The following is a 71,020-nucleotide window of genomic DNA, read 5'->3' as shown; positions in this document are numbered from 1 at the left end:
CTTGAAGGGGGAATGACCGAAGGTGGGTGACCTCCCACCCATCCCCCCTCTCCTCATCAGGCTCTGAGTGGCGGGGGGTGGATGAGTCAGAGCTTCCCTCCAGGCTCTGGAGGCTCACCCCCTTTCTCATGGGGTCACAGAAAAGGCCTGATGAAGGAGAAGTTTTTGAGGTTAATCGCGCTGAACTTGGCTCCTGAAGGGATGTGGGATGGGGATGGAGGAAGCATGGAAGATAGTGCCCGGGGGACCAAGAGAAGGTACCACTGACAGCTGCTGCCATAGAACTGGCTTGGAAGGGGAGGAGATCAACTTGATTTCAGTTTGTTTTCTTGAGTTTTTTTTCTTTTAGAAGATGAAAAGGGAGTCAAGAAGCCCACTGTGGGGATACTGGGGGATAAAAGTGAGGACGGAGAAAGGGTAAATGTTTCCTTGGCCCCAGCTCCCTCGAGCCTTCCTTCCCTGTTTCTCTGTCTCCAGCATCTCCCCTCTTCCTCTGGCTATCCTGTCTACCCTCTTGTCTCTTCAATGCCTCTCCATCCCAGACTACCTCTGAAGCTCCTGAGGAATAATTGAAAAGTACAGTGACTGCCAAAATTGCTCCCCCAACCCTGGCTCCACCTCTGCATCTGCTGTCCAGATTTTGCTTCAAAGTTCTGCCCATCACTCACAACCAGAAAAGAAGTATTGATTAGAAAAGAAAAAGAAGTTGGGAATTTGAGTTGGAAAGTGGAAAGAGCAAGGGATCTCTTTCACATTCAGGTAATGGCACTGTGGCTAGTGAGCTGTAGTGGGACATCAATACCAACTCCAAACCCCATTCAAATCCTGCTGAATTGAGGTCTGATTAAAGGCTAACTGATGGATGGTGACAGTGAAGTGACTTGTCTAAGGGTATTCGATAAAGACTAGTTCTTCTCTCCCTTTCCTCCTCCAAATTTCCTGGAGGTCCCAGGACGTTCCTAAGACCCTCCCCACCGTCATCTCTGTGGCTGTGGACTAGCTTCTAACCTCTTGTCCAATTGCCAGAGCCTAGAGGTGGTTGGGAGCTTTGGAGTAACGAGCCTGGGCTCTTACTAGCTGTGGGAACTTGGGAAGTACTTAACTTCTCAGAGTCTCAGTTTCCTCATCTGTAAAATGGGGATAATAATATCTACCCAATGGGATGCTGTGAGGATTAAATGAGATAATGAGTGTGAAGGGCTTAACATGGTACCCAGAAGAGAGTATGTTCTCAATATGTGTCAGTCAATAATAATTCCAATAATATCTCTACTTGGACAACCTACAAGTACCTTACACTCAGTATTTCTTCCCCACAAACCAGCTCCCTGGCCTCACTTTCTCGTTCCCTTATTGGAGTTAGCATTCCTCCTACATGTCCTTGGTGGTCTGGTCACCTGGATTCTATTCTGTTCCTTCCTCGCGTGAACTTTCTACCATCTCCTCGTGCCCAAGTTCAGCCTTTCGTTATGTTTTCCCTGGGCTTCCTGACATCAGTGCTCCTGTTCAATCCCTCTCCACAGAGCCACCAGATTTAGCTTTTGGATTATGACACTCTCTTCCTCAGGAACCTCCAGTGACTCCCCAGTGGCCACTACTAATATAACTACACACTCCTCACCCTGACGGTTCAGGTCCTCCACACTATGGCCTGACGCATCCCACCACCCTCCTCCCTGCCCTTTCCCTCTCTCAACTCTTCCCCTTGGATGGGACATCACTGTCCCCACCACCCTCTTGCTCCCCAGGGTATGCTCTGTCAGCAGAACAGATTGTAGAGACTATCCTAGGTAAAAAAAAAGGAATCTTTTGATGCTACCCTCAACCCACCAATACACTGGTCTACTGAGTCAAGGTTCTCCAGAGGAACAGATTTATATATAGAATGTATGTATATATACATGAATTGGCTCATGCAGTTATGGAAGCTGGCAACTCAGAAATCTGCTGAGCTGGCAGGCTGAAGACCCAGGAGCACCAATGCTAGATCCAGTCTGAAGGCCATCTGCTGTAGAGTCAGGATAAGCCAATGTTGCAGATGAAATCCGAAGGCAGTCAGTTGGAGAATTCTCTCTTACTTGAGAGAGGCTGGTCTTTTGCTCTATTCAGGCCTTCAACTGATTGGATGAGGCCCACCCACATTATGAAGGGCAATCTGCTTTGCTCAAAGTCTACCAATTAAAACGTTAAACTCATTCAAAAACACCCTCACAGAAACACCCAGAATAATGTTTGATCAGATATCTGGGCATCCTGTGGCTGAGCCAAGTTGACTCATAAAATTAACCATCACCCCACTCATAATCCTCTCAATGTCTGCCCTCTTGAAAGGATCATAAAAAAAAAAGTCATCCACCTTGAAGAGTTCTATGAGGCATTTTGCATCCCAGAAATATTTACACTGTATCTCTAATTGTGGAATTTCAGCACTGATTTCCCACGCAAAGGAAGTATGATTTTGAGTGGGGTGTAGGGGTCTTTCGGAAGCCTGTGAAGAAATCACAGCACACTGGCATTTCAGCCCGCTGGCTGCTGTCCATGGCTGACATTCCTGCTAGGCTTGGTTCACTCTTTTGCAGCTTTGCAGATAGTATGTACACAAGTTAATTTCTAGCCTTTCCTCAAGCTCTCTTTGGTCCAAGCACAGCTGTAAGAAAAATTGTGAAGTAGAGCAAAATACAGGGCATGAAACCAACCAGAAACCACAAAGAGTACTCATCCGTGAGAGGAAGAGGACCTCATTGCCAGGCCAGTGGAGAAACAAGAGATCCCTGGGCTACAGGAGCTGGGAAGTGGAGCACCTGGTCTGTTTAGTCTCCAAAGTAGCCACTTACCAAGACCTTATCCAGTGGGAGATTCTCACCCAATAGGAAAGAGGAGTTGGAGGCTGTACAGCCAACACAAAGCCAGACAGCACAGCTAATATCCAGGAATCAGAAAAGCCTCTGTGAAGCCTGTGGCTTGGGAGATGCAGTCCTTGGAAGCAGTGGTTGGGCTTATTTATTTCCACCATGATTAATTACCAGGAAACAAAATAAAGACTATATGCTCCACATCATTTTGCAAGTCTTATTAACTGTTGGGTAAGTTCAATTTATTTACAACACTAATATCTGTTTATGTCAGCCAAGTTGGCAGTGTGGTTAGCTGTTCGCAACTTCAAGGAATTAGAAGAATATGGTTAAAACAAACAACAAACATTAGAAGGAACATCATCTCTGAGGAAGCTGGACTGGGGAGGAGTTTGATCTCAGGGCCTTAACTGCAGCTGCTTCTCCCTTGGGTCTTTTCTGCAGCCCCGTCCGCCGCCCAGGTAAGACACTGATAGGAGCAGAGGCTCCTGAGGGGCCCAGGTTACATCTCCAGTGACTTGGCGATGGGTTGAGTTGATTAGGCGGAGAGAAGCAGGTGTTCTTGCATTTTACAAGTTCTATTGAATTAACGCAAAATTTCTGGTCATCAGCAGGACCTTCCATTAAAATGAGTTGAATACGAGTTTACACAGCCCTCTTTCATCAGCCCTGATTGCGGAGACCCTGGTCTGGAATGGTGAAAAAGATGCGGCAAGAGTTCAAGCAGCTAGTGATGTGCATGCGCACACTCACACCAGCGCATGCGCATATTCGCACTTGAGCCTGCGCGCACTCGCACCGGCGCATGCGTACACTCGCACCTGCGCACACAGCGCAAACCGTATGCGTGGGCAGTGCCGCCAGTTGGCGCCGGCCTCCTGCGTCGTTCGTTGAAGCTAAGTTGGGTCGTGGTGACCGTCCAGTCAGCCTTGAGAATCCTGTGCCGGCTGTTCCTGCTTCTGGAGAGGACGAAGCCACGGAGTCTGCTGAGGTAATGGCCTGTATTTTAATTGTTGCTAAGTGACCTCTTTGCGGGAGGCTTCAGGGTTCCATTCATGCTTACACTTAGGGACAGACGAGGTCCGCTCTTCTTGGGGGCCCACGAGGGTGGGGCTCGTCAGCTTAGGGCACGTCAAATGTCCTTTTCTACATCCACTACAATTTAAACGCTTCAGATATTTAATATTTTTCCTCCCGGTGCACACTCCACCTTGGCGGAGAAACAACAATGGTGGTTGTCACGTCATCTAAAAAGAAACATTCTCTTAAAAATAAAATCCTGACTAGAATATTCATATCTAATCACTATGCAATTTTAATCATCTTCTTTAAACCCCGCCCCCCGCCCCGCCGCTTATCAGGCCCACTAAGCAGCCTCCTGAGGGACCATCACAAAGTCTCTTACCAGGAGCTCCACGGGAGGGATTGACCCCCGTGCTCACATCACCAGGCCTGAGGCAACCCTGCACAGCCAAAGAGGAGTGAAAGAGGGGAGAAGGGGAGCCCACCCTCCTTCTGCCACCTGGATTCCTCTGTGACTCAGGAACCCAGCTGAAGTTCTCACTCTGCCCTCACATACCCCTCACACACTCAGATTTCCTCCTCAGAGTCTCCTCCTTGCCCAGGTGCAGCCATGGATGTGTGACAGCTCAGTTTCCATCTGCCCACCAAACCCAACCTTCTCAATGATCCCGTAAAGGCCTGCTTTCTTCAAAGACTCCTTTCCTGACTGTCCTGCCCCTCCCAGACCTCGCACCCCAGACCCACTCTCTCCCCCACCATCATTAAGGCAAGGCGTTTATTTCCCTCCAGTCAGACACAGTGCTTCTCCCCTTGGCGATCTCTTTTTCCTGGCTTAAAGGCTACCTCTGGTGTTGCTTTAGCGTGATTTCCCTAGACTACAGATATGATGTGTGTAGCAAATAGAAGGGGTGGGAAGCTAAAGGTAGTCTTTACCATCCATGGATGACATTCCTTCCAGCTTTTTTCGTTTCCAGTTCGTTCGTTCATTCGTTCATTCATTCGTCAATCATAGGTTGCTCATTTGTCATGTGTCAGGTGCTATGAAAGATAAAGAGCATGAAAGAAAATGTATAAGACATGGTCTCTGCCCTCAAGAAGCTCAGAGTCTAGTAGGGCAGGACAGTTACACAAGCGGATAGTGGTGAGTGCAATGATGAAGGATTACAGGAGCCATGTGGAGGAGCACTGAACCTGGGTGGGGATGAAGCTGAATTGCAAAGGATGAGGAGGCATTGGCTGGGAAAGGTGGGGTGGGGGACGGGAGAGCAAGAGACAGTGGTATCGCAGGGAGAGGGGACTGCGCAAGTAAGAGCCTGGAGGTGAAAAGTCACCAGGTGTGTGCTGGGAACTAAAGGTAGTTTAGAGTTGCTGGACCTTAAGGCAGGGAGTGGTGAGCCCTGAGGCCAGAGCTGCTACAGCGCCCAGGGGTGTCATCATACTGTAGTCAGTGCCGATGGATCCCTCTGCTGGGGACAGTTTTTGTGACCTTAGACCATGGCCCTGAATGGGTCCCAGAGGCAGGTAAGGGCTGAGCTTGGTGGGCGTTACAATTTGAAAAGGGCCAAAGGACATGAACTTCCGCCTCATGCTAGCCCAGCTCCCTGAGCCTCACCGTGTGTGTCCTTCCAGACACCCACCCTCTGGCTCTTCCTTCCTATTCCCTCCCCCTTAGGTCACAACCTGTCAGAACTGGAAGACACCTTAAATGCCATGAAGAATAACCCCCTCTTTTAACAAAGAAAGACATGGAGGCCTGGAAAAGGGGTTGCCAGCGGTCACACCGCCAGTTAGTGGCAAAATCTGCCCATCTGTTCTTCCCTCAAACCCAGCTCCCTATTGGCTGAGTGGGCAACACACCCAGCATCCACCCCCTCCCCCCAGCTTCTCTCACTATTGTTTTTCAGGCTTTCGGGTGTGCCTGAGGCTAATTTACTTAAACTTTTCCTCAAACAGCTATTGTTTGGTGGGGGTGGGACCTGGGGTTGCACAGTAAGGCCCGAGGAGAGGTTTGTGGGAAATGCACTTCCTTAGTCTCCTGAGGACGTTTCCAGAAGTCCCCTCACTGTCCGTGGTGGTGGGGCAGGGGCTAAGCACAACACAGGGTGGAAACTCTCAGAGGAGGTTCGGAAGAAGGAGGCCCCTGGGAGACAGACACAGATGTGAGGTAGGAGGGCCCCCCGCGTAACCTCTCTCAGGTGCACTGGCGTAGCCTGGTGTGTGGTCTTGAGGAGAGCACAGAGATGGGACACCAAACAGAAGGACATCTTGTCCTGTGGCCCTCCCCTTGGTAGTGCCCTCTGGGGGTTAGGGGCGGAGAGGGCAGCATACCAGGAATTATGGGAAGTGATCAGGAGAAGTGGCTGGCTCGCCGCGATGCTAGGGGTGATGCCTGGAAGCCCCTGGTGCATGTGCGGCAGTAGGACGGGGTGACACGTGTATCAGTTCTGTAGATGATCACCTGCAGGTGTTCCCTTTATCCTCGTCCCCTCCCCTTGATGTTGGGCTGTCCTGTGACTTGTTTTGGCCAAAGGAATGGAGCATAACATTAGCAGAAGCTGTAAATGTGCTCGTGTGGTTGAGCTTCACCCTGACACACAGAACATGTCCTGAGCGTCCACTAGTCTCAGAATTCAGAGACGCGTGGAGCAGATGTGAATACGACCCACAGTCTGAAGCAGAGCCACCGCAGCCCACTTGCAGGCCTTTGAATGAGAAATAAACATGATCACCATCTGAGAGTTTGAGGCGTGGCCAAGAGCAAATCCTAGAATACAGGTTCCTTTGTGAGTAACAGAAAATACAAATGAATTGTGCCGTAAATCAAAACGGTTTTATTTTCTCACATAAAAAGTCCAGAGGTAGGCCATCCAGGGAGTTATCCAGACCCAAGACCCTACCAGCTTTCTGGTTCATCAGAAGCTGTGGCCCTCAGCTTCGTGGTCAAAAGTGATGTGGATGCTCAAGGTCCAACCATCGTGTCCACACTCCAGCCAGGATGAAGGAGGACGGGGGCGGGGGTGGGGGGTGGGTGGGGGGAGAAGAGCATACCCATCTCTCTAAAGAGACTTCCTAGAAGTTTTTGCACACCAGAAGTAATTTTCAAAGTATTTACAACATGGATTTCAATTAATCAGAATAGATGCCCTCTGTCAACAACAGGTACATCTGTACCTGTACTTGTGGGTTGTCCTGATCACATCTTTCCACTAACAAATCTCATTGGCCACAGCTCAGTCACGTGACCACACCTAGCTTCAAGGAACACTGGGAAATGTAGTCTTTATTCCAGACGACCATGGGCACACTTACCTACTATCAAAGAAGGGGAGGAGCATTAAGGTGGGACAGCTAGCAGCTCTGCCACACTATGGAAAGTACTTAAAGCTCTTGGTACAGGTTCACAAGCCCTTGCCACAATTTGAAAAAAAATTTTCTGAAAACAAGTATTTTTCAGAAATCATTGGCTGGCAAAATTTGACCTGAAGTATCTGTTTATCCCTCTTGTGAATATTCATATATTTGCTGCAGAAATATAATGTTTGATCATGAGGTGCTGCCCTGGATCCCTCTAGGGTGTTTGTATGTGTGTGTGATACACACGCAAGTACAGTATTACCTATAAAATCTTTTAAAAGTGTGAATTTGAAACCCATCTGGCCCAGGGTTTTGGATAGAGTGATCATACATCCCAGTTTGCTTGGGATATTCTGGTTTACCCTTGTCCTGGTGAAATTACTAATAGCTCTCCCAACTTTCACTTTCACAATTGCTCAGTTTGGATGATAAATTATAGGGTCAACCTATATACAAACTAAGCTCTCAGTTAATGGCAGCAGTTATTACTGTTCCCCAGCAGAGCTCCTGTAGTGCCTCTTGATATATACAGATATGCTAAAATGTTTCTTCAAGTAACCATTCAGTTCCTCACGGCTAAGCAGTACCCTCCTGCGGTTTTGTCTCCATTCTTCATGAATTGGCTTCCAAGATAGTGTGGCAGTCAGTTTCATCCCAGCCACCTCTCAGAGAGCACAGGCTTGGAAGCAATGAACACTAAATCAAGGCGGTTTTACTGAATCAGGAAAATGACTAGCCTATTCTGAACCTTGGCAGACTCTTCTTTCTTCATTCCTGGCGAATTTAAGAATAGGTCTGGAGATGCCTGTGGATGCAGCAGAATTCCACAGGCATGATACCCTCTTCACACAGCAGAGATGTAAGGAAAACAGCTGAGTCAAAAGGCCTTTTCTTGCTTCTCATGGCCGGGATCTCAGCTGTGAGCAGGGCCAGCCCTGGACAAGGCCATAGAAGGCCCCCTTCTGTTCTCTTCCCCTCCACTCCCTTGGCATCCATGTACCGTCTTAGCTTTCCCACTGCGAGATGCAGAGAAGTGGATCCCAAACTTGGCTGGTCTTCACTCAGGCCTGGGGTGTGTGCGAAGAGAGATTGGGGAGGCGTGCCCAAGGTCAGTGATTTGGAAGTCTGGCGCCAAGCCCAGGAATCTGTGTTTTAACTATTCCCCTGGTGATTCTGAAGAGCAGCCCAGTTTAAGAAACACTGGCATAGTGCAATGAGCAAGGACTTTGGAATCAGACAAAGCTGAGTTCAAATTTAACTTCTGTCACTGTGGCCTGGGGCTGTTTCTAAGCTTCTCTGAGTCTCAATCTGCCCATCTGTAAAATGTGAAACTTCAGGAAAATAATGTATTTTATTTTTAAAAGAATTAAAAAATCTCCTTTGAATATATAGTTACATTCCTTTTTTTAATGCTCAGTGTTTTTATTGTGTTCACGCGTGTGGGATCTTAGTTCCCTGACCAGGGATCAGACCCGCGCCCCCTGCCGTGGAAGTGTGGAGTCTTAACCACTGGACCGTCAGGGAAGTCCCAATGTATTTTAAATTTAAAAAATGTTTTTCAGATCGAAAGTCTATTCTTCTTCTCAAACGTAAAATCAGACACTCCCCAGGTAGCTCATTAACACACTGGGAGAACCAAGGAGAATCTCATTGCTGAAAAGAACAGGCATAGGCTTGCCTCCCACCTTGTCCTCTGCTTCCCTCCCATCCGGGAGAGCAAAGGGCAGAGTTCATGACCTCAAGGTGACAACAAAAGCAGATTTGTCTATGATTGGCAGGTAGTGTGCAGTCAACAAATATTTGTCGATTGCTTGCTTGATTTTATGTTTTTGTTTACCTAGTTTCCTCTAAAATCTTTAGGAATCTAATTCTTTTTTGTGGGAGAGGCATGGTGGGAGAGAGGTGAACTGTGGGATTAGATAATATTTTATAGATGGCTTTTATATTTCTGCCGTATTGGTGGCAATATGTCTTAATGAGAGAGGATGGTCTTTAGAGTCTGATGGATTTGGTTTTAGATCCTGCCTTCACCATGCTGTCAGGACAAACTAAACTCTTAGTGGATTAACACGGTGAAGGTTTACCTCATCCAAGTCACAGTCCAGTGCAGGTAGCAGAGGACAAGGTGAAGGGTGCTCTGTTCCATGTAGTCACTCAGGGAGCAAGCTCCTCCCATCTTTATGGCTTCCTGGTGCCCTGGGTCATCCAGATAGTGATGGGAAAGGGTATGATGGACCAAAGTTTTTATGCACTAGGACCGGAAGTGGCAAAATCACTTCTGTCCCTATTTCACTGGCAGAATTCAGTCATGCGGTCAGCCTAATAGCAAGAGGACCAGGAAATACAGTTTAAGACGTGCCTAGAAAGAAAAGGAGAAAATGGATACTAATGAGCAGTAGAAGGTTCTGCCAGACCCATTCATCAGCTCTGTGACCTTGGGCAAATGCCTTTAACTCTTAGCCTTAGTTTCTTCATCTGTACAATGGGAGTGATGCACATCTATTGGGATAGTTGTAAGACTTAAAAGATATAATATATATAACATGCTTGATACACAGTGTGCCCTTCCCTTTTAAATATATGGAAGAGCATGTTTTCTTTCCTCTGAGTAGCCCCAAATACTGACTAGTTGAAAGTTTTGGCCTTCAACAAACTTTCTACCAAGTTAGGGGAACACAGATGAGAACACAGCTCCTGTCCCCTGGAGTGGAGGGTTCAGTTTGGATCATCTCCTTTCAGCGAAGCAGTGAGGCAGTCCCTGAATCTTGGGGGAGTTTGTCTTAAGGTCTTTTCATGACATGTGTTAAGGATTTGCTGGAGTATTACCTTAAAAACCAGAAGCATCTGTACTCTAGTTACTTGGAGGAAAGAACCAGAAGGAAATGACTTCCATGGCAGCACCAAGCAATTATGTTAATATAAGTAAAAACATTCCGATGACGCTTAGTAGTCTATTGGAAAGATTTTGGAAAAAATAGTTTCTTCTCTTGAAATCTTTAAGAAAACGTCAGTTTCTACCTTTTGGGGTTACTCAGCACCTCCCAGCCTAGGGGCAGAAGAACGGAAGCTGTTGCTTCTGGGGACACCTTCTCCTCTCCTGTCCTTTCTTGGAATGGTCCTCCTGCAAATGAGGTGCCTAAGGCTTTGTGCCTGAGTTGACCTTCCCCAGAGCTATCCTCTGAGGTCTTCTTTATTGGAACATCCAGACTGCTGCCTAACCACTCTGGCCAGGTTGCAGAACATTCTGTTCACTTGATCAGCCATACCCAATGAGGACAAGTAGAAGGGGGTCAATGTAGGAGATGCAAGAAGAGAGGAGAATAGCAGAGTGTTGTCATGGGGAATGGGACATAAATAATGCCTTGTTTCAGAGACGCAGTAATGCCCTGGGTGCTCTGCCCTCCACTGTGTGCCCCGTTGGGAGGTTTTGGCAGGGCATGGGGCTGAACCAGAGCTCAGAGCCAGGAGAGGAGAAGGGGGGAAGGCTTGGCGGCCAGATGATTTCTCTTCCTCTGACTTTTGCTGGGTCACTTACTAATGACAGGGAACCCAGACTGTGTTTCTTTCTCCGAATGACTTCCAGCCACACCCTCCCCAACTGGAGGCCACTCTATTTTTAAATTTCTCTTGGGAAGTAGATTCCAGAATTTCCCTAAGTCTTCCCGTCAGGGGAGCTGCTGATTTCCAGTAAATCCAGGGTCACATAGCTTTCTATACTCATTTGTGTTCAGTTTGCATAAATTAGCATGCCACAGAAAGCAACCCAGGGAATTAACGCAAAAAGACTCAGCTTTTGTGCCCCAGGGAGGTGATGAGGGAGGCAGCGTCATCCCCAGAGAGAGCGTGGCAGCCCCGACTTGTAGGCAGGAGGTTCCGTTGTCCCCTTGGCCTGCAGGTCCTCAGCATGGACCGGTGGGAGGAGGCATCCTCAGATCTGAGTGAAAGTCAGAAGGGAGCGAAGCTGGGGGAAGGGGTGAGAGCAGATGTGGAAGGTCCCAGTGAGACAGAGTGTTTCAGTGGAGACGGAGACAGCCCATGGGGTGGGGACAAAGGGAAGAGGGAAGAAGGAGCAAGAGTGGGTGGGTAAGTAGAGGCAAGTTGGTGGCGAGCACTGCATGGCCAGTTAGGATGGCACGCGGTGGACATTTGTTATCTAGCAAGTCCTAGAGAGCGTGTGGCCAGGCGGGTTTCCCAGGAGCCATTTCCATCCTCTCTCGCCAGGCGGGTGTTAGACCGGGGTTTCTTGCTGGGGTCTGGAAAGGTGTCACAGCCTGGGTCTCTGAGGTGTCACAGCCTGAAAGTGCAGATGACAGATTTTAAAGTGGTTGCAGATGAGACAGATGACAGCAGGACAGGACTTTGGGTTGTTTTTCCAGAAGAAGGAGCAAGCTACCCCGTCCGCAAATACCACTCATTTCCCCGGTGGCCACGACACTCTTGAACCTGAGTGAAGGGTGCTGCCTGGCAGAGGAGCAGAGGGAGGTGGAGTGGCCCTCACAGCCGGGGGAGGCTGGCACCTGGTGCAGTACCCACTGTCCTAAGTACCACACATGTCTCTAAGCCATGGAGTTTATTGACTGCTGGCTGTAGGCTGGCCACTCTCCATAGTGCAGGGTCTGATACCTTCTAAGGCCATGCACTCCGTGGAGTCAGCCCATGGTGGGGTCAGGAGTGTGGACTTCAGTGTCAGACCCCTTGGGATTTAATCCTGGCTCCACCCCTGGGGATCTTGGGTAAGTTATGTGAACTCATCTGTGCCTCAGCTTCTTCATCTGTAAAATGGGAATAACATTGCCTACTTCATAGAGCTGTGGAGAAAGAACTAAACACAATAATCCCTATAGAGGTCTTAGAACAGCAGCTGTCTGAGAGGAAGGACTCAGTCGATACAAACATTGTCATATGCGGCAGCCCCAAATAAGATGCAGTGAAAAAGATGGCAGAACTTGGAGAGAAACACGGGGTGGGCTGCTAATTTCTTGGCCCTGTGCCCAGTGTGGCAGCTGCTCATACAATTTCTACTCAAGCTGATGCAGTCACAGCAGCAGACCGTGTGGACAAGGGCCAGGCATGGGCTCTGGCCAACCACAGGCTAGGAAATAACACTGTTAGCTGATGATGGTTCCTTTCCTTTTTTCTCCCTCCAGCAGGGGAGTATGAAGTATGAAGGAAAAGAAATGGCTCCTGTATTCGTTTGGCTGGAGAAAGGGACCCCAGCAAGAAAGAAAGGCATGGGACCCTTTGTGACTTGTTTCTACCACTCCCAATAGAGGGCCCCTGCGGAGGGCCTGGCATTGCGAGCAGGAAGGGACTGAACATTATTAATGGTCTCTCTCCATGTCCTGGGCCTCCCATCACTTAGAGCTGGCAGAGGGCTGCTGGAAGGAGGGGAGCAGGGACCATGGAAGGTCACCGTTGTGTCTGGATGCAGGAGAATGACGGATGGACTGGTGACTGTAGGTCTTTATAACAAACATTTATGGAGCCTCTAATATGTGTGCTGCACCTGGGGACTCAGAAACAATAAGACATGGCCACTCCCCTAAAGGAGGTTACAGGCTGTACCAATTGAAAAGAATTACTTCAATTCCTTCTTCTCAACAGAGTCCTCCACAGATGCCACTTCTGCCTCTGTCCCGGGCACTCAGACAGCCTTGGGGACTCTCACTGTTGGCCTAAGGTGACTTCCCTGACAGCACACCTGTGTCCCACTCTCAGCTTATCACCGGCTTGCAGAACTGCTCTCTGTGGCCGAAAGCACTGGGCTGGTGGATTACAAAGAGTTCTGAGAGGCTTCTCAGCAGGCTGTTCTCCACATCATTACTGCTCAGATCCCAGAGCAATGTGCCAGCCGCCTGCTTTTTCTCCAGCCCTTGCTCTTCCCTCAACATCTAGCTGCTGGGAATTCCCTGGCGGTCCAGTGGTTGGGACTCCGTGCTTCCACTGCAGGGGGCAAGCGTTCAGTCCCTGGCTGGGGAACTAGGATCCCACATGCCTCGAGGCACGGCCAGAAAAATAGAAGATCCAGCTGCTGATGCTATGGGATGTCTGATAGCCCAGCCTGGGATCACTACTCTGGGCCCCATAGTCCGCTTGTTTGAAGTGAACGGAGGAAATAGACTTGAATGTAACAGGGTTGTTGTCTCTTGGACCTGGCCTTAAGAGTTGTGTCTTCTTGTTTTACATCACCTCCAATTTATCCTCAGCCTGACTTCAGTCATCACCACCCTAAGTTAAATCCTGGATGCCCAGAAAATTTCAAAACTGGCTGCTAGTTGATTCTTGAATTCAGAGAATTCTTGGACTTTGGGATCAAAAGAAGCTACTTGTGTCTGGGGTACAAGGAGGTGGTTGGAGGGGGGCTGGTTATATGGATCCCAACTTGCCGTATCTCTGTTCCCCCCTCCCCCCATCCATCTCTGAAGGCTGAGACCCAGGCCAGGGCTGGAACAGGCCTCTCTGGGCACAGAAGCCTGCCAGCATTGATTTTGCTCCTGAACCAAGAGGCCAAAAGGACATTGTGATGGTGAGGCAATGAACGTGAAACAGAAACGAGTGGCTTTAGTTTCAGGAGGTCCAAAGTGGAAAGCAAGTGTTGACATTCTTTAAGACCCATTGGAGGCTGTATTTTGCGCTGCGCTAGCCAGAACTCTGCTACTTACTTGAAGTAGGACCTTGGGAAAGTCCCTTTCCTCTCTAGGCCTCAACTTCCTCATCTGTAAAGTGCACGTGGGATTAGCCAAGATCCTTCTGGGCCTGACCTGATTTGGCCCTAGGTGTTCCAGTAATCTGTCACTCAGAGGACAAAGAGCCTGAAGGTATGTGGGGAGAGTTGGGGAGGAAGGGACTAAGAAAGGTTCAGTGGGAGTCCTTGTGAGTTTAGCCAACTGATAGGGGAGAGGAAGAGAGAGGAGTAGGGAAATAAAGTGAAAATGGGGAAGAGGGAAGAGCATAAGCGTGCGGGCTAAGGGGGCCCCCACAGTTACGTCAGGGCTCCTCGGGCACATCCGGGCCAGGTTTACTTTGTTAGGATGGGGGTAGGGTTGGGAAGTGGCAAGCTGTGTTTTCCATAGAGGGCCACAATGATATTGCCACCCGCCATGTTCTACATCGTGGTCTTGCCATTTCCCTGTCAAGAGGTGGAGTCTAGTTCCTCTCCCTTCAAATCTGGCCTGGCCTTATGACTTGCTTGTAACCACAGAATGTGGTAGAAGTTACGCTGGGTGACTTCTGAGGCTCAGTCAGAAGCAGCTTCCACTTGGTTATCTTGGGTCACTTGATCTGAGTGAAGCCATCTGACTATCTGAGACCATCATGCTGGAGAGGCCACACGTAGGCCTTCCCGTTGACAGTCCCAGCTGAGGCCTACCTTCCAGCCATTTCCCTCAAGGCACCATATATGTGGATGAAGCTACTTTTGACTCTCCAGGCCAGACTACTGGCCAACCTCGCATGATACCACGAGGAGGAGAAGATTCACCCCACTGAGTCCTACCCAGATTTCTCATGTAGAAGAATCTATAAAATATGAGAAAATAACTGTTGTTTTAAGCCACAAAGCTTTGGGGTAGTTTGTTATAAAGCAAAAGGTACTGGCACAGGATGGTAGGAGGTGTTTAAAAATATAAGCTCCCTTGCAATGAAAAATCCTTAGAAATGTATAAACAAGACTTTAAAGATTTCAGAGATGTGTGAAATTTCAAAATTAATTTGGAAACCAACTTTAAATTTTGCCTATTAAGGACATTACAACAAAACTACCATTTTCTTTAGGTCACCATATTACATATATATATATATATGTGTATATATATATATATACATATATATATATATATATATATATAGTTTTTTGGTTTTTTTTCCTTTTTTTGCGGTACGCGGGCCTCTCACTGTTGTGGCCTCTTCCGTTGCAGACCACAGGCCCCAGACGTGCAGGCTCAGCAGCCATGGCTCATGGGCCCAGCCTCTCCGCGGCATGTGGGATCTTCCCGGACCGGGCCACGAAGCCGTGTTCCCTGCATCGGCAGGTGGACTCTCAACCACTGCGCCACCAGGGAAGCCCAATTATATATTTTTCAGTATATTTTTATCATGAAAAAGGGAGAAAAGTCACTATATCCCACCTGAATGGCTAAAAGGAAAGAGCTAAACAGTATCAAATGTTGGCAAGGATGTGGAAGAACCAGGACTCTAATACATTCCTGGTGGGAATTATTATTTCCACAGTCATTTTGGAAGGAAAATAGCTTGGCAGTATAATCAGAAGCTGAACATATGCATATATTCAATTCCATTCCTATGTATATGCCGAGCAGAAGTTTATGTATATTTTTACCAACAGAGCTGTATATAAATGTTCATAATAGCACTATTTTTAATAGCCCAAAACTGATAATAACTTAAATCAATAACAAAATAAGTTGTAGTATCATCACACACTGGAATACTGTATAGCAGTGAAAATAAATGGACGATCGCCAGGAAAGTCATGCACAGACCTCATAAATATAATGTTAAGGGAAAGAAACCAGAGTCAAAGAGTACATACTACGTGATTCCAGTATGTAAAGTTGAAAAGCAAACAACATTCATGTATGGTGTTGGAAGCTAGGGTGGTGGTTACCCTTGAGTGACTGCAAGGGGGCACTTCCAGAGTTGCAGTGATGTTCTGATTCTTCGCCAGGTGCTAGTTTCGTGGGGTTGCTTATCTTGTGAAATGTCATCGAGTGGTATGCTTACGATGGCACACTTTCCTGCATGAATGTTATAAATTGACGATTGAACAACAGAGGGGTTAGGAACCTCCCCGCCCCCAGGTGAAAATCCGTCTATAACTTTACAGTTGGCCCTCTGAATCCACGGTTCCACATCTGCGGGTGCAACCAGCCATGGATTGTGTAGTACTGTAGTATGTATTTAGTAAAAAAAATCCAAGTTTAAGTGGACCCGAGCAGTTCAAACTCGTGTTGTTTAAGGCTCAAGTGCACTTCAGAATAAAATGTTAAGAAACAAGGACGCAGGACATGATCTCAAAGCCAAGGATAGATCTTTAAAAAACTAATTTAGTTTTCTGAAAAGCAATATATTTGTTCTTGTTTTTCCCTTGAACCTTGCATTATGGCAGGGTCCTGGGACTGTGAAAGTGTCAGTGGGAAAAGAAAAGAGGGGTGACGTGAGCATCAGCTGAAGCTGTGGGGAGCAGGCTAGCTCTCCAGGGAAGGTACTTCTCAGCAGCTCCTTGCTGCTGCACTCACAGTTCACCTGCAAACTGTATCATGTACGTGCATGTGCATGTCTAGAAAGATGTTTCCCTACCTTTCACAGGCCGTGGCACATGCAGAAAATGACAGCATTGGAATGGCACACACTGGGGTACCAGATGGGGCTCCTGGCAGCCAAAGCCAAGTGGCCTGGTCCTCTAGGTGCTCCCAGGATGAGGGGTATCAACCTCAGCACACCTGTGGGATAATGTCCTCTGAGACAGAGTGTGGGAAGCCATGGGCCTCCATTATCCATTTCACGTTCTCTGAACTGGCAAAGGGGAAGAGTCTAGGCTTCCCTTGCCCTTCTGCTCTTGGAGAAGCCAACTCTGCACACCCCTCACCCCTGGGTTACAGGTCCCATTTGCAGTAATGAAGATCATGGGGTTCAGGGGAGTTGTGCAGCATTCTGGGTCCCTCCTCTATGCTGTGGCCTTACTTCTATTTCTAGCCTCATTTCCCACCGAACACCCCACTCTCTCTCCCGAGCACATTACACCCTGGGCACACTGCACTTGTCTGTCATCTGTGAACATCTCCCAAGCCCTTCTCTCTCTCCATCACACCATTCCCTCTGCCAGAGCACTCAGCCTGCCATCCCTGTGCTAAGCCCTCCACTTCTCTGTGAAGCCTCTTTCTACACACTGAGGCCACTACCACACTGTGATTTGTGTTACAAGCATGTGTGTGTGTGTGTGTGTGTGTATGTGAACGTCCTCATGGTCCCTGATTTCCTATCTTGCCCACAGTAGGTGCTCAACAGTTATTTCTCAAATGACTTCCGTGCTGCAGAGGGACCCTGGCGTTAACTCCACCCCTGTTCTTGGTGGTCACTCATTGTCCCCTTGGGTCTGGATCCCCAGCCTCTCAGGAACCTTTCAGCCATTTCCAACTCTGCCACTCCACTGCCAGGGGCCTGGAGCCATGCCGCCTGGATGAGACACATCCTCATTGCCCAGACCCCCTCACCTCCCCTAGCTCACACCTTTGGGGTTGGCATTAGACTAATTGTGGTGTGACAAAGGGAAAGGGTCACGGTGACTCAGCCTCAGTGCTGACTCCCCTCATTCAACTGCCAACCTGCAGTACCAGCACGTGGCCACAAGGGGCTCTCTGGGGCGACCCTTTGCCCAGGGTAGGAGGGCTCTGTGGGAAGTACTGCCCAGATAAACAAGGAACTGCTCAGGGGCTCTGCCCCTCTCCAAGTGCTGAAGCCCCACTGCCCGCCTTGGCTGCCTTATCCTGATGTTTTACCCTTAGCTGTCTAGCAGCTGTTGTTTTCTGTCTTAACACATTACTCCTTGCTTTCCCGTGAGCCTCTCTTCTGGCCACCCACTCTACTGACCAATAGCCGCCACCGGAGCAAGTCACCTCCACTTTTGTCAGTTCCACTTCCTTTAGATGAGGGCCAGACCTACACCATGAGCTCCCCGTCTTTCAGGATGTGGGCTGGAAAATTGTCCTGTTCTATCTCTTCAACACCTCCCGACTCTGCCCCCTTCTGTCTCCCCAGTGCCACCCAGGTTCGGGGCTCCCCGACTCTGCCAGGATGAATGCAGTGGCTTCCTGGAGGACCCCGTGTCTCCAGACAGCCCCCTGCCCATCAACTCTCCACCCTGGAGCCAGAGAGATCTTACTCCCATCAGACGCTGGCCTTCAGTGGTTCCCCAAGTCCCAGACGCTCAAATAGTACCCCAGGCTACCCAAGACCCAGCTGCCTGATTCTCCAGCCTCACGTCCCTCCTCTCTTGCCCTCCAACCAGTAGTACTGAAATACTTGTAGTTGCTCAACACACCGTGGTGTTTCAAGCCTTTGTACTTTGCACACGCTCTTTCCTGTGGCCTGATCACCTCCCACCCCTCCCCCACCTGTACCCTTGCTCCTCATACTTCCTTCACCTGGCTGAGCCCTATTCATCCTTAAAAGTGCCAATTCCCCTGTGAAGCCTTCCCTAACCCACAACTCCTTCCCATGCCCCAGAACCCCTCCTCTGAATAGATCCAGTCCCCAAACACACGTCTCTCATTGTATTTGTCACTCAGAGTTGTGATAATTACTCGTGCTGTCCTGTCTCCTCCACCATCTGTGTACCTCTGTGTGGGACCAGGTTGGCACACTGTCTGAAAGTTGTTGCACTGAGGTAGCTCCCTCTCTGCACCATCACCTCCCACCTTGAGCAAGTCCTTTAAATGCTCTGAACTTCCGTTTGCTTATCTGCAAAATGGAAAGATGTGAGAATTGGAAGGGGGCACACACATTCAAGAACTTTATAAACAGCTAAGGGCTATGGACGTGTTTTTGTTTTTGTTTTATAAATTTATTTATTTTTGGCTTCATTGGGTCTTCGTTGCTGCGCGTGGCTTTCTCTAGTTGCGGCAAGCGAGGGCTACTCTTCGTTGCGGTGTGCGGGCTTCTCTTGTTGCGGTGGCTTCTCTTGCTGTGGAGCACGGGCTCTAGACGTGTGGGCTTCAGTAGTTGTGGCACGTGGGCTCTAGAGCGCAGGCTCAGTAGTTGTGGCACACGGGCTTAGTTGCTCCGTGGCATGTGGGATATTCCTGGACCAGGGCTCGAACCCGGGTCCCCTGCATTGGCAGGCGGATTCTTCACTGCGCCACCAGGGAAGTCCCTATGCACGTGTTTTTAATGCATTTTCTTCCTTCAGATTAGTGTTTACCTGCACTTGCCTGTGTGGAAATCATAAGATCAAAGGAATGTGATGTGATCTTTTTGTAATTTCTCCACCTTGGGTCCAAGGAAAAGCTGGTGGAGAGTAAACCATTAATTGTGTATCCCTGCACCTCCTAGTCTTCTCGGAAGCTCTGGGTTAATCCTGGGGTCCCGACCAGAGGACCAGAGGAAACAGCGCATATGTGTAGGTCTTGGGCTGTCTCCCTTTCTCGTCAGTGCTCCCCACCAAGTGCCCACCGTTCCCTCCACCAACAGAAGAGACCTCTCCCCACCCTCCCGTGATGAGGTCTGTGGAAGTCACAAACTGAAGGTCCAATCAACAAGGATGCTCTGACCTAACAATTAATCTCCCTCATGAGAGGTTTAAGGATTTGGTTTTGGAGCCCCAAGAAGAAAAAAGTTCCTGAAGATTTGGTATGGAGAAACCCTTCTGAGCAGGGCATTCAAAAGTTTAATTAGTGGCTGGAGGAGGACTGGACACTGGACGTTCCAGGAGTGAACGCTGGAATTCCAGGTGGGAGCCTGTTTATGGCTGCAGCCCGGGTCATGCCAGAGGCTAGAGGTAGAAGCCTGGGAGCCAGACACAGCTCAAGGGTGGTCTGGATGCTCTCGAGATAAGGCCAGCTAAGAGCTGTGAGGTCACTGAAGTTCGAAAACCGGCTCCCAGCCCCCATCCCTCCCTCCCCTCAATCTAGTAAAATTGATGCTCATCTCTGTAGTTTTGGGACATGATGGTAAGAATGCTGGTGCCTCGGGTTCTTGTGCTGGTCCTATCACAGGCTTGCTTGCTTCCTTCGCATACTACAGACAGGGCTTTGCAAAAAGAAGTGGGCTGGTGGATCAGTGTTCTGCAAAGATCCCATTGTGCGACTGGAGCAGGTTACCTTCTCTGAGCCTTAGTGTTCTCATCTGTAAAACAGGCATATCGTTCCTTCTTTTCCTAATAACCAAACAAGTGTTCTTATACTTTACCTTAAATAAATGTAATTTAAAGATGCCAAGCCTTTCCGACATCACTTTTGTGCATAAATAAAAGTGAAAAAAAGAGAAAGCCATTGGCAATAACTTCATCACAACTGCCACGGTGATTGTAGGACCATCCTGATTTCAGTTAGTAAAATGTGAAAAATACAACACCTGTGTACCTACCATCTTGCTTAAGAGACAGAACAATTCCCAGCAGCACTAACAGCCTTGTGTCAACCTCCTTGACCTAGCCTTTCCACCCTAGAGAAAACTGTCCTCAATTTTGTGTTTACTCTTCCCTCATTTTTAGCTACCATTTTTTTAAAACACGTACCCTATGCAATGCATCGTTTGAGCTTCAGAATGGTTCCGTGAGTGGAATTGTATCCCATTCTTTTCATGTTTTTAAAAGTCATGAGAAGTTGATCTATGCTAATATGTGTAGCTCATTTATTTTTCACTATTAAATATTCCACTCTCTTCATATCCTGCTGTATTAATTCTGCGGATGGAAATTTGGGCTGTTTCCTGTGTTTTGCTGTTAAGTTATTTTTGCTATAAACATTCTCATAGTTGTTTCTAAGAACATGTGTGTTTCTTCAGGGTGTATACCTGGGCAGGGAACGGCTAAGTCTAGATGAGAGTGCTTGCGGTTCTGATTGCTAGCTAATACTTATTTCTGTCCACTGAACAGCCCGAGGGGACATGAGTCCTGTTCTTGCTTTGTTTACAGACCTTCCTGGGGAATAAGCGTTTATAAAAAGCATAGGGGGATAGTGAAGGAGAGCTTCCCAGACCATAGTCTGACTTTGAGCCATGGCCCTGGGGGGCAAAGCCAGAAAGGAGTGGAGGCCAGATGCAGCACTGCTGTTGGCGTGGAGCATGTGTGTGAGGTGGGGCTGGCCTTGACTGGACACTGGGTCTCAGACTGTGGCACATCTGACATCACAGAATCCACTGTGAGGCTACGGCTGGGCTTTGGGGCCTAGAAATTCAGACAAAACACTGCATGCATTCTCAGATTGTTTGTTTTTTTATTGAAATTGCAATGAGGAAGCTGAAATGGGCTCTCCAGGGGTATTTCCCTGAGCCCTGGTCCCCTTTGCAGCTCCCAGCTCTAGGTCCTATTGATGGGCTTCAGCGGTCACTGGCTCCATGGTGTCAGATGTCACACCTCCAGTGATCTCCAGCCCCTGGCCACTCTCTGCTGTCTCTACGACGGCCTCCATTCGGATCCCTTCCACTGGCTTCGCCAGGATGCTCACATATTTATCGCGTGAGGAGGCCACTGTCTTTGCAGTGAGACTGGCTCTGACGTTCCTGAAGAAAGAGCTGATCCTGCTGAGTCTCTCGGTGGTGGGACCTGAACTCGCTGTAGATAAGCTCCTGCCCGATTTGTGCGAGGTCCTGGACTCGTTGGTGATGGGAGCACGGCTGATGCCTTTGTGAGCAGTGCCCTGCTCGCTGCCCCCCGGGCTGCCGTGGCCTTTGTCCTTTTGGTCATCTCTAGTGGCTCTGTGGCCGCCTGAGCACGGGCCAGCTGCTTTCTGGATGGTCTTGTTCCCCGCTGCCTTGTGGTGGCTTTCCACTGAACTGCAGAGCGAGGGGCTCGTAAGAGCTCTGTCCTCTCCCCAGTGCTCCCTTCTCTCCCTTCTTCCCTTGCGGGCCTGGGACACCCTCTGTGAGCTGCCATCCTGTTCACTCACTTTGCCTTCCTGTGGCAAGGTTGAGACGAGGGTCCCCTCGTCCTCCTCGTCGGCTCTTCCTTCAGCAGTCTTGCCGGTGGGTTCTGCTCCGACCACAGTCACGCCGGCCTCTGGGGAGAGGCTGGTGGACGTGCTGGAAGCATACCCTGAAGAGCTCGCGGCACCTGCCAAGCATACCCTGAATTGTTCGCAGCACCGTTTTCCTGCTCCTCAGGGATGTTCTGGCAGTGCCCCCAGTGGCTATGCTGGTTTTGCTTCCTCCTGGACCGTTGCTGGCTGTGGCTGCTGTGGCCGTGCTCTGCTCTTCAGGGGCAGGAGACTTGATCACTGCCACGCTCAAAGCACCCGCTGCGGTGCCTCCTGCCACCCCCGCTGTCTCCACCTTTGTCGTTGCCCGCGATGCTGACGCTTTGTCAAGCACTGTAGGTTTTGCTTTTGCAGTGGCCACATCGGGCATGGTATCGGGCTTGTGGGAGTCCAGTTGGATCCCCTCCCCACCAGCAAAAGCTGCGGACGTGGCCCCGGCAGGCTCAGAGCATGTGTGGAGGCTGCAGATGCTCACCTGGTCCTGATCCCACTTTCCTTGGAAATCCTCCACTGCCGGGCTCCTGCCGTCCTCCTCCTCCTCGAACACAGGCAGGCCGATCATGTCCCAGGCTGGAACGGCGTAGGTGCAGCTGAGACCCTCCACTGGTGGTCGCAGGAGGTAAATCAGCTCTTCCCAAGAGGTGAAGAGGTCTTCCTGCGCGTCCAGAGGGGCACACAGCTGCAGGTACCAGGAGCGGCCAGTGGCAAACCTCACGTGCAGCTGTTGTTTCTCACGATTGTGAGTGGAGATGCTCACGAGTGTCAAGGGCAGGAGCCTGGTGAGCTCTAAGGTCTTTGCAGCCTCGTGGCTCTTGCCCTTGGCGGCCTGGCTGTGCTCAGCGTGCTCTTCACAGCCGGTGGCCCATCGGGCCAGCAGCATGGTGTCTGGGAGTGGGAGGACGGGGCTGCTGGATGTGATGCCCACGGTCACCATGCAGACACAGTTGTGCACGTCAATCAGGTCTCCCCTCTTCGTGATCTGGATAAAGTCGCTCTCGAATACCGGTGCGTCCTTGAATATGTGGTATTCGCCCTTGCGCAGTTGCTGCTGCAGCTTCCCCATGGTGGTGTTGAACAGGCCCACCCTGGTGCTGCTCTGGGCCGTGTGATAGGGGAGCAGAGAGTCCCCACTCATGGCTGCCTTTGATCACGACAGGTAGCGCGGTTAAGGTGGGCCCCTGGCTCTCCCCTCCCTGGGCCTCACTGGCAGAAGAGCGAGCTGCGGTGCTCTTTCGTCACACACAGGCAGCCCTATGGCAGGTCTTCCAAGCTCGCCCCACAGGCCCCACCTTTGCCTCAGGGTCTCCCAGAGGCAGGGGCGTGGGTAGGGGCACAGATGATCACAGTGGGGACGCTGTAGGGCGCCTGGACCCCAGGCTGAATCTCTTCAAGTGTGTAGAGAGGTATGGTAGGCTCCCCCTCTGCCTCCCCTCACTTCTGCTTCTGGGTTTTTATCTCCCCAAGAGGCTGTGGTGAACTTCAGTCCTAGTGAGAGAAGTAACCACTTTCTCAGCCTAACCCCCTGGCACAGCCTATTTATCCTCTGGGCCCTTTGTGACCTATCACTGTCGCATAGCCCTTTGCCTCATTGTGACCTATCACTGTCACATAGCCCTTTGCCTCATCCCCCAGCTGCCCCCTCAGGGCAGGGCCCCCATCCTCTCCCAAAGGAGGGGGAGAACATGTCCTCCCGCGGAGGACAGGCCCATCCTGCCAGGGACCCAGGTGCGTACCGAAATAAAAATGTCTTCAACTGGGAAAGTTTTGTGTGGGTCCTTTTTCTTTTCCTCCCCCAAATTCAGCTACTGGATGAAATCTATAGGAATGTAAGATGATGGGATAAATTTGAACCATTTAAGCTCATGGTTTAATTGTATCGAATAACGTAGAGTTGGCAGTTGCGATCCTTAGTCTGTCCTCTCATAAAATCTCAGTAAACGTTGACGACGGTGATTTTTAATAATCACATTAAAAATTGCTTCTCCTAGGCACCATGCTGCATTCTTCACATATGGTGGTAAGAATGCACTGAGTTTGGTACTGTTAACTACTGTTCCCAGTTTATAGGTGAAGAAATTGAGGTTGTATCTCCTGTTTAAATTCCCAGAGCTAATGGTAGCAGAGGCACTATTTGAATGTAGGTCTACCTGATTCTAAAGCCTTTGTTCTGAACCACTACAGTACTTAGCCTCACAAAGAAAGCTTGGCCCAGCCAAACGTTTTCAAACTGGACTGATTTAACTGCCTTTAAGAAGACCTATTTGGTGCATTATTAGAAGCTGTGTAATTAATTTTATGTGTGTATATATGTTATGGAGAGAACCCAAGACAGCAGTTGGGCTGACGTGGGGATTGAATTATCCAGGGAATCACTCAGATCCTCCCTTCCTTTATGCTTGTGCAACAGCCTGTGTGTGGAAACCTAGTTATTCTTATGACATGTCCTCCCCCAGTGAAATGGGGGGTGAGTAGCCTGAGATGTAAGCTTTGATTCCAAGAGCCTGCCAGATGGCGTCCTGTAGTAACCTCCCTACCAGGCAGAAGTGGTTTGGAAGCCTTGACACCTGTGGGGAGCATGTACCATTAGACATCCCGCCTCATTGCCACTCCCACAGAGCTAGTCACAGAACAAGTGATTTCTGAATTGTGACTTGAAAGTTCTGAGAAAGGCCCTTGCTGCCAACTCTCTTATCTCCAGTTTGATGTTATGCTTGAAATCCCACCATAGAGATTCATTCCTTGAGGATAAAGGCCATCCTTCTGTTAAAATACACACACCTGTCCCTCAACAGATGCCTGGATAAGCAAAATGTGGTCCCTCCATACAGTGGAATATTGTTCGGCCATAAAAAGGAATGAAGTACTGATATATGTCCCCACATGGGTGAACTTTGAAAACATTATACTCAGTGAAAGAGGCCACATATCGTATGATTCTATTTATAGGAAATAGCCATAAGAGGCAAATCCATAGAGACAGATATTAGATTAGTGGTTGCCTAGGGCTGGAGGGAGCAGAGAATGGCTAGTACAGGGTTTCCTTTTGTGGTGATGAAAAATTCTGGAACTACATAGTGGTGATGGTTACACAGTATTGTGAATGCACTGAATGCCACTGAATTGTACACTCTAAAAAAACAGTGGTGAATTTTATCACAATCACACACACACACACTCCTGCTCATTTAATTGGTGGGTTAAGAGCAGTTATCTTTTCATTGTTCCCTGTCTCAGGGGAAATCATTCAATCTTTCACCATAAAGTATGTTGTTAGCTGTAGTTTTATTTCAGAATTGCCGTCTGTCAAGTTTAAGAAGTTCACTTCTATTCTTAGTTTTCTGGGCATTTTTATCGTGAAGGATTATTGATTTTTTTTCAAATGCTTTTTCTGCATCTATTGAGCTGATTACTTGATTTTTTTTTTTTTTTTTTTTTTGCAGTACGCGGGCCTCTCCCTGCTGTGGCCTCTCTCGTTGCGGAGCACAGGCTCCGGATGCGCAGGCTCAGTGGCCATGGCTCACGGGCCCAGCCACTCTGTGGCATGTGGGAACTTCCCAGACCAGGCCACGAACCCGCGTCCCCTGCATCGGCTGGCGGACTCTCAACCACTGCACCACCAGGGAAGCCCAATTATATATTTTTCAGTATATTTTTATCATGAAAAAGGGAGAAAAGTCACTATATCCCACCTGAATGGCTAAATGGAAAGAGCTAAACAGTATCAAATGTTGGCAAGGATGTGGAACAACCAGGACTTTAATACATTCCTGGTGGGAATTATTGTTTCCACAGTCATTTTGGAAGGAAAATAGCTTGGCAGTATAATCAGAAGCTGAGCATATGCATATATTCAATTCCATTCCTATGTATATGCCGAGCAGAAGTTTATGTATATTTTTACCAACAGATCTGTATGTAAATGTTCATAGTAGCACTATTTTTAATAGCCCAAAACTGATAATAACTTAAATCAATAACAAAATAAGTTGTAGTATCATCACACACTGGAATACTGTATAGCAGTGAAAATAAATGGACGATCGCCAGGAAAGTCATGCACAAACCTCATAAATATAATGTTAAGGGAAAGAAACCAGAGTCAAAGAGTACATACTACGTGATTCCAGTATGTAAAGTTGAAAAGCAAACAACATTCATCTATGGTGTTGGAAGCTAGGGTGGTGGTTACCCTTGAGTGACTGCAGGGGGGCACTTCCAGAGTTGCAGTGATGTTCTGATTCTTCGCCAGGTGCTAGTTTCGTGGGGTTGCTTATCTTGTGAAATGTCATCGAGTGGTATGCTTACGATGGCACGCTAGCTAATACTTGCTGTTCTGATTGCGAGCTAATACCTGGGCAGGGAACGGCTAAGTCTAGATGAGAGTGCTTGCGGTTCTGATTGCTAGCTAATACTTATTTCTGTCCACTGAATAGCCCGAGGGGACATGAGTCCTGTTCTTGCTTTGTTTACAGACCTTCCTGGGGAATAAGCGTTTATAAAAAGCATAGGGGGATAGTGAAGGAGAGCTTCCCAGACCATAGTGTGACTTTGAGCCATGGCCCTGGGGGGCAAAGCCAGAAAGGAGTGGAGTCCAGATGCAGCACTGCTGTTGGTGCGGAGCATGTGTGTGAGGTGGGGCTGCCCTTGACTGGACACTGGGTGTCAGACTGTGGCACAGCTGACATCACAGAATCCACTGTGAGGCTACAGCTGGGCTTCGGGACCTAGAAATTCAGACAAAACACTGCATGCATTCTCAGATTGTTTGTTTTTTTTATTGAAATTGCAGTGAGGAAGCTGAAATGGGCTCTCCAGGGGTATTTCCCTGAGCCCTGGTCCCCTTTGCAGCTCCCAGCTCTAGGTCCTATTGATGGGCTTCAGCGGTCACTGGCTCCATGGTGTCAGATGTCACACCTCCAGTGATCTCCAGCCCCTGGCCACTCTCTGCTGTCTCTACGACGGCCTCCATTCGGGTCCCTTCCACTGGCTTCGCCAGGATGCTCACATATTTATCGCGTGAGGAGGCCACTGTCTTTGTAGTGAGACTGGCTCTGACGTTCCTGAAGAAAGAGCTGATCCTGCTGAGTCTCTCGGTGGTGGGACCTGAACTCGCTGTAGATAAGCTCCTGCCCGATTTGTGCGAGGTCTTGGACTCGTTGGTGATGGGAGCACGGCTGATGCCTTTGTGAGCAGTGCCCTGATATGGAAATATTAATTGGACCTGCTTATTTGTATTATGTTCTGAGGCTAAAAATTAGTAAATACAAAGCCTGAAGAAAAATGATGGGTACTTCATAAGTGCTACCTACATAAATGTTCAAGTATTAAATGCCTGGAAAAATAAGCAGGTTGTCTCCAGAAAGGGCACCTAGGAGGCTGCAAACAGGAGGTTAGAGCCTACTTTTTCACATTGATGACATGAGTAAGAAGTTTTAGAGCTCATGGAAAGAATATTATTTCTTGTGATGCACCGTGGGGTGGGCAGAGTAGGGGCTGTGACCCATATTTTATGGTTCAGGGCACTGAAATTTAGAGAGACTGAGTAGCTTGCCCAGAGTCACAACACTGATGAGTGATGGGTCTGAGGCAGGGGAGGGAGTTGATTCCTTGGGGATAGAGATTCCTGAACACATGGACATGAGATCGTGCCCTGGATACACAAACCAAGAGCTCTCCTTACTCCCTTTCCCACATCCTCCTGCCCCAAGGATGCTGCAGGGAGACAGCTGGTACTCGGAGGAGGTGCCTGGCCCAAGAGAATGGCCCAAATCTGGACCCAACTCCTGGCTCTATGTTTCAATCCCTGACCCCAAATACAATGCCTTTCCCCCAAATGAAGACCCCCTGATGGACCAGGGTATCCAAATATGTGTGCATCTCCCCTCCCTTCCCCCTCAGCACTTGATTCTAGCAGCTGATTTGCAGTGAGACTTCCTGGTGGTCAGGTGACCACCCTGAATGACCAATAGTCTACTTAACTCCCTAACTGACTCAGAACCCAGGACATTCCAAACCAACTGCCCACATGACAGTTGCACAGAGAATTAGCATCATCTTCAACTGACCAAACCTGGATGATGAGCAGTTAATATTCATTAGCTGGGAACAGGGTCTACTGGGCTGGTGTTTTGGTGGCTTAACAGATGAAGTTTACAGGCCCCCAGGGTCTCACTGAGTAGAAACTGACCAGTCGTCTGAGCAGCTTGGACTAAGACCTGGCTAAGAGTGGGCAGTGGCTGCACGGGCTCTGAGTGGGCACCTTCCCTGCCCAATCCTCCCTCAGCCAGATCCAGGCTCTGCTGTACAAACTACAGCCATTGCTCCTGAATCTACTTGCTGGTATTATTTCCACAGTACCTTCAATGGAGTGGTTAGTGGGGGTGCTATTTGTGTCCCTACCCTGTTGTTTGGCCAGATGCTGATTCTGATGTGCCTGAACCACCGCTGCGGATGGCCAGCAGATTATCTTGATCGCAGATGATATTCTTGTGCATCCTGTGTTTGATTCCTTTATAATCTTCCTTTTCTTCTTGGTACCCGAGTCATGATCCTGGAAAACACAACAAAAACTGAGAGAACTATTGATATGTTGCTGGGAGAAGACCATGTAGAGGTGTCAATTCATTCCCAGGTCACACGTCTGTTCTCTTTGTTCACCAGCCTCCTAGGGGAGTCTAGGGGAGTCAAGTGAATCGAAGCTGGGCTGAGAAGAGGGTGTTGCAATGTGGTGTGCACTTAAAATAGCCAGCAGGCTGACTGCACGGGGACATGACTTTATTTAGTGAGATAATACAGAAAGGGAGCACAGCACAGTGACCGACAGAGTGGGGGCTGGTGCCTGATGGTCTGGATTCAAATCATACCAGAAGCCACATGAACCTGGGAAAGTTATGCAGACCCTCTGTCCTCAGTTCCTTGTTCTGTGATAATGGAAATGTTAATAGGGCCCACTTATTAGTATTACGTGATGAAGCTTAATACAACAAATCAGGTAGACCCTGACGAAAAATGATGGTTACTTCATAAGTGCTACCTAAGTGTTCAAATATTAAATGTCTGGAAGAATAAGCAAGAAATGTGGTAGTGCTGCCTCCAGAGAGGGGACCTGGATGCCACAGGGCAGGGGAGTGGGGAAGGTTATGGGTGTGATGCTTTAGAGCTTGTGAAGAATATCTGTCATCATCTCCTGTGATCCCCACATCAGCCCCATGGGGAACTCATGGCAGGTGCTGTGATCCATATTTTATGGTACATGGCACTAAAATGTTGAGATTTTAAGTGACTTTCCCGGAGTCGCAAAGCTGATGACAGATGAATGTGGGACAGGAATGTAGTTGGTTCCCTGGGACAGAAATCCCTGAACCCCTGAATCCTCTAGATGGTGCCCTGGACTCCTGAGCCCAGGGCTCCCCTCCCTCCATCCCCCCAATCCTCCTGCCTGCCCCATGGTTGCTCCAAGGACAGGAGGGGTCTGAGCCAACAGGAAGGCCCATGCCTGACCCACTGCCTCCCTTACATGTTGATCCCTGACCCCACAGCTGTTAAATAACCCTGAAAGAAGGTCCCTTGAAGGATCAGGGGGTCCCATCTACGTCCCTCCTCCCTCAGCGTCTTCACACACTGGGTGAGCCTCCTGGTGGTCTGACCAGTGGTCAGCTTGTCTCCACGTGGCTCAGAGCCCTGGTCTCTCCAAGCCAGTTGCCCACATGGCACGTCTCTAACAAATTAGCTTGGTCTTCAACAACCAGCCCTGGATGCACAGTTAGTGCTGATTAATGAGGACAGTGGCCTGCTGGGCTGTGCTTGGTGGTTTGGTGGGTGAAGCTGGCGTGCCCCACTGTCGCCTGACTGTTGATGTGAGCAGCTGTCTGAGTAGCCTGGGCTACGGCCTGGCTGGGGAGGGGCCGTCGCTGCACTGGCTCTGAGGGCGCACCTTCCCTGCTCATCCTTCCTCATCAAAATCCAGCCCCTACAAACTCCTCATCCATCCCTAGACCCCGCAGTGGCACAGGAGAGAGGCCCATGTCCTCCTAGAGGGACCCTTCCATAGCCACAGCCTAGAGACCCCATCCCAGGACTGTCTCTGAGGATGACCCAGGCCCTCCTAATCTCTGTCACCAAATGTTCATTCCACTAACCCAATGGCATTGTCCCTTCTCTCCACGTTCCCAGGCAGCACCCAAACACCCAGTGATCCTGTCCACATCAACCACTGGAAATACCGCCATGAAAATCCCAGTTTCCTTCCTTTCTGAAAACCTCTAGATTTAGACTGCTAATATTTGCTTTCGGATTTTGACATCGACATTCAGAAGTGTTTAGCCTGTAATTTCTCCTGTCCTGTAATATCTGCTGCTGGTATGACATCAGTATTCTCCTGGTCCAATGAAAGCAGTGTGGGTGTGTTCCCTCTGTATCTGTTCTCTGGAAGAGTGTGTAGGAGATGGGCATCATTTCTGTCTTAAATGTTTGGTAGAAATCAGAGGAAGCCACCTGGGCCTGAAGTTTGTTTTGCGGGGAAATTTTTTTTGCATCTCTTTCTAATTGAAGTTTACTTGGTGTATATTGTACAGGGCACAGATCTTAAGCGTAGAGCTTTATGGTTTCTTGTAAATATAAACACATCTGTTACCAACACCCAGTTCAATATACAGGACGTCCCCAGCACCCTGGCAGCACCCTGTAGAAGGGGAGAAGAATAAGTGCTAACTTATTCGGTTATAAGAATGAAATCAGTTACTCCATGTATATTCCAAGTGCAGTGATTTACACACAAATAACTCAAAATGAGTGTGGCAGCACAATCAGAAAGTAGTGGAGGGCGCTGGAGGGCTGGGAGAATCCAGTCCCTTTGGGATTTCCGCTGTGGATGTCTGGGGCCAGAGTAAGGAAGCTGAGAGGAGCTTCTCAGAAGCATCTGGGCTTTTACAGAGGGAAAAACTACTGCTCCCCAGAGTGGAGCGCCCATTGTAATTCACTGAGCCCTCCCTTTGCGGAGGGTGCTTTTCTATACTTGTGTGTTATTTTACATAGAAATGTTTAAAAAATAAACCAAGGAGGAGATCAATTTTGCTTGATCTGTTAAAAGTAAGACATATATCTAAAATTTATGCTAAATCTGTACAGCTCCGACAGGAAGTAACCGGCACTCACTAGCTGACTCAGGAGCGGAGGGGGAGCAGAGAGGCGGCCCTCCTTCCTTGGCCTCGTGTCTCATTTAAGCTGCCAGACGCTGCACAAGCTCCATCCCCTCTGAGTCTCAGGCTGAGGCCTCCAGGTCACAGTCTTCACAGGTGTCAGACCAGAACCTGCCACACAAAGGCAGGGACTGGAGTCAGTGGGGAGGTGGGCTCCCTGGGGTCGGTGTGTGGGACCCAGGGGGCTACTCAGACCCTGCAAGTGACTTTGGGCCCTGACATCCCCAGGGCTCACATCCCCAGGGCACTGGGGCCTGTTTGCTGCTCTTTGCCAAGTGTGTTCTGGTAGCAGAGAGACCTGTCCTACAGGGGCGATTTAACCTGGGCATTTGGCCGGGCGGCGTTCAAGTGACTGGTCCCCTGAACAGTGAAAGTGATGCAGAGGAAAGGGGAGGCTCTGGGGCTCCAGGGTGAAAAGTGTGGGTCCCTCCCACCTGGGCGCTGTGAGGAGTGGGAGGTCTGATGACACAGGTGGGAGTAGTGACCCTGTCCCTCCAGCCCACACGGCCCATCATGAGACCAGCACAGTGGAAGTGGGCAGAGAACCGCAATGTTCCCTTTTCCCCTAATAATCATTTTTCTCTCTTTAACACCCCAGCCAAACTTGCCTCTGCTTTTTAATTTAAAAATATCCTGATGCTGTGGTCATAGAATCATAAATTTTATAGCTTTGGTATATCCCAACATGAAAAGTTTATAGAAGACACTGCTTTTCAGAGTGTAATAAAACCAGATGTATTTGTTATTTAATTTTAAGGTCATAATTAATTTGGAATCCTGGCCCTTTAACTCATCCTAAATTAGCTTTGCTTTGACTTGCCTTCATTTTTTGTGTGTGTTGTGTTCAACTTCTACACATCTATGGAAAATCTATAGAAACTCAGGTTGAGAAATGGTGCCATGAGGTGACCCAGGCCCTTCAGTGGGGCTCCACAGAGGCTGCGGGGTCCCCAGGGGGTGGGCAAATCCCAGCCAGGTGTGGATCCTGCAGTGTCCCCTACCGGATGCCAGGGCTACCGCCTGCCCACAGGGATGCAGCAGCGCTGGGCCAGGTGAGCTGTCTGCTTGCGTGAGAAGAAGCCCTGTTGCCTCTGTCCTCCTCACCCTTTCCCCAGGAGGCCTGAACTGGGGGGTACCAGGGCCACTCCAGATATCTCACCACACCTGGTGATTAACTGGGGATGTTGCCTGCTGACCTTGGTGGGTTGGGAGGGCAAGGCTGGGTCTTGCAGAGGGAGATGTTGAACCTCACCAGGGACACTCTTTGCAAAGAACACAATGTGAACAACACCTCCAGGAGTGATGTATGTGGTGACCCCACAGATGCCTCCGGCGCCCCCCCCCAAACATAAGAGCCTGGCATCTTCAGGGGTTCTATGGAACAGGGACCGTTCCCTGGCGAGATGCACTCAGGTCATCCTCCAGTTGCCTGCGCAGATTACCACCATTCTCTTGTCTCCACCTTTTTGTTCATACGCAGTGGTGACCACCTCTGTGCTCTTCTCTGGCTTTTGGGTTTTCCTGAAGCGCCAAAAAAAAAAAAAAAAGTCAGGGATGGCAAGGGAAGCACATACACTTATTTGCCTTCTGCTCTTCCTCCTACCCGCTCCACGCTCACATTTCCTCTTCCTGTTCTTCCTCATCCTTTTACTTCATCCCTTCTCTTGAATCCAGGATGAGAGAATTTCTTTTTTTTTTTTATTGGATGAGTCAGTCTTCTTTTATTTATTTTTAACGTCTTTATTGGAGTATAATTGCTTTACAATGGTGTGTTAGTTTCTGCTTTATAACAAAGTGAATCAGCTATACATATACATACATCCCCATAACCCCTCCCTCTTTTGTCTCCCTCCCACCCTCCTTATCCCACTCATCCAGGTGGTCACAAGCTGATCTCCCTGTGCTATGCGGCTGCTTCCCACTAGCTATCTATTTTACGTTTGGTAGTGTATATATGTCCATGCCACTCTCTCACTTTGTCACAGCTTACCCTTCCCCCTCCCCATATCCTCAAACCCATACCGTTTTTATGCTAAGTTATATGCTACATGTAGCTGGAAAAATGTTAAAAAGATTTTTAAAGAACTGCACATCTGTTTTTGAAGCTGATTTGCCTGTTCAAGGCTTGCTAGCACTTTATCCATGTCAGTACTATTTCACTTAGTAAACAAATGCAGTTGCCATAATTGCTGCATATGTGTCTGTGTTCCCTTCTAGGCTATATGTTTTTGAAGTTAGAAACTATATATCACAGCCCCTATGTGTAGCACAATATCCATTGCTAATTCAGATTGTGTTTTAAGATACGAGACAAAATTTAAGACTTTTATTATAGGCATAAACATCTAGCAAACCAACCAGAAAATAAAAGCTAATTTTCAATTGGTTGGCCAAGAACAAAAAAGAGAGGAATACCTAGTGCAAAACCATATCTCTAATAACTACTGTTGGATTTAGAGCACACACATGCTAAACTTATTTTAAAATATCTTCTTATCAAAGATTTGAGGTTGGACCTGAAAAAATTATATCAGAAGTGAAAATAATCATGTGGTCTGACCAGCCTGGATCACACAAAGTAAGTGTATATTATATATAAAGTAGATAAACTACGAGGTCCTACTGTATAGCACAAGCAACTATATTCAATACCTTGTAATAACCTATAATGGAAAAGGATCTGAAAAAGAAATATATATATCTGAATCACTTGGCTGTACACCTGAAACACAACATTGTCAACTATACTTCAAGTAAAAAAAAAAAACAAAACATAGTAAGTGTAAAGGGAAGTATAGTTTTATAAATTCACCTCTGATATCCAATGGACCAACTGAAAGACAACAGAAACTACAACTTTCTAGGAGACAGGACATGGCCTGCAAACCAGGCTGTTACCCTCGGTAACGGTCATACCTGCCAAAAAATATACAGACTAGCCTGCATTCATGAATACATAGGAATTCTTCATTTATCTGGCATATCAGGCAATGAGGTATTGTATGTTAGGAGAAGTTTTTTTTTAATGACAAATTTAAGAGGAGTTATTTTAACCTTCACTCGGTAATTTTTTTCTAAAATTAAGAAATGTATCCACTGGTGTATCTAATGTTTCCGTGATAACTCGGGGTCATCAGTTCAATCAACGTTTGCATGAATAATGCGAATGGAAACAAGACAGGCATGCTTACTGAAACTGAAAATGACATAGCACTGGCTGGAATAACTGATGAGAGAGCAAGAAAAAGCAAAAATGAAAACAAACCATGATCAAGAAACAGTCAAGTTCTGACTTTCTGTACTTAGTTTCAAAAAGAGATACCACAAATCCCAGCGAGAGACTCCAGCATCATTAGCTGTCTTTCTCCTTTGTTTCCACCTTCCTTTTCCTTCTACCCTAGATTGTTCCAGGAAATGTTTATAGCTCCCTGCCAAGACAAATTCTAATTCTTAACTTTCTCTCACACAAACTTCCCAATATGTCCATGTGCTAAATGGTGTGGAGGTAAAAGACAATTCATCACAGGGACATCTCCTATGAAAATAAAATTAGAACCTAGCTTCTAAACATGCAGAGAGGAAGGCGTGGTGTCAGGCACTAATTTCCTTGCGAATTCCTCTCCATTTCTAATAGACGTTTTATTTACCAAGATCCCTTTTCATTGGTGTCCCATTCCAGACTGCTCCACTCCGCCCATCCTCATCCTGTAAAATACATTCACACTCTTTTGTGACCCTACTTATTTGCCCATTAAATAATCAATCATAGAACTGTCAGAATTAAATATAGAGTGAAATTAAAATACTGGAGTCACTTGGAGGGTTTAAGCAGCTCCACCAGAAAATACTGGGCATGGATTTAAAAGAGGCTGCGTGGGACTTGCTCTTGTCCAAGTTCTTTCTCAAGAAGTATCTGAAATAAGCCTAAATTCAGAGTTAGTCAGACTGGCCTGCTTTCTCAGGTGGACTGGAATTCATTGCTCTTTCCCCTCAACTCCCTGATGTCAGTGGCACTTTCCGGAGAGGAGGTGGACTTCTCTGCCTACTGCAGAAACGCAGTTCCCCCCGGGTCCACTCCCCATCTGAATCCCACACTGGAGGCCCGATGCCAGCCTTCCCAGAACATTCGTGGTCTCCTTTCAGTTTTTGACCTGCTCAGATTGAGTCCCTGTAGACTCCTTCTCAGCTTGAAACCTGATCTTCCACCCCTTTCCCTGACCTCGATGGTTACCTTCCTACTTTAGGCCTCAGGTGCTTTAGCTATAAAATGATATATTTGCCCTTAGTTCTAAAGTCTTCTTTCTAAAGCTCTACAATGTGGTGGCTCCTTGAAAATGTTTCTCTTTGCTGGTTTTAATTTTGTAGAGAATTAAAACCCCAGCCACTCTAAAAGACAGTAAGTTACATTGGATAAGGAAAGTGTGCTTTTGTAGTTAGATTAACAGGGATGGAAGACGACTTAGTATGTTTTAAGATACTCATGATCCATTCTCGTGAGAGTCGGGGGAAGAAGGGGAAGAGAGTTAATAAAATACCGAACGATCGTGACAAATTAAGTTCACCAAGATGTAGTTGATTAGTTACTACCTGAATAAGCCACACAAATCCAATTCAAGTTGTCCTTTATTTTTCTAAGAAGGGATCCCAGTGAACTGAGTCCCATGTTCAGTAACTCCACGTTCAGTGGCTTAGTCTTTAAAAACTGTTATGTTGCTGGAAGAAGAAATATTGCCCATCAGTCCTAATTGATGTTTAGCTATCACGCACATTTGAAATAAATTTGTTACTTTGCCTGATCTCAGTGTAATACATTCCAAAGGGGCAGAGAGCACACGAAAAGTTATGGAGTCTCCATCTTCTACACTAAAGTGTGCAATAAATTACATATTATTTGGCCGTGAAATTCACAAGCCATAGAAACCACGCCATTAGCAATGTATACAGTGGTAAACAGCAGGTAATGAGAATGATATAAAACCAAACAGACTGTGTATGTTGGCACTGCTGCCAATAAAGCAATCATTAAATGCATTCATATGCATCTGCGCTAGGTAAGCTCTTTAGGGCAATTGCTATGAGTTCTACATACCTGTCAGGATATTATATATAGCCCAGTTTCTATGGCGTTTATTCATAGACTCTGAGAAGGGGTTACTCTGGGTAAATCCAGACCTTTTCTCAATATAGAATTTGGTCAGCATGCATTCTGAACAGCAAAATTTCACAGTATTTTCCTACACTAATTGCCACCTCAGCAAATGCAGGATTAAGTATAATGGATTATAAGAAGTTAGAAAGGAAAGATGGAAGAAAAGAAGGAAGGTAGAAAAAAGGTGGGTATGGAGTACTTCAACATTTATGTAGAGTGGACCTAAAACTAAACTGAGGTTTCCCTGAGCTATTAGCATACACTATAGAAACTTAAATGAAAAAATAAAAAAAACCAGCAAGGGAAACTCAAAGATTCTTTGTTTTTTCACTTTACTGCATATACACGTCCATCTTAAACAATCTATATGCTTATATCCAATAAGAGAGCATTGTTTTGCAAGGCTATTTGGGTTCTATCAGCATGTAAAGGTCGGACAGCTCAACTTTAGCAAAGTCAGCCTTCAGGTGAATAATTGCTTCTCTCAGGTTGTGAGCATTTGAATTTTCCAGAAATGTTTCCCAAAACATGAAAATTAAAAGAGTCCTAGGACAGCGTCCTTTAGAAGTTTTATAGTATCAGGGTTTTTGGAGGAAGAGTATCCTTGTCGATTATCAACACAATGATTCCAAGCAGGTCAATTTATGCTGAGAATATTACATAACAGAACCCACTTCACCTCCATTATACTGACAGTGATCTTCCTTACTTCTACCTTGTGCTTCTTAGTAAAGTTGAAAATACTGAGCCAAGAACAGACAGTGACAATGCCAGAGACTCAGATGTACCTATAGGTGCCTTCAGACAACATCAGCCACCCAGGCTAAAGTCCTGGTTTAAAACATCCCAACGTGAATGAATCTCAAAAACCATATGCTGAGCAAGTGAAGCCAGATCAGAAGGGCACCTACTGTATTATTCAACTTACATGAAATTCTGAACTGGGCAAAAGTCATCTCTAAAGATAAAAAACAGATCCGTGGTTGCCTTGGGGTGGGAGAATCGGGGGATACTTTTGCAAAAGCCTAGGAGGAAACTTTTTAGGGTTTTAGAATTGTTATCGATCTTTATGGGGGTGGTAGTTATACAAATGTATACATTAATTAAAAGTCACTGAACCGTTGACTAAAAATGTCTGCATTTTACTGTATGTAAATGATACTTTAATAAGGTTGATTACAAAATGAACCAAAAACATGACAAAGAAGAAGAAAAACCTCTCAAGACCTCAAAGGAAATACACTGTTTTCTTCCAGGGTACCAGACTGGAAATGAGGCATTGGTCTGTTCTACCCTCAGATTATCCCTAGGATTATCTAGTCTATTTTAAAGCACTAGAGTCCCCTATCAGGAAAACTCACCCCATGTTTAATTACTTTGATTTCTTCTCTGCCTCTTCTCCCAACACAGTGAAGCCATTCACGGAAGAAAAACCAGCTTTTTCCAACTTTGCATCATCACATATTCTTTCCAAAGCTATTATTTATGGAATAAAATTTGGCTACACTTTGTAAAAATCTAGCTTTTTGAGCCTTACAAACCTTAACAGTTAACCTATTGCCTCCATTGGAATTTGGAAAAAAAATTATTTTGAAAATGAGTAGTTGAGATTTGACATTTTTGTTTTTTGTGATTTTCTCTTCCCCTAAGAGAGAAGTGAGTAGGAATGAGAAACACATACATAAAGAAAAAACAAATTATCTTGCTGCCTTTGCTTGGTTATAATTTATAGGAGGCCCTTTTCAACAATAATCTATTATCAGAATCAATAAAATATAATCTCCATGAAGGCCAGGCCAGGATATCTGTCTCTTTTTCAGCAGATTGCAATACGAACCACATTCATGGATATGCTTCTTGATGATCTTTGTAATACTGTAACAGTTGACCATTTCCTCATGCCTCTTCACCTTAACTTAAACCTGGTTTTTCACTAATGACCTCACATTTCCTTCTCTAACACTTGGTTGTGGGCCTCTTTTCCAACTCCAACTCCAACTCGCATTTCACTCTGGAACCAAAGGAAGACTCACACCTTCCTCCTTTTTAGTGATACCTCAACGTCATTACCATATTGTGATCACCCTGAAGAATAGCCAGACAATTGTTATTTCAGAGCCATCTGACAGTTTGTAGCTCTAAAAATTGACTAAGGACCGCATTTGTCAAAAATATCCTAGTTTAAGATTTTGGTAATACAGCAACAGTAATTCCGAAGTCATTTATGACAATCAGTGTGGGAAGCACCCTCCTTCGGGAAGATCCTTTGCCATACAATACTCTTTCCCTGTCTGATAATAGGGAAGAATGGCCGTGGAAAGTAACCATTTGTGGAAAGAAATACTTGGCCTCGAGAAGGCTTGAAGTTCATACATTTTTCTTGAATTAGATTCCCCATTAATTACTTTATGCACAAAGAGGTAATTATCAGAGTTATGTAAGCAATTAAGGAGATGCTACTCCACATTCTTTCAGCTTGTTGACCTTTCTCATTTTATTCCATGTGGCTATCTGAAACATCAGTGATTTACATGCCTTTTTTTTTTTAACAGATTTCTGTGTGTGTGTGTCCCCATGATGAAAACATCATTAAAATAAAATATCATGAATAGACTCTTAAGAAGCAGAGTCTACTTAAAGTCCTGGAAAATGTGAAAGCACTAATATTGATGGACAACTCTACACTCTGAAGGTTACTGCAAATTTTGTTGATCTCTATTTTGTCTAGGAGTTTTTCAGATTTTCTACCATGATCATTTGTTAGTTTTATAATTACATAATAAAGGCATTACATCATACAATCTTTTGTTATCCATTGCAGTTCTAAAACTATTCCTTTCCTTGTCCTCAGCAGATATGTCATAGATTATTAGTACACAAGCAAAGACTTTCAACGTAACAGTACTTTATAGTGAGAAGAACTATACTGAGCTATCTCTATCCTAAGACAATGCACTAGAAAAGCACTAGGAATTCTTAAGCACTAGGAATACAGAGACGACCAAGGGGCAAGTTCCTTGCCTTCGAGTATACATAATCATTATAGCAAATGCTTAAATAGCACTTAGTATATAACTCACCACAGCAGTCTTATTATCCTCCTTTTTAATAGGTGAGCAGAGGAAGCCACAGGGAAGTCACAGGGTAAAGCCAGAATTTGAACCTAGGTAGACTAGTACATTCTCCACGGCTTTAACTATTACGTTAAAATATATATATATATATATATATATATATATAAGTTATATATATATATATAATTCCAAGTATTCCAAAGTTACAGAACACATATCTACCAAAACTCAAAAAGGAGCACACAAACTTGCATAGAAAATAAACATGTAAAAGTTCATAAATTAACCACAATATAACCTGCTCCACATAATATACTGCCTGCAGTGTCCTGGGCCTCTCCCATCCTTAGGTAGCTGGAAATTACAACAAAATAATACTTTTCACCTTTGGAAGCCACACCATCTCTCATACCAACCAACAAATTACTTCCTTAGAGAGAATAGGAAAGTAACCTGAATATCATAAAATTATATATATATAGCATTACTGATGTAGAATCTTTGTTTAAAGACAATAACTTCAATAGCAGAGGGAACTTTACAATTGCAGGCTTCAGATAACCTCTATATTTCCCAGATTTCATGCTAAATCATAAAATGCCATATTGTGTCTGAAGCTATTTTTTCAATAGTCCATTTTCTTCAATGGACTAGCAAAGCAGTAAATACTGAGGAACATTTTGGCTCCCATATCCTAAAGCCATTCTGATTATGCCTGGGTGATCATGGGGGACGTCATCGGAACTTCCAGAGGACTGGCTGAAATACCAGTGTTGTGGCCAGCTTATAAATTAGAAATTATACAGAATCCAATTTTATTTTTTTGTTAAGTAATTCCTGTGAGGCTTTTGGAATGTCAATGTAAAGTCCTTTGATGTGTAATTTTATCCATTAGATAGGGAACAATACCAATCTCCGTCATAAATACTTTCACAACCTGACACTGAAAATCCACTGTAGGGCATAGGACCTGCAAATAGGATATGAGTCATACACATCCATCCACTCATTCAGACAATCCACAAATATTCATTTTTAAGTCTACTATATGCCAATAATGTACCGGCCTCTCAGACGCTAAACCATGCTAAATGCTGAAACAGACATACTCAATTCGGGCCCTCCTGGAACTTATTACCTACAGAAGTGCCTTCGTTGTATATGGTCAGGTCTCAGCCAATGCTATTATCATCAGCAGGTGACCAAATGATAGAGCTTGCTCTCTAAACAAGCTGCACAGTCTGCTTTCAACATTTTTGCTTTCCTTCAAGGCACATAATCCAGTGGTCAATTTCTCTTAGTCAGTGAGGTTTGGGGAAAATTTACCCAGTGAAGAATTCCTTGTGGCCTCACTCTTTCCTCACACTCCCCTCTGTGCTCTTGAGCTAAAGAGACCTGGATTAAAGTCACTTGCTCTAACCTTATTATTTTAAAATAGGGCTGCTCCTGCTTTGAGGATTTCCACTGGACCAACAAGGTAGCAAAGCAGCACTGAATCAGAAGCAGGTAAATTTCAAAATGACAACTCTAAAAGTGTCCAAGGAAGTTCTAAGTGGTGGTCTAAGGAAGTTGCAACTTCTTCCTCGTTTGCAAAGGGCTGAGGAGGACCCACCTCCTAGAGCCACTGGGTGGGCTGAATGACATCGGTGTGTTCGAGCTGCTGGCACCTAATGAGCAGTGAATAACCCCATCTTCCTTCCTTTGGTGAGCCTGTTCCTGGAGGTACACAGGATGTGAGACAAAGACCCCACCAGCTAGGAGCTTCCACCCCACAGTCTCGCCCAAACAGGGCAATGGCAGGAGGTCTGAGACTGGACCCGGCTGCGGGCGTTGGGTTCAGGAGGTGAGGCTGCTGGTCCAAGGGATGGGCACCCAGTGTGTGAGCTCTGCAGCTGGGTGACTAAAGCCTGCTCCGTGCCAGCTGGGCTTGAATGAGAACTAATGGCCTGCTAATAGTTTTCAGGGCTTTACCTTGAGGTGTGGAGAGCTGTGTGACTCACTGAGAGTCCTGTGACTCACTGCTGTGCCAGCCGGGGCGACAGGAGGCTCTTCCATCCACCAGCCTCTGCTCTCAGCGCCTTTTTTTTTTTTTTTTTTTTTGGCCATACGCAGGCTTCTCACTGTTGTGGCCTCTTCCGTTGCAGAGAACAGGCTCCAGACGTGCAGGCTCCGGACGCAAGGCTCAGCAGCCATGGCTCACGGGCCCAGCCGCTCCGCGGCATGTGGGATCTTCCCGGACCGGAGCACGAACCCACGTCCCTGCATCGGCTGGCGGACTCTTAACTGCTGCGCCACCAGGTAAGCCCAACTATATACTTTTAAGTATATTTTTATCATGAAAAAGGGAGAAAAATCATTATATCCCACCTGAATGGCTAAAAGGAAAGAGCTAAACAGTATCAAATGTTGGCAAGGATGTGGAAGAACCAGGACTTTAATACATTCCTGGTGGGAATTATTATTTGCATAGTCATTTTGGAAGGAAAGTAGCTTGGCAGTATAATCAGAAGCTGAACATATGCATATATTCAATTCCATTCCTATGTATATGCCGAACAGAAGTTTATGTATATTTTTACCAACAGATCTGTATATAGATGTTCATAATAGCACTATTTTTAATAGCCCAAAACTGATAATAACTTAAATCAATAACAAAATAAGTTGTAGTATCATCACACACTGGAATACTGTATAGCAGTGAAAATAAATGGACGATCGCCAGGAAAGTCATGCACAAACCTCATAAATATAATGTTAAGGGAAAGAAACCAGAGTCAAAGAGTACATACTACGTGATTCCAGTATGTAAAGTTGAAAAAGCAAACAACATTCATCTATGGTGTTGGAAGCTAGGGTGGTGGTTACCCTTGAGTGACTGCAGGGGGGCACTTCCAGAGTTGCAGTGATGTTCTGATTCTTCGCCAGGTGCTAGTTTCGTGGGGTTGCTTATCTTGTGAAATGTCATCGAGTGGTATGCTTACGATGGCACGCTAGCTAATACTTGCTGTTCTGATTGCGAGCTAATACCTGGGCAGGGAACGGCTAAGTCTAGATGAGAGTGCTTGCGGTTCTGATTGCTAGCTAATACTTATTTCTGTCCACTGAATAGCCCGAGGGGACATGAGTCCTGTTCTTGCTTTGTTTACAGACCTTCCTGGGGAATAAGCGTTTATAAAAAGCATAGGGGGATAGTGAAGGAGAGCTTCCCAGACCATAGTCTGACTTTGAGCCGTGGCCCTGGGGGGCAAAGCCAGAAAGGAGTGGAGGCCAGATGCAGCACTGCTGTTGGTGCGGAGCATGTGTGTGAGGTGGGGCTGGCCTTGACTGGACACTGGGTCTCAGACTGTGGCACATCTGACATCACAGAATCCACTGTGAGGCTATGGCTGGGCTTTGGGACCTAGAAATTCAGACAAAACACTGCATGCATTCTCAGATTGTTTGTTTTTTTATTGAAATTGCAGTGAGGAAGCTGAAATGGGCTCTCCAGGGGTATTTCCCTGAGCCCTGGTCCCCTTTGCAGCTCCCAGCTCTAGGTCCTATTGATGGGCTTCAGCGGTCACTGGCTCCATGGTGTCAGATGTCACACCTCCAGTGATCTCCAGCCCCAACTCTCTGCTGTCTCTACGATGGCCTGCATTCGGGTCCCTTCCACTGGCTTCGCCAGGATGCTCACATATTTATCGCGTGAGGAGGCCACTGTCTTTGCAGTGAGACTGGCTCTGACGTTCCTGAAGAAAGAGCTGATCCTGCTGAGTCTCTCGGTGGTGGGACCTGAACTCGCTGTAGATAAGCTCCTGCCCGATTTGTGCGAGGTCCTGGACTCGTTGGTGATGGGAGCACGGCTGATGCCTTTGTGAGCAGTGCCCTGCTCGCTGCCCCCCGGGCTGCCGTGGCCTTTGTCCTTTTGGTCATCTCTAGTGGCTCTGCGGCCGCCTGAGCACGGGCCAGCTGCTTTCTGGATGGTCTTGTTCCCCGCTGCCTTGTGGTGGCTTTCCACTGAACTGCAGAGCGAGGGGCTCATAAGAGCTCTGTCCTCTCCCCAGTGCTCCCTTCTCTCCCTTCTTCCCTTGCGGGCCTGGGACACCCTCTGTGAGCTGCCATCCTGTTCACTCACTTTGCCTTCCTGTGGCAAGGTTGAGACGAGGGTCCCCTCGTCCTCCTCGTCGGCTCTTCCTTCAGCAGTCTTGCTGGTGGGTTCTGCTCCGACCACAGTCACGCCGGCCTCTGGGGAGAGGCTGGTGGACGTGCTGGAAGCATACCCTGAAGAGCTCGCGGCACCTGCCAAGCATACCCTGAATTGTTCGCAGCACCGTTTTCCTGCTCCTCAGGGATGTTCTGGCAGTGCCCCCATTGGCTATGCTGGTTTTGCTTCCTCCTGGACCGTTGCTGGCTGTGGCTGCTGTGGCCGTGCTCTGCTCTTCAGGGGCAGGAGACTTGATCACTGCCACGCTCAAAGCACCCGCTGCGGTGCCTCCTGCCACCCCCGCTGTCTCCACCTTTGTCGTTGCCCGCGATGCTGACGCTTTGTCAAGCACTGTAGGTTTTGCTTTTGCAGTGGCCACATCGGGCATGGTATCGGGCTCGTGGGAGTCCAGTTGGATCCCCTCCCCACCAAAAGCTGCGGACGTGGCCCCGGCCAGCTCAGAGCACGTGTGGAGGCTGCAGATGCTCACCTGGTCCTGATCCCACTTTCCTTGGAAATCCTCCACTGCCGGGCTCCTGCCGTCCTCCTCCTCCTCGAACACAGGCAGGCCGATCATGTCCCAGGCTGGAACGGCGTAGGTGCAGCTGAGACCCTCCACTGGTGGTCGCAGGAGGTAAATCAGCTCTTCCCAAGAGGTGAAGAGGTCTTCCTGCGCGTCCAGAGGGGCACACAGCTGCAGGTACCAGGAGCGGCCAGTGGCACACCTCACGTGCAGCTGTTGTTTCTCACGATTGTGAGTGGAGATGCTCACGAGTGTCAAGGGCAGGAGCCTGGTGAGCTCTAAGGTCTTTGCAGCCTCGTGGCTCTTGCCCTTGGCGGCCTGGCTGTGCTCAGCGTGCTCTTCACAGCCGGTGGCCCATCGGGCCAGCAGCATGGTGTCTGGGAGTGGGAGGACGGGGCTGCTGGATGTGATGCCCACGGTCACCATGCAGACACAGTTGTGCACGTCAATCAGGTCTCCCCTCTTCGTGATCTGGATAAAGTCGCTCTCGAATACCGGTGCGTCCTTGAATATGTGGTATTCGCCCTTGCGCAGTTGCTGCTGCAGCTTCCCCATGGTGGTGTTGAACAGGCCCACCCCGGTGCTGCTCTGGGCCGTGTGATAGGGGAGCAGAGAGTCCCCACTCATGGCTGCCTTTGATCACGACAGGCAGCGTGGTTAAGGTGGGCCCCTGGCTCTCCCCTCCCTTGGCCTCACTGGCAGAAGAGCGAGCTGCGGTGCTCTTTCGTCACACACAGGCGGCCCTATGGCAGGTCTTCCAAGCCCGCCCCCACAGGCCCCACCTTTGCCTCAGGGTCTCCCAGAGGCAGGGGTGTGGTTAGGGGCACAGATGATCACAGCGGGGCACGCTGTAGGGCGCCTGGACCCCAGGCTGAATCTTTTCAAGTGTGTAGAGAGTGGTAGGCTCCCCCTCTGCCTCCCCTCACTTCTGCTTCTGGGTTTTTATCTCCCCAAGAGGCTGTGGTGAACTTCAGTCCTAGTGAGAGAAGTGACCACTTTCTCAGCCTGACCCCCTGGCACAGCCTATTTATCCTCTGGGCCCTTTGTGACCTATCACTGTTGCATAGCCCTTTGCCTCATCCCCCAGCTGCCCCCTCAGGGCAGGGCCCCCATCCTCTCCCAAAGGAGGGGGAGGACATGTCCTCCCGCGGAGGACAGACCCATCCTGCCAGGGACTCAGGTGCGTACCGAAATAAAAGTGTCTTCAACTGGAAAGTTTTGTGTGGGTCCTTTTTCTTTTCCTCCCCCAAATTCAGCTACTGGATGAAATCTATAGGAATGTAAGATGATGGGATAAATTTGAACCATTTAAGCTCATGGTTTAATTGTATCGAATAACGTAGAGTTGGCAGTTGCGATCCTTAGTCTGTCCTCTCATAAAATCTCAGTAAACGTTGACGACGGTGATTTTTAATAATCACATTAAAAATTGCTTCTCCTAGGCACCATGCTGCATTCTTCACATATGGTGGTAAGAATGCACTGAGTTTGGTACTGTTAACTACTGTTCCCAGTTTATAGGTGAAGAAATTGAGGTTGTATCTCCTGTTTAAATTCCCAGAGCTAATGGTAGCAAAGGCACTATTTGAATGTAGGTCTACCTGATTCTAAAGCCTTTGTTCTGAACCACTACAGTACTTAGCCTCACAAAGAAAGCTTGGCCCGCCAAACGTTTTCAAACTGGACTGATTTAACTACCTTTAAGAAGACCTATTTGGTGCATTATTAGAAGTTGCGTAATTAATTTTATGTGTGTATATATGTTATGGAGAGAACCCAAGACAGCAGTTGGGCTGACGTGGGGATTGAATTATCCAGGGGATCACTCAGATCCTCCCTTCCTTTATGCTTGTGCAACAGCCTGTGTGTGGAAACCTAGTTATTCTTATGACATGCCCTCCCCCAGTGAAATGGGGGGTGAGTAGCCTGAGATGTAAGCTTTGATTCCAAGAGCCTGCCAGATGCCGTCCTGTAGTAACCTCCCTACCAGGCAGAAGTGGTTTGGAAGCCTTGACACCTGTGGGGAGCATGTACCATTAGACATCCCGCCTCATTGCCACTCCCACAGAGCTAGTCACAGAACAAGTGATTTCTGAATTGTGACTTGAAAGTTCTGAGAAAGGCCCTTGCTGCCAACTCTCTTATCTCCAGTTTGATGTTATGCTTGAAATCCCACCATAGAGATTCATTCCTTGAGGATAAAGGCCATCTTTCTGTTAAAATACACACACCTGTCCCTCAACAGATGCCTGGATAAGCAAAATGTGGTCCCTCCATACAGTGGAATATTGTTCGGCCATAAAAAGGAATGAAGTACTGATATATGTCACAACATGGGTGAACTTTGAAAACATTATACTCAGTGAAAGAGGCCACATATCGTATGATTCTATTTATAGGAAATAGCCAGAAGAGGCAAATCCATAGAGACAGATATTAGATTAGTGGTTGCCTAGGGCTGGAGGGAGCAGAGAATGGCTAGTACAGGGTTTCCTTTTGTGGTGATGAAAAATTCTGGAACTACATAGTGGTGATGGTTACACAGTATTGTGAATGCACTGAATGCCACTGAATTGTACACTCTAAAATTACAGTGGTGAATTTTATCACAAGCATACACACACACACACACACACACACACACACACACACACTTCTGTTCAGAACCTTTATAGTTAAAAAACATAGCTTCCAGCTTTAGAGAGGTCACCTGTGTGACCTTGGACATTCTACCTAGCTCTCCCCTTCATCTATAAATTGGGGATAATAACAGTTGCCGGTGTGGATTAAATGAGATAATGCATGTAAAGTATTGAGTATATTGTCTCACTCAATAAATGTCAGCTATTATTGGCATTAGTTTCAACTGGCCCTTTAAGCTTCAGTGTGAATTCCTTCCTGACAGCAGTTTTCGGTAAGACAAATAGAGAAGCTTCTGGGGTTAGAGCCACCATGAGAACTCAGAAGGATCCTCATTGGAGAAACCCAGCCTCCTCTGAGGTTTTTTCTCAGGCAAATCCATGAAAACACTTTACCCCACGTAGAAACTGTTTGAACACAAACAAAGAGTATGGGATGCAGAAGAGAGGAAAAGCTTGGTATGGGTTTGGGTTTCAGGGTTTCTTTAAAGCCCGTGGGAGAAATTCAGATAAAGATGGAAAAGAGCATTTTAGCTCCTGGCAGAAAGTGGAAGTTTCAAGTCCAGAACTCCTGTCGTGGGCCAGAACCCTTTACAGCTCTTTATTCTGAAGTAGGTGTCAGGCCAGATCTCAGGGAAAGGCCAGGGGACAGGATGAGGGCGGGAGACAGGAGGGAGGGTTGGCTGTCCATGCCCTGCCACTGTGACATCACAACCCCAGCAGGTGGTGGCCCAAGGAAAAGACCTTGTCAAGCCAGGCGTCTGACTCTGGCAGAGATCCCATCCAAGTTTATTCTTTCAGAGCCCCGGTTTCCCTCTCTGTCGAACGTGAAAGTAGATGAACGAAGCAAATTGATGGTAAATACTTATTAATCCTTTCTTTTTTTTTTTTTTTTTAATTTTTTTTTTTTTTTTTTTATTCATTCATTTATTTAGTTTTTGGCTGCATTGGGTCTTCGTTGCTGCTGGCAGGCTTTCTCTAGTTGCAGCAAGCGGGGACTACTCTTCGTTGTGGTGCGCAGGCTTCTCATCCCAGTGGCTTCTCTTGCTGTGGAGCATGGGCTCTAGGTACACGGGCTTCAGCAGTTGTGGGGCACAGGCTCAGTAGTTGTGGTTTGTGGGCTCTAGAGCACAGACTCAGTAGTTATGGCATACGGGCTTAGTTGCTCCGCCGCATGTGGGATCTTCCCGGACCAGGGCTTGTACCCGTATCCCCTGCATTGGCAGGCGGATTCTTAACCACTGCGCCACGAGGGAAGTCCCTAATCCTTTCTTTTTAAAGTATGGAAACATAAACTTGGTTACAGAAAAGAAAACTATTTTTAATGCATTTGTTAAGAGAACTTACACTTCCACTGATGATTTACATGCGTTTCTCAGATCAATGTTTCTTGCCATCGCCACTTCCCCCTTCCTCTCTAATTCGTTGTTGTCCATGGCAGCTTTAAAACTGTCTTAAGCTTCATAACGGCCGATTGGTGGCTCATCCAGAATGTAAGTGCAAGGAAATTCATCCCCCTCCACCAAGACAAGGAAGATAGATTATCTCCTGAAAGAAGTGGTAAATGGTACTTCCCCCAGATGCTCTGTGCAGGTTAGGAACTGCCCCTGATATGTAGTTAAAGCAGCAAAATTAGGATGCCTGTGTCACAGGTGACAGTTTAAAGGAACTATACATGAGTTCAAAGGAGCAGGCATGCTTCATGTGCATGAACATTCAAGGAAGCGAGGATGTCTCTGAAAAATGGCATTGGTGGCAGAGTAGCCAGTTTTTATTCCCAGCCTGTGAGTGTTACATATGTGCACAGGGAAAGAGCAAGGGACCCTGGTTCTGTTCCAGACCTAAGGAATCATATGCTCTGGAGATAACAGAAAATTAGGTGGACTGTTTTCTTTGAATTATCACACCTATCCTGTCTAAAGTTATACTCTCTCTTCCTCCCCATCCTCACTGCCATTCTTTTCCAAATTTGAAATACCTGTTTGCAACAATGAGACACAAACCTGGACCTTATAAGAGATGTAATTCAAGTGAACACGAGGAGTTCTGTGACAGATTGTAAGGTTCAAGTTGAGCAACAGGTGTACATTTTAGGCTTTTGTGTATTCAGAGAAACTGGTAGTTGAGGTATTCAGATTTTATATCAAAATTCTATCTTTTGGGCTTCCCTGGTGGCGCAGTGGTTGAGAGTCCGCCTGCTGATGCAGGGGACGCGGGTTCGTGCCCTGGTCCGGGAATATCCCACATGCCGCAGAGCGGCTGGGCCCGTGAGCCATGGCCGCTGAGCCTGCACATCTGGAGCCTGTGCTCCACAACGGGAGAGGCCACTGCAGGGAGAGGCCCGCGTACCACACACAAAAAAATTCTATCTTTTTAAAATAAATTTATTTTATTTTATTTTTGGCTGTGTTGGGTCTTTGTTGCTCTGCACAGGCTTTCTCTAGTTGCGGCGAGCGGGGGCTACTCTTCATTGTGGTGCACAGGCTTCTCATTGCAGTGGCTTCTCTTGTTGCGGAGCACGGGCTCTAGGCACACAGGCTTCAGTACTTGTGGCACGCGGGCTCAGTAGTTGTGGCGCACGGGCTTAGTTGCTCCATGGCATGTGGGATCTTCCTGGACCAGGGCTCGAACCCGTGTCCCCTGCGTTGGCAGGCGGATTCTTAACCACTGCGCCACCAGGGAAGCCCCCAAAATTCTATCTTAATACCAAACAATCTAAAGGGTATGCTTGCTGTTGTGTCCTAGGGTTTGTCAGTGAGAAACTGAGCATCAGAAACCACAGACTGAGGAACAGGATTGAAAGTCAAAAATCCCACCTAGTGGCACCCCAGAGAACAAAGAACAACACCTGCAGAATATTTAAAGCTCGAGACCACCCCCTACACCACCATCTCCAAAGGAGAGGGGAGGGAAATGGTTAGATCTCAACAAACAACCAATTTAAAAGAACACAAACCAGCACAACACTTAAGTTCACCATGTCTTGGTTCCAATATTTATTCTATTGACAGGTTAGGAATACTAGGATAAATAAGTAATATCTTCTTTTACAGAAAATTGTAATGATACTACTGAGTAGGATTAAACACTCTGAGGATTTCACAGAAACGTCAGAATTTAAACAGACAGTAGCCAGAGTCCTCATGGCCAGTGTGAGTGACTGTCTCACAGCTATAAATGCTCTGGGCCCGATTTCTACAAACATCTGCATGACAGAAACAATGCCATTAACATCTAATAATGCTAAAGCCTAGGCATCACCTGGCTTCAAATGCATCTCCACTGATTGTGGTTTTCAACCACAAGAAAAGGAAAATGGAATATTCTTTGGCTCTTCCGGCCTAGAAAAAATTCCTGACCTAAGTCACTGAGCAGAGAATCCTAATCCTTCGGAAGCTGGACTCTGTTTCTGCTTTCTTCCTGTGACATTATAACTGAGTTTGCAACAGAGGACGTGCGTTAATGCTTGGGTGCCAAGGGGAAGAGGCCTTTTCTGTTGGCACAAAACTGCACTCAGTCCAGGCTGGCACAATTCTGTTCTCCCGGGGCTGACAACCTCTTCTGGCCACCTGAATACTTTGCAAGACACTGCACGTGCTGATATGATAGACAACCCCCCCCCCCCCCAAATTCTCAGAAACCAGATCTGAGGAAAGTGATGAGAAAGTCACAGTGGTGTTGTGTGGCACAAACGTCAGAAGAGCACAACGCCTAGTTTTGAAACGAACGCCTTGCACACGGTAATTCCTGTACAGAACAGCATATTTGCTAGAAAGCACAACCCTAGCCATCGCACAGCTTCACAAAATGCCATTCTCACTCCACGTCCCCTACAAGTGACAGTGGCAGCGGCAGCAGAGGAGGTGGCCCCACCCCACCCACCCAGGGTACAGATGATGCTTCTGCATGAATCCTAATGGTGGGAGGCCTGGTTTTTGCAGAATCCAGATGAAAGGCAGGCAGGACCCTAACCAGGGGCCATCTGGAGAATCCAAGGAAGGCCAAGATGTTAAGGCCTAAATTCTGGAGTTGAGGAAAAAGATGCCCTTGTTGCCCTGGTCCAAAGTCCACTCTGGGGTAGAGTGGAAAGTCACCGAGGGCCCTCCCACCGTGATGGTTCTTTGCTGCTGGGATTCAAGAGGTGCACAGGAAGTCAGATCTCCAATGGCTTCAGGGTTTTGGATGTAAAAGGAGGATTCGATGAGGACTCCGCAGTTGCCCCATACCACGGCTGCTTAGCTCTGCAATGTTCCCTCTTTTATCTGTTGGATAAAAAGGTTTCTCTCATCTTCTGGAGTCCTCCCGTTCTGAGCCCGGACAATGCATGTGGGCCGGTGCAGGTTGAGCATGTATATCAAATGCTGCTTCTCATTCTTGAGCTCCTCAATTTGGGCCTTCAGTTCGGCATTCACACTCTCCAGCTTCTCTGACTCCTGGGGGACAAGCAGCAGAGGGATTAGGAAGGGAAGCCACGGGCCAGTGAGGAACGGGGTGGCCTGCTCATGGCCCCTGGGTGGCAAGGGGTAACAGCTGGGACACGTCGGGGCTCATCAAGCTGGAAATGGCTGCTGGCTCCCTGCTACAGTGCCCCACAAAGCCAGGACAGCAGCATTAGGTTTGGGAGAATCCAGAGCCTGGAGAAGCCTTTGAACTTGGAGGCTCCTTCAGAGATGCCTTGAGTTTCCACTCAAGGTTGAGGCAGGTTGTGACCCTAATAGTAACGAAACAGCAATAGAAGCAATGGCAAAGAGATCTCCTTTACACAAGTACAACAGCCCATGGGCAGGTCTTCTGGACCCGAAAGGGCCTTGGGGACTGGAAGGCAATCCAGACTCATGGTGCTTAGTCTTCTGTGGGTCACTGATTTCACTGAGAAGCTCATCTCCCCAGAAAGAATGTACATAGCGATAAACAAAATGTCTTAATTTTCACTGACCCCCTGAAGCAACTGACAGAACCCTTGGGGACCTGTGGAACCTGGGTGAAGACTCTGCCCTGGCCTGTCTACACTTGGGAGAGGGGACACAGCCACTGGAAAGACTGCATCATGGCCTGCTCCAGCTGCCCGCAGATGCCGTTGCCACTGGCGCTTCTCCCTTCTGGAAGGGGAGCCGGCTGAATGCAGCTGGGAGCACAGACTATTGGATGCACCAAAGAGAAGGGCTGCAGAGTTAAGAACGAGAGAGAAAAGCAAAGAAAGTGTAACCTCTGCCTGTAGATTAAGGAAATAGCTTGTTTGAAGAGATTAATTAAAGGCTTTTCACAGTGAGCCAGATGAGAGGTGGCAGCTTTCTTTCCTGAGGAAAATGGGCAACTGAAGCCTCTTTCACTGGACTGACGTATCCCGTACCCAGAGGCTTCTGGACGTGTATGGACCGGCCGAGGGGGAATATGGGCACCAGATGATCTTGTGGTTTTTAATTCACACACCTGCTTCTTACACACCCAGAGTCACATTCATTGTGCTAACAGCTTTGCTACTTCGTCGTTCTGCAACTGGCATTTCTGCTACCAGCTACAATGCCCTTCCTGGGAAAGCACTTCTGGGCGGGGGCTTTCAAACTCCCCTTCCTCACGTGACGTGAGGTTGGCGGGGGACAGGCGTGAGCAAGAGGAAGGAGCAAGGCACACAGGCACTCACTTTCTGCAGGCACTCTGTCTTCTCCTTCTTCTTGTTTCGGCACTTGGCAGCTGCAATCTTATTTCTTTCCCGTCGCCTCTTTTTCCTTTCATCTTCTTCAGGGGCTACCTGTAAAATTCAAGAGGCACAAGCTTAATGGGAGGCTAGAAATTCAATCTACCTCAAATATACTGCCTTTTATTTCCAGCTAAAACTGACAAACCGGGGCAGCCCTAAAGAATTTGGGAGAAGTAAAGCCCTAGACTTTTGCATGCAACCTCTACACACACACACACACACACACACAGACACACACACACACTCAAGAATAATGAAAAATCAAAGAACAGTTAAAATTATATTGGCAATATTAGTAAATTAAATTTATTTTACTTTTAAAAAACATTTGGATTTTAAAATAGGAGTTTGATATTCAAAGTGATAACTATTGGTTATCAACTAGAGCAAGAAACAGATTTTGTTCAGTAAATATGTCCTTTCCCCTAGAACCAGGAATGACCTCAGGAATATCACCTTGCCACCCATTCCCCCTGCCTCTTCTTTGATTCATCTCTATCTTCACCTGGAACATCATCATAGCACCTCCTTCCTAAATTCAGGAGAAGCCCGTGCAGCTCCTGGAGAAGAGGAACCCAAGCCTATTCCCCAACCAAAGTGGCGTTATCAGCCCATGGCTTGGTGCCACCTGTGGGTGGAGAACTAGAACCATCCATTGATTCATCCAAGTTGATATTGATCTCTTCCTCTGTGCCCCACCCTGAGCCAGCCCTGCGATCCTCAGAGAACAAAACCCTGTCCTGCTTTACCATCTGGTCCTCTGTGAAGTTCACTCTGATCCTGACTTCGCCTCTGGACTGATGGGGAGCGAGCAAAGTCTGGCTGCTGGACTTGGCTCAGAGACCAGAGTCCAGCGGGAGTGAAGCACTCACAGTGAGCAGAGTGGGTGATGGTTTAGGCCACTAATGTCAGAACTTTGTCGTGTCACTTGTCACTGCTCCAGACAGCAGGAAAGGCCATGGGAGCCTCACTGCAAATCAAAGAGATCCTGGGACGCCACGATCACCTCACCTCTCACTTTGGATTAGATGTCACTGACTTAAGGTTGGGCTGAGATGGAGGCTTTACAACATAGGGAAACAAAGCCCAAGGGGGAAATACGATGAGAGGCATTTCTACCTTTTATGTCTTGGATCCTAGAACCACATAGGCGGACATTGGGTTTAGACTAAACTACCTTTGAATCTCAGCTTCACTGCCTATTAGCTGTGAGACCTTGTGCAAGTTACTATGCTCTTTTGAGCCTCAGTTTCCTCATTTGTAAAATGGGATCAATAATCTTACCTACCCAATAGGGTTGTGATGAGGGTCAAATTAGTTAATCTATGTAAAGCCCTCTGCACAGGGTTTAGGTGCCATGGAAGCTTTAGTTAGTATCATCATTAACCTCATCATCAATGTCTTCATTAAGAATTCAGCAAGTCTAGAATTCCCTTTGCAACTAACTCTACAGATACTTTTGGACCGGGGGGGGGGGGGGGGGGGGGGGGGGAGGGGAGGATTCAAAGTATTCTCATAAAAGGAAGTACTTGAAAGTAGAGCAAATCTCAGAGTCACAAAGTGTCAGACATGGAAAAGCCTTTCTAAAGGCCATTTAGATCAATCCCCTCACTTTATTGATGTGCAAATGAGGCACAGAGTGGCCAAAAGTAATGTGCCAGGGGAGGCCCAGGAATCACCAGCTCATGGTCAGCAGACCAGTAGGCTACAACACTGGATGTAAAACCCAGGCCTGTGGCTCCCGGTCCTGTGTCCTCTCTTGGCCACAGCTGCCTCATTCCACCGTGCTGCATTCCCAGAGGTGCCTGGGATCTGGGGAGGAGGCTCACGCTGCCCAGATACACAGGATGCCCGTGGGTTTCACAGGCTCAGTGCCTTAAGTTGAGAATTACATCCACCAAGGAGACCAGAACATTCAACGAGGTCATTTGGTACATTCTCTTCCCAGTAGAAAAATCTACTTGTTAAACTGACCTAAGATCAGAAGGTCACTTGATGAACAAAAAAATCACAATACATGAGTTGGATGACTTTAAGACTGCTTCCATGAAGCTGGCTGCCTGCTTCTTGCTCTGGAGAACCCTCCAAATATCCCTCCAAAATGTTTTCCTTCCTTCCATGGCACCCCACTACTTCCACTGCATCCTGTAATTTCAAGATTTAATTAGAAAAAAATTTTTAAATTTTTTCCTTGAGTGTCCCATGTTCCCACCCTGCACTTTCCAATATTGGACTGGGCACCAGTGACTTGCCCTGAGGTTAACTGGGGGTACAGCCAGTGCCCCTAATGCTGCCTTAAGGATATAGCATCATATAGTAGTCCTGCCTACCATTCACTGAATGCTAACACTCAGCCAGGCCCTCTGCTAGACCCTTAACAAATGCCATCTCATTTAACCCTTAGATCAGTTCTATACAGGAGTCATTATTTACCTGCCCCCACCTTTCACAGAATCATAAAGGTTCCTAACCAACTTCCTTTAAAACTCAGTTCTTTTCTGGCCAGGTCCACTACCTCTTGCCTAAAGGCAGTGACCATGCCAGTTAAGTGAGCTTGAAACACTCCCATCTTTCATCCATGAGGGGGAGGCTGACAAAACAGCTGAGACCTCAGCTCTGAAGTTCTCGAACCACCACAGCATTCCCAGCAAGCACCTCCCAGACTTCTCACCATGCCTGTTACTCCAGGTGTCTTATAAAAGGCTGAGGAGTGGAGAACAGCACAAGCGTCAGAGACAGAAGTGAACTTGGAGCAGAACCTGTACCGAGGCTGTGAGCATGGCCGACTGGTCCTTGCTCCACAGCCTGGCCACCTGGGTTCTCGTAGTGATGAAAACAATCACCACACACTCTGCTTCTTCAGAACAACTGGACACAGAAGGTGATCTCATACAGACAGACTCATGGCTTTCAATACCATCCATACGCTGATGGCTTCCAACTCTGTATCTCTGGCCCTGACTCTCCTCTCAGCTCCAGACCCACGTATCCAACTGCCTCCTTCACACCTCCACTGGGGCATTGAACAGGATGGATGCCTGCTCTTGTCCCACCCAATGTCCTGCAGTCCCAACCTCAGCAGCAAATAGGCTCTCCATCTTTACTGCTGGTCAGGCCAGAAATTTTGGAGTCACCATTGACTCCTGTTTGGAGTCATACCCGATGTATGACTCCGGGAAATCAGCTGTACCATCAGGACAGCTCCAGAAACTGACAACTTCTCGGCACCTCACGGCCCTCATCCCGATGCAGACCCTCTCGTGTCGGTACCCTGCTTCTGCCCTCGCTCGTACTGCCCATTCTCGACTCGACAGCCAGGGTAATCATTTAGGAATATCAGGTTAGACCATGTCGCTCCTCTGCTCAGAAACCCTCCCAGGGGCTCGCCACCTCACTCTGAGTACACGGCGTGTCTTTACAATAGCCTACAACACCCAACGTGATCTGGCCTCCACCCGTGAGCTCAGCGCCTGCCTCACTCCCCACCCCACACGTGACCCCAGCCACTTGGCCCTCCTTGCTACTGGTCCTGTGCCCTCAGCACGCCCCTCCCTCAGTGCCCTTATTCTTGATCTTTTGCCAGATACCCATATGGCCCTTATCCACTCCTCCTTCGAGTCTCTGCTCAAAGGCGATTCTATCAGTGAAGCCTCCCCTGAACTCCTGGTTTAAAACAGCAACCCCACTCCTACTCCACTCCCCTGTCCCCCTTTGCTGCTTTATTTTTCTCATTTGCCTGTCTTTTATGGATTTACTTATCTTGTGTGTTGTCCGTCTCCTCCCAGTGGAAGGTAAGCTCCCTGTGAGGGCAGTGATTTTGTTTTATTCATGGCCGAAGCCCCCTGCCTAGAGCATGCCTGCATGGTAGGTGTGCAATAAGTAAGTGCAGGAAGAAAGGGCACCCCTGGGAGAACCTACCTCGGCTTTGGTGACTGACATCTCGAGGGGTCTGCTGCTGACGGTGACTGACTCCAGCGCCGAGGACATCCGGTGGCAGAGGTGCTTGCTCTGGATGGCGAACCTCAGCTCTTCCTTGACAAAGGGTGTCAGGTTAGCAAAATCCTCAAACACCAGTGACCCAGGAGGGGACAGGCAGGGGACGATGGCAGAGGCACTGACTTCCGAGGCAGAGACCTGGCCTGGGTGTTGAAGCATCATTTTGCTGAAAGACACATCAAAACCCAAACTACTTCAGGGATTTGGGGGCATGGGATCAAGGACCCCCCCCTGTACCTGCGACCTCCAATACCTGAGCCCCACCCCCAGAAGAAGGTCCCATTAGCCCTCGGCCTTCTGCTTTGTTTTCATTTCACACCATCCTCATCTTGAGTAAAACAGGTTCTTAAAATACACAGCTCAGTGATGTGGATAAAATGCCTAGTTGAAGTTTATAAGGGGTGGCATTTCAGGCTATTCTGAATTCACAAGAGCTGTTAGTATTGGCTGGTGTGCATATATGCAAATGTAGCCTCAAACAGTCCTGAAAGAGGAAGAGCGTTAAAAAAAAATCAGTGAGACTATTATGTAACCCCATTTGCAGTCTCCTTTTCAAAAAAAAAGAAAGAAAAACTTGGAAGGTATCTGAAATCAAGTTAAATCTATCAGTGAGTGGAAGTAAAAGCAAGGAGTGGGGGACCTTTGAATTTAGCAAATATATCTCTGAAGCTTCCCCCTTGGGAAGTTGGATCCAAGTCATTGAGAATGAGGACAGTAACTGTAGCAGGTGCATTTCTTCGTCCCAGTTTGGCTGGGGTGTGGGAATTCAGGTCACAAGGGACTAGAGTAGCCCTTTCTTAAGGTAAAGGTTGGTGAAGCAAAAGACCTCAGAGTAAAGAAAAGTGAGGAGCTCAGAATGTGGACCTCTTTTGGGGAGTGTTGTTCAGCCCTGTGATGTTTGGAAGGGCTTGGGCTGGGCTCAGAGGGGGCCTGGGACTGGCTCTGGCACTAAGGAGTGGTGTGACCCGAGCTCTCTGAGTCTCAGCCTTTATGTGACAAATGTCTGGGAACTCCTACAGCACCGGGATGGAGTCTCCACTGTTGCTCTTTCCAGAGCCTGACCCAGCCCCTGGCACCGGCTTCTCCCAATGCCTGCTGACTGCTGGAGACTATCCGACTGAATACATGAAATGAGGAAGGGGTGGTTAAATCAAATGGCCTCTGAGGTCCCATCTACCCCCTATCCTTCTACAGCCCAGGGAAGACAAAGGGACAAAAAAAAGCAAGCAAGAAAGGGCAGAAATAGTAATGGTTCCATGGCCCCAGTTTGGAATAGCCCTCCATAAATCTCTTCCTGCTGTATACTCCCTCCAGCAGTGGCCATCCCCCCTCATCCCTGCTTTCAGTTCTCCAGGGGCGATGAATGTGGGGATTCTCAGGGCAGGCGGTCCCCTTGGAGCATCCCTCTCAACCTGGGGACCTGAGGTCATTAGCTAAATCCAGACAGAAAAGAAGCCCTTTGGCAAGTCGCTAACATTTCACAAGTGCCTCCTTCATTCCAGAAACCTTATGTGCCTTATCTCACTTAATCTTCATGAGAACCCAGTTAGGTCCTAGTCCCATTTTATGGATGAAGTAACTAAAATTTAGACAAGCTAAATAATTTGCCCAAAGTCATAGAGTTAGTATGAGGCAGCGTCAGGATTTGGAATTAAGTTTGACTCCAGAACTCATGCCCTTAATTTACAGAACATAGAATATTATTCTAAATTGTAAAAGCAAACAAAAAGCCAGAGCAAACTTTTCTGGAGGGTTGGGAGTAGGCATGGGGATGGGTGAGGGTCCTGGAACTGAAGTGATGGAAGGGAGACTAAGCAAAGAGCCATGGGGAAAATGTGAATTCTGTACTGAATTCCCGAGCTTTCTCTGCCTGGGTGCACACTCAGACTGCTGCCTGCATTTAGGAATTCCCAGTCTGGGGTCAGAACATCAAGATTTGAGGCTCACTTCCTTATGCGTCATCATCTTACCTCCCAGAGCCTTCTCTCTCCTCTGTAAAAGAAGTCTAAAAACAATCACCCTATTTTCCCAGAGTTGTGCAAGGCATTGAAGAAATAATACCTGAATATGCCCTGGAAAATATAATGCAACTAGGAAATATGTTATTATTGGGCCTCCCAGAGATCTGTCCAGCCCAGGGCTGGCTCTCCCAACAGATGCTCTGTGGGGTCCAGGTGGGTGTGGGTGGTTGGTCACTGTCTTTGATCTCAGACACTTCTGAATACAACACCCTGTACATCCCCTCTACATCCCCCTTAAGATCCAAGATACACTGATGGTGGCAAGAATTCCAGGCCAATGAACACCACCATTGTTGACTATTCAGAGAAACCCAGGAAACGTATGTGATTCTCTTCCCAAAGCCCTATGTCATGAGTCAGAACTGATATTCTTCTATCAGTTGAATCCTGTAATCTTAGGATGCGGGGAGGAGACTTTTCCGATAAACTCTGAGAAACCAGCTCTCCAAAGCCAGAGGCTTAAGATTCTCCCATGCAATTGTGTTTTCCCTCCCTTTCCAACGTTATTAAAAACGCAGTAGTTCAGGGATGGATTTCAGAGCTACCACTGGGCTGGCCTTTGTCTGAAGGACGGCATGGCTCCCTTCTGCACAGGCAGTTTGAATTCCACCACAGTTGAGCGTAGTTCCATTTCACCTCCCAAGTTTATTAATGAGCTTTCAGGGCTTGGGGTCTGCTGTGTGGGTTTTTTTTCCCCCCTTCTTAGTGTAAAGTCAGCAGTCCTGATGAAAGAAACTGAAGAATGCCAGTGGTATGGAATGTTTTTATGAAAAGCATTGGGTGGGCTTACTTGAGGATGGAAACAGGTTGTAAAAATGTTTAAAAGCCTTTCAGAAAGTAAAGCAGTTGTAACTGTAACGATTTGGGTTTTTCCTGCACTCAGCTAAAGTTCAGTTTCTTGAGATACTTTCCAGTTATTTGTTGCCTCATTCTCTTAAAATGTGATCAGCCTAGACTCAGGCTGTGCCCCTACAAGAAAAATGAAGTTAAACCTTCAGTTTTTAAGAAAGTTGAGACCCTTGAACATCCCCCTTTGAAGAAAAAATTTTAGAGGATTTTCTGAGCTGACTTTCTGTACTGACCTTAAAATTGTCTAGACTTATTACAAAGAACCTGCATTTTGCTTCTCATTATCTCTAATCAGAGATCGTGTCATACAATCGGTAGTTTCATCATTTCCAAGAAAGTGAAACTTTACTCATATATTTCTTTAACTGGAAATTCAGCTCCCAGATTTTATTTCCTAGTAGCTGCTACTACCTTGAATTTTCACTTTTAATTTTCATCTCTTTCCACTAAGCACTGCTCATAAAACATCTTATAGTAGGTAGCCAGTTCTTTCACTAACTTCCTGTCTTGGTCTTTCTCCTGGCCCACTGGAAGTAGGTATATAGACACTGCAGTTGTAGGTGTAAGGCTAGACATCAGGACAGAGATGACGCTTGCAGGCCTATCACTACCACTCACACGCTGAGCACCCGCTGGCATGCTTTCTGGACCTCAGTCACCTCATATGTAAAATGAGACCAATACCGCCTGCCCCAGTTCCCTCCCAGGGCTGTCAGGAAGATCATATGAGATATGTGAAGGTGGATTTACACACATCCTGGGTAGCCATTATTACTGTGATTCCACTTTCCCCATTTCAGGGGGGACTCATAATGTTGCTGTCAATGAAGTTGAGCCCCACTAATCATGAATTAACTGGAACCCTCAAGAAATTCAGGTCAGTCACAGACAGCTTCTTTTGCACCTTGACCTCTGGGCTCTTGGTGCACCAGATCAATTCCACCCCACTATTTGCTGGCCCCAGCTTGTCCCCACTGGTCTTAAGTACTTGAGAAATGACCAGGTCTCACACATGAAACCGTTTCCGGTTCCTGTCGTGTCCTGGCTATGTACTTCCTCTTCCCCAGGCTGAGTAACACTTGGAACCACTGACCCTGTCCCATGCCCAGCCCATTTGAAAAGGGAAGAAACCATGAGCTCTACCCAATGGGATAGAACACCCAATATTAGAGTCGTCCAGGTCAAATCTTCATTTTGTAATTGAGTAAAATGGGGTCCAGGAAGGTAAAGTGACTTGCCCAAGGCCATAAAGCTGGCGAGTGGCCCAGCCCAGGCCAAGCTGTTGACCATCCACCTGCTGCTCATTTTGCTTCATCACCAACAGAGATTCAACACCGCGAGGATCAACCAACGAGGCAAATGGAGAACAGAGCCATTGGCCAGGTAGATGAAGGGTCAATAGTCCTAGGAACCTGTACCCACCACAGAGGAGGCTTTGATAGGACTAAGACAGGGAGGGGAAGAAAGGGGACAATGAGGAGAAAAGACCAAGAGGGGGAGAGAGAATGGTGGGGTTAAAATAGGAAGGATCTGGAGGCTCCAACAGCTGCCACAGGTGCTGGGTACTGTATATTAGTCACACTGTGTGCCTCGGATGCTGCCTGCGGTGTTACCTCTGAAACCACCCAGACAATAATAACACTAAAACCCACCCCCACCCCAGTCTTCATCCAGGATATCCTCAAAGCAGTAGCATTATTCTACAACAAATGCTACATGCAAAACAGGGGGACAGTTATACCAATTTCTCCTTCATTTAAAGTTAAGAGACAGAGGCCCCAAACATGTGACCGTCACCCACACTGAAACAAGTGCATTAAGAGAGCACCCAGATTTTCTAGCACCCAATTTTTTTTTTCTGCCTCCATCAAGGGATTAGCAGCTCCTTTATTTGTAAGAAAGCATGTGCGATTTGGAAATGAAATTAGGGAAAAGAAAATAGAAGGAAAGGAAGTGATTCGATCAGATGAAAAGAAGGTGGGGGGGGAGCAGAGAAGGAGAACCATTCCAGTGGAAAGAACGTGGGGAAGGGAAGAGATGCCCCACAAAAGAAGTCCCTTTTCCCCCACTGCCTCGGAGGCCGGCCAGTGACGTCCAAGCCCCCTCATTCAAGTCACTCAAGTCCCCTCATCCGTCCCTTGTCTTTCAATTACACCCCCCTAGAATCTGAAAACCTTCGTCCAGACAGGACCGTAACGGTTGTCCAGTCCAACCACCACCTCGTGCCCGCAAACAGGCAGAGGGGCCCGGAGTGTCTATATGCCCACATTTCCCAGCTGGGTATATTGAGCGAGGTCCAGGACATCAAGTGCAGTGTAAGCTCTCAGGGTCCTGCCCCCTAGACCACAGAGCCAGTCTCTCAATTACCTGAACTGGCTTCGCACTGTCGCTTCCCCCCACGGTGGGTCTCCCCGATGGAAAGCAGAGAAATCCGCGAAACGCCAGAGGAAGAGCCAGAGCTTGAGTCACAGGTACTAGAGAAAAGCGTGTGAGAAACTTGGGACAGGAAGTCTCCGGCCCAGACACTGGGCATCTGTGCCGGGAGCCTCTCCGCCTTCTGCCCAAGGGCAGCCACATGAGCGCGCGCCACCTCTGTAAACTTACCCAACTAACTTTCGCTCCGGGCTACCGGCGCTGTCCTGCCTCCCGGCGCTCCGGGGCGGGCAGGGCGATCCCCAGCGGCCGCGCGCGCGACCCCGGCTCGCCCGCTCCTTCCCCATTCATTCCGTTCCGCCTCTGGGGCAGCCCTTCCGCAAGCATCGGCCTCCGCGCCTCTCGGGAAGGCTGGGCTCGCAAGTGGCAGTGCCCGCGCACCGAGCAAGGGATGGAGCCGGTCGGCGAGCCCGATAGGCTCGGACACCCTGAGCACCCACCACCCGTCGACCGCTCCCAGGGGGTAAGTAAACGCAAGGGCGGAGAGGAGCTGTGCTCCGACGCCAGTGGAGGAGCGGGAGCCCGACCTCTCGGTTGCCAGGAGCATTTCGCGCCCCAGGTCAAAAGAGAAAGTTCTTTGCGATAAAGTTTCTAAAGCGCCGAGAAGCAGTGGTGGCTGGGAGAAGTTCAGCCAGAGTTCTTTCGAAGCCAGAGGCGGGGGGCAAGTGTCGGGGGTGGGCGCAGGGGCCGGCGACTGGTTACCAGAGGGGCGCAAAGAGAATGAAAGCGAGCCACCCTTGCCGCGCTCACTCGGCTTCCAACGCTCACCTCCTGGCTCCACTCGGGGCGCCCAGGGTCCGGAGGGCGGGCGGGGTCGGGGTGGGGTCGGGCTGTTTGTGGGGCCGGCGGGCGAGCACAGAGGGCGCACAGCCGGCGCGCGGGCTGGCGGGTCCGCTGGAGCGGCGGCGCGGGGAGAGCGCTGTGCAGTGCGCGCCTCGCTGCGTGCGCCTGTGGCTGGGAGCGCGTTGCATCACCCCTTTTATAGCCCTCAGGCTGGCGGCGCGCCCTTCTCCGGGTTACCAGTCCCAGGCTGACGTAATGCTATTAATAGCTTCCCCCGAGAACCAGCCGAACTAGGCTGGGCGAAAGCCGGGGTGGGGTGGGGGGCGGAGAGGAGGGGCCAAAGAGGAGGAGGGGAAAAGAGGGACCGGTGATGCAAGCTCGGGGAGGAGCCGGCCGGGGAGCGTTCTCCCGGCCTCGCACGCCGGGACACACGCACCCGCCCGCCCTCTCTCTCCATATCAGGACCGGAGCCGCCCGGGCTGGCCGCCAGATGTGCGTACTCGCCGCTGCGTGTTCCAGGCATGAGCCAATGGTGCCCAAGCCAGCGGCATGACTCCACCGCGCTGGCATCTCTCCCTCCGCTAAGTTGCGGAGGGGGGAGTTTGGAGAGACGGGTCCTGGCCGCTGCCCAGACTAGGTGAGGCTGGAAGCGAGCAGCGACCTTTCTCTAAAATGCGTGGTCATTTTCTGGCGCTTCGTGAAAATACTCCCTTCGCAGTCAAAAGCCTCCTTCTCAAGTAGGGGACGGGATAGGAACAGAAGGATTATTCCCCAGTGTGGGAGAAGTGCTCAAAGACACCCCTACGGTGAACCCACACCGTTACCCGCCGGGGGTGACCTCTGTGGCGGGGACCGTGAGAAGTCTGTGATTTAACTCAAGCGCGGAGAGCTCCGCGGGCTCTGTGCGCCCACGCCCGCAGCCCCGGCACACCCCACAGGGGCGCACACGCGGAACCGTCTCCCGGCAGGTTGGGAACCCGACTCTGAGGCCAGGCCTAGTGGTAGGACCCTATGGGGTTAGGATTTTTTTAACAACCCCAAAGCGTTTGAAATTGACAGCGAAACGAACAAGCCCGTGAAAAGATTAGCGACCTGGAAAAATCAGAGGCAACTCAGAGAGGGGCTAAGAGTAAGGCTGAAGCCTAGAGGCCAGGGAGAGGAGTAAAGAAAAGGTGCTTTAGTGTCCGCGGGCGGGACGGGGCGCGGGTCGCCTCGCTCTCTGGCAATGTTGAGGGAAAACCCATCTTCGGCTTTCCTGTGTTTTTCTGCGCCCAGAGAGGATTGGGTTGGGACCGGACGGACTGGACTGGGGACGCACTAACTGCAGCGGAAATAAGGCCCCGCAGCAGAAATCCTTTTCGCCCTAAAGCCGGTGGCGGGAAGGGCGGGGTCTTGTGGCCCAGATTCTAGCCGAGCCTTCAGCGGAATTGGATTTGAAACTTAAAATCGATTTCCCAGTTCCGATTCCCCGACCTCAGCTGTCTAGGCTTCGAGACCGGCAGAACCAGAGACCTTGTCAACTGCTCACGGACTAATATAGATGAACGCGAGTGTGGCCAGCCATGTTTCGTTACCGCCCGGGAGGGAGACCCGTGCGCGCCCGTGGGGTGTAGGGGCACCTGCTTCCAGCTGCCTTTAGGGAGGGAGACGGCCCAAGGCCATAGTTTGGTAATTTGGGGTAGGAACTAGAAGGCTCTCAGAGCCCAGATCTCTCCCGCAGCCCCGCCGCACCTGCAGCCCTCGGGTGTTAACAGTCGTGAAGGAGGGGGGCTGTCTGTCTCTGTCTCTGTCTCTCTCTGCCTTACACACACACACAGTCCCGCACCCTCGGGGAATCTGTCCCTCTCCCCAGCCTCTCCGATTGCCCAGCAGCCTGGCATAGATACCCTCAGAGTTACAGGTAAAACTGAGTCCCCCGCACCCAGGTTCCTCTCCCCCGAATCCGAGCCTCACCGGGATACCCCCCAAGCTTCGGGGCCCAGGACAACGCGGAGAGCCGCCTTGGAAGTCCCCCCGCCCCCGGGCCGTCCGGGAGCCCAGAGGTTCCACGCAGGATCCCGGGATGTTGCCCGGGACCTCACCGGGTTTCCAGCGAAGTCACACGGCCAGAGTGGGGCCGTTGTTTTTGCTTTACTTTTCACCCTGGTAACGGGCCTCCTGGCCTCACCTCACGCTCCTACACTCCGCCCTCCTAACCACGCACCTGCAGGTAAACCCCGGGCTGGCAGGTAGACCCCGGGGCGTGTCGGCACAACCCCTAGAACACCGCGAGAGCAAAAGGAAAGGCGTTTGTAAATTCACATGAAAGTTATTTGAGGTTATCTACATATCTTTCCTATCTACTTGTCCGCTGCCCTCGAATAAATTGCACCATTATAAAGCGAAACAAGGAAATGGGGGAGAACACTTGAAAGCTACCCCCGCCCCCCCCCCCCGGCTTTTTTTCCTTTGTGAAATGCCTACAGGAATCTTTAACCAGTTTACATTTTAAACTAGGATTCCATTAATACACCCAAGCCAGATTTGTGGAGGTTTTGGTCCTGTCGTTAAGGGGAAATTCGGCTTCGGGTGTAGGTAAACAAACAGCTAGACCAGCCTCCACAAAACAATGCACGAGAAGGGTAATTGAGACAGAGAAGTTCACAACCGCTGGTGTTACCGTGGTGCCTCCCGTTCCTCTTATTAAATCTGCTTCATTCTAATAATTCTTGGTTTTGAATCCCCAAGTCACACCTGGATAGAAATGCTGTCAGCTGTTCGCAGAAGTCTGAGCCTCGCTCTCCCACTGAAACTCCGAAAGCGATAAGAATCTTGACAGAGAAGTCAGTCCACCCCCTTGTGAATGGGACTCCTATCCAAGGAAAACAAAAACGGCCGCTGCCTGCCTCCCTGCCTCCAGCCCCCAGGAGAGCCGTGAAATCTGCCTAATCGAAGAGAGACTGGGAAAGGGCAGGGGAAGGGAGCCCCAAGGTGTGTGCCCCCGAGGCGTGATCAGTATGAGTTCTGTGCGTCCTCATTTTACCCTGACTTTGGACCCACCGTTGTCCAGCCTGCATACTCGGTATCATCTAGAGGAGGGGCAAGAAAAGCTTCCCAGACCAAACTGCTTCTCTACACAAAGGAAAAGAATGCCTCTCCCCTCCCTGAGAAGCAAGCCCTGGGTAGGGTTATTTCAGGGGTTAATCCTCAGTGAAAGAGGGTTAAGCAGAGACTTGAATATTGCTGAGGTTTTACGCTGGAGAACTGCCTGGGGAATCTACATTCAGACCAGCCCCAGTATGTTTTGCTGAGTGAGATAAGAATTGGAAACTTCATGTTGGGGCATGTGCAAAAGGAAGGGAAAAAAGTTAAAAGGGGAGGGGATGGAACTAGGCAGCTAAAAACAGCCCACTGTGGCAACCGAATCTCAACATCAAAACATTGCAGGGAGCCAAAAGAGGAAAAAAAAAAAAAGTTCAAGAGATATTTAAAGGTTTTAGCAGTTTCTTAGTCCAGGGAACAGTCCCTTCCCACTCCTTCCCCCACCCCCATTATTCTTCATCAAACCTCAAGATTGTATTTGCTCACAGATCTCTAGAGAGGCAAGTGAAACACAAGTTAAAATCAGTCAGGGTACTAGCAGCTCTATCCTCCTGGCTCAACCCACTTCACCCCAGAAAAGGTGTGGGGTAGACTTTTTTTCCTCTTTCTTCTGCTTTCCAAAGCCCACACTTTCTATAAAGTGAATTTGAATGCGGGGATTACTAATTTAAGAGTCTGCTTCCTCAGGAAACATGGGGAAACTCTGAAATGTGGAAGGTGGTGCTTTGATTCTGGATTCAGCACATAGTGGCTGTGTCATCTTGGATAAGTCATTTCACTGAGGCATCTAACACATAAGGATTCACTGAGGATAAGGCACACAGCCAGTCCTCAGTAGTGGTATCATGAATCATGAATCAAAGGAGGCATGCTGGGGATACCCCTGAAATCTCTCCCAGAGCCCATTCTGTCCCCGTAGTCAGTGGCAAAGAGTTGTGGATGAAGCTGAGCTTCATTCAGGAATGACCATCTTCACGGGAGTGGGGTTAGGACTCCACAAAGAAAACAATGAAAGCAATCCCCATTTTCCTTCCACACAACTCTGGCACACATCTGGGGCTCTCCTCAGTGCAGGACGGACCAGTGCTAAGTGCCCCAGGCTAGGATCTGGGAGTGCAGGGTGGGCTGGGAAGGGTGGGAGAAGCTGGGTTCTGGTCTGGTTCTGCCTTTGGTATTCCTGAGCAAAGGATCTTCCCCTCTCTAAGGCCCCATCTTTTCTGAAGTGAGGAGCCCTGGGCTGAGCTCTAAGGGTCTTGAATGGAGACCTTCTGCAGAAGCCATCCTACAAGTCCCTGGCAACCCCTCCTAAGAGAGCTGGAGGGAGGGAAGGCGTCAGGAGGAAGGCATTGGAGAGCACGAGGAACAGACTCATTTCAATCATCTCTCTTCCCCTCCAAAAACTAGAGTCAAGAAAAGTTGTCCAACTTTACTCTCAAACACAGCCTGTGGTCCTGACAACCTTCCTTCCCCCCACCCCCTCCTCCTCCTTCTTCTTCTTCCCCTTCTTCTCTCTGAACATCTCTAGGGAATTTTACCCACGGACTTGGTGCCTTGCTAGGTAGGAGGGGCTGTGAGAAGAGCACCCCAGGCAGAGAATGCATCTTTGGGGACCTTCTGGTGTGTAGTCCATCTTCTATGCCATAGAAACCCACTTTGGACCACAGGACAAAAGCCCAGGTAGCAGCTTTTCCCATTTAAGAGTGGAGATCCTAGAGCCCTGGGGCATCCAATTCCCCACAGCCAGGGGATGAGCAGGGCTCAGGAGACCTGGGAGCCACTCGAAGTTTCCCCTCCAGGCAACGGAGTGACTTGGTGCAAGTCATAAACCCTTCATCTGTGTTCCAGTCCATAAACTTTATTTCATATTTAATATCGACTATTTAATACTGACTCCCCCCAAAGCATTGTTGTAAGAAGTAATGAGATAACAGGTGTGAGAGTCATTTGAAAATAAAAGACTCATACTTTTAAAGATTCCTTTGGGGGATTCAGTATAATGTTTTTTTTTTATCATTATGAAAATTTGGGAAATGGGCAACAGAAAAAGATTACCTGTAATCTCAACACTGTTAGCAATCTGGTGTGTTTCCCTCTGATCTTTTTTCTTATGCATATGATTTTTAAAAACAGAGTTGTGATCGACATTGCAAGCAGCTTTGAAATTTGCTTATTTCTGAATTATATGTGGTCCTTATTACCATAATTTTTTCTTCTAAAAAATGTTCATTTTATTGTGAAATGTAGCATACATACAGATGATTATAGAACATATATATTCATTTTAATAGTAAACCAAGGGCTTCCCTGGTGGCGCAGTGGTTGGGAGTCCGCCTGCCGATGCAGGGAACGCGGGTTCGTGCCCCGGTCCGGGAGGGTCCCGCGTGCCGCGGAGCGGCTGGGCCCGTGAGCCGTGGCCGCTGGGCCTGCGCGTCCGGAGTCTGTGCTCCGCGACGGGGGAGGCCGCGATAGTGGGGGCCCGCGTACCGCAAAAAAAAAAAAAGGATAATAGTAAAACAAACTTCAAGAACCTACCATTCAAGTGAAGAAGTAGACCACCACCTCAAGTACTTAGAAGCCCACATGCGACCGTTCCTGATCACACCTGCCTCTCTACCAACCAGAGGTCACCACTGTCTTGACTTTTATTACCGTAATTTTTAATGGGCTATGGTCGTGATATGATTTACTTAGTCATTCCCCTACTTTTAGCAGAGTGTTGCTAGAGTGCTGTACAAATTTAAATCTTTATTTTGGGGAGAGGCATCAAATTCCATCATTGCCCAGGTTGTTTACATGGAGTTAGAGAAAGGGTCTTGATATCTATCTTCAAGTGCTGCACGGGTCACAGTGGAAGATGGAAGGATCTCGAATGATCATGACTACCAGTGCATTTTCCTTGTTTCCTAACATCCAAACAAAAAACCCCTGCAGGCAATTTTCCCATGAAGCATCTCCTTTAATCCTTCCTCTCTCTATTTTCCCATCCCCCTTCATTTTCTGTTTGTCCACCTTAGACAATCTAGTCTGTGGCAGGGGTGAGTAGTACAGAGGCAGAACAGCTAGAGCAACGCTTCTGCCTGTGCCCTCCAGGCAAATGCTCACTGTGGTTCAGGTAGCAGCTCGGCTCTGGCATCTCTGTGCCAACTCGGTGGCATGGATGATGCCAGGTTGGTGGCCACTGGAGCAGGTTCCTGGAGCCTGGTGGTACTGATTCTCCGAACCACAAAAAGCCAGAGGCAAGAGGACCCTGGAAATCATCTACTTCCATCAAAATGGGCATAAGCATGTACACGGGTACGCCGTTGTGCACCAGAGCCAGGAGATAAATACAGGACGTCTTGCTGGAGTGTTTGTCTTAATTAATACGTGCTTTGAATATTGTTTTATATTAAACAAATATGGATATGTTGAATTTAAATATGTCACACAAGACTTTTTAAGGAAAGGAAGAAGACATCAAATACATTTTGGGCTTGGGATGGGCTACCAAAACTTATACTCCTAGGACCCTGGGGGGATTAGTTCCCTCTCTTCTGCCTTTAAGTGTAGAATAATGTGAGCCAATGCCGTTGTATAGCACTCACAGCGTTCCAGACTGTAAGCTGAGCCCTTTACGTAGAGTTAATACCTGTAATCGTCATGACAATCCTATTAGGTAATTACTGTGGACATCTCCATTTTGTAGATGAGGAAACTGAGGCACAGAGAGGGTAAATGATTGCCAGAAGTTACACGGCTAGTGAGTGGCAGAGCAGGATTTGAGCTCAAGCAGTCTGGCTCCCAAGTCAGGGTGCTTGGCCACGACACCTACTGTCTCTCAACAAATGCTCACAGGAAAACTTGGGGAGTTCTGACACAGTTCAGTGTGCTCACTGGATAGGTGGGGATGTTGAGCTCACAGAGGAAAAGTGGCTCTCTTACAATTCTCCAGATTCATAAATTCTTTTTATTTTATTGAAGTTTAGTTGATTTACAATGTTGTGTTAATTTCTGCTGTACAGCAAAGTGATTTAGTTATACATGTATGTATATTCTTTTCCATTATGGTTTATCATGGGATTTTGAATATAGTTCCCTGCGCTATACAGTAGGACCTTGTTGTTTATCCATCCTATACATAATAGTTTGCATCTGCTAATCCCAAACTCCCAGTCCTTCCCTCCCCCATTCCCCACTCCTCCTTTGCAACCACAAGTCTGTTCCCTCTGTGAGTCTCTTTCTGTCACATAGATATGTTCATTTGTGTCGTATTTTAGATTCTACATATAAGTGATATCATGTGGTGTTTGTCTTTCTCTTTCTGAATTACTTCACTTAGTATGCAGAATCATAAATTCTTATACCAAGGGACTTCCCTGGTGGTCCAGTGGGTAAGACTCCATGCTCCCAGTGCAGGGGCCCGGGTTCGATCCCTGGTTGGGGAACTAGATCCCGCATGCATGCCGCAAATAAGAAGCCCAAATGCTGCAACTAAAAGGCTCCCTAAAATCTTCCCGCAACGAAGATCCCGTGTACCACAGCTAAGACCCGGTGCAGCCAAAATAAATAAATCTTAAAAAAAAAATAAACAAAATAAATTCTTACACCGAAAGGAAGCTTAGCAGCAGACTTCTGAGCCCCCTGTTTGCCCTTTGCTCCAGAAGATGCTCCATTTACTAAGATGGGGCCAAGGTAAAGAACAGGTGCTTGTGAGAGGGATGGACCACCTTTCAGGGGTGTCCTGTGCTCGTGGCTGACCACATACAACATCCCTGGAGCTGAAAGGGTGAGTGGCAGAGGGGTGGGAGCCAGGGATGGCGGAAAGAACCTTAGATCTGCACTTTTGTCCTTCCTCATGCCTTACCCTTGAAGCTAACACATCATAAAGAACCCTGATACATCAGAAATGTCTAGAGACCAATGGAAAGCGCCATCTGTCAGGCCGACTTAATGACTGATTTTAAAACAAACAAAAAAAATCAATGCAAGTCTAGGTCATATTTAGTAATTACTATTTACTGAGGACATGCTACATGCCAGGCACAATGGTAAGCACTTTTAAAAATACCCAGTATCTTATTTCATCCTTGTAATAACCCGGTGAGGTAGGTATTATCATTTCAGTTTTACTGATGAGGAAACCAAAGTTCAGAAAGGTTAAGAAAATTGCTCTTAGGCACTTGATTCAAACACAGGTCTGATTTCCTTCAAAACCTCCGTTAAGGTCTACTATCCCCCAAATCTTAGAGAGCTTTACACATGCTTACTTTCCTTTAGCCTTGCCTTCTTCTTGAAAAGGGGCACCCCCCTTCCCTTTACCAAAGTCTTGTTGAATGCATGGAACCTTCTAGTATGCACCTTACCATACTCCTAAAGTCTCGGAAGACTCCCACGTGACAAATTCCAGATCCCTGTGCCCTCGTGATACTATCCTGTCTGCCAAATTTGCAATTATTCCATACTTTGCTT

At 48.0% G+C, this 71,020-nt stretch overlaps 3 protein-coding genes across 3 annotated transcripts; all 3 read right to left on the bottom strand.

The window, feature by feature from the left end:
- Positions 1-21,271: 21,271 nt before the first annotated feature.
- LOC307177857 (Golgi-associated RAB2 interactor protein 4-like) lies at positions 21,272-23,179 on the bottom strand (the record flags this gene model as incomplete). The annotated part of the gene is made up of 2 exons (XM_079905307.1): positions 22,121-23,179; positions 21,272-22,056 (listed from the first exon to the last, which is right to left on the bottom strand). The coding sequence occupies exons 1-2, from the start codon at positions 23,073-23,075 to the stop codon at positions 21,272-21,274; spliced, it is 1,740 nt and encodes a 579-aa protein (XP_079761433.1). The 5' UTR covers positions 23,076-23,179.
- Positions 23,180-26,804: 3,625 nt separating this feature from the next.
- Positions 26,805-45,470, bottom strand: LOC307183681 (Golgi-associated RAB2 interactor protein 4-like; the record flags this gene model as incomplete). Its single annotated transcript, XM_079916540.1, is given in 3 exon segments — positions 26,805-27,121; positions 43,207-43,623; positions 43,625-45,470. Coding segments are annotated over 3 exon segments (1,809 nt in total). The 5' UTR covers positions 44,700-45,470.
- Positions 45,471-50,603: 5,133 nt separating this feature from the next.
- Positions 50,604-62,592, bottom strand: ATF3 (activating transcription factor 3). Its single transcript, XM_079927064.1, has 4 exons — positions 62,477-62,592; positions 56,328-56,571; positions 52,353-52,460; positions 50,604-51,144 (listed from the first exon to the last, which is right to left on the bottom strand). Exons 2-4 carry the CDS (start codon positions 56,565-56,567, stop codon positions 50,947-50,949), a joined length of 546 nt encoding a protein of 181 aa, XP_079783190.1. The 5' UTR covers positions 56,568-56,571; positions 62,477-62,592; the 3' UTR covers positions 50,604-50,946.
- Between the last annotated feature and the right edge of the window lie 8,428 nt (positions 62,593-71,020).

This window comes from Stenella coeruleoalba, assembly GCF_951394435.1.
Source record: "Stenella coeruleoalba genome assembly, chromosome: 1".
Classification (NCBI taxonomy): Eukaryota; Metazoa; Chordata; class Mammalia; order Artiodactyla; family Delphinidae; genus Stenella; species Stenella coeruleoalba.
The sequence above is the reverse complement of the archived record's forward strand: the minus strand, read 5'-3'. Positions and strand labels throughout refer to the sequence as shown.

Bases quoted from the DNA above. Each gene is read 5' to 3' on its own strand.
- ATF3 (XM_079927064.1), bottom strand. From the start codon at position 56,567: ATGATGCTTCAACACCCAGGCCAGGTCTCTGCCTCGGAAGTCAGTGCC. The intron at 52,461-56,327 runs GTAGGTTCTCCC...TGAATTTTACAG, and splicing joins TGTCAGTCACCAAAGCCGAG to GTAGCCCCTGAAGAAGATGA. The intron at 51,145-52,352 runs GTGAGTGCCTGT...CTTGTCCCCCAG, and splicing joins AGACAGAGTGCCTGCAGAAA to GAGTCAGAGAAGCTGGAGAG.